Below are 60,948 nucleotides of genomic sequence, written 5' to 3'. Positions count from 1 at the left end.
TTCAAGCATATTTTATTGTGAAGAATGTGTTGAAAGGTTTGAATCGGCTATTTGAATTTTGAAAATGAAAATATTGTGTGAAATATAAACGTGTTTTACTTCCCAGCTCACCGTAGCCCATATCTCTTTCTCTCTCTCTATATATTTTTTGATATAAAGAAAGATATTGTGCATGTGAATTAAAATTCCAAACTCAAAAGAAGCATCAGAACAGCCACTTGAAATATCCCAAATTGGTATAATGGTATCTACATTTCTCTCTAGCACAAGTGCATGCACAGCCTTTTCAAAATCAAACTCTGTAATTAATAATCATTCTTTGCATATTTTGCAATCAACCCCAAGGAAATAAAAAAAAATGAATTTGTCATAAATTCCAAATACATTGAATCAAGGGGGATAAAAGTTACAGTTAAGGCCTTAAAAATCCTAGAATATTATAAGACGTTTGTTTTTATTTTATTTTGCTGTGACGATTTGTTTCAACTAATGAATTGCGATTAAAAATATTACACCCTGAATAATCGATAGCTAAAAAATTGTTTTCAAAATTAACTGCAAAGATGTAATATGCATGTTATTTGATTTGAGAAAAATAATAAAAAAAAAATCATATAAAAATTGCAGTTCACACTTTTACCTTGTTAAAAACATACATTTTTGCTCTTCCTTTTTGAGCGACCAGCATTTTTTGCATGACGAACAAAATAAAAGACGTGAAATCTAATATTTTCTTCTCTTCGAGATTTTATACTACAGAATAAATAAATTAATATATAGCACACACACTAGTTTTTATAAGTTGAATTTCATTTGATATATACCTTAGTAAATTTTAAATTTCATTTTATATAAACCTTAATAAATTAATATTGTCTTTTTGCTGTGGCAATAGAAGAGGAAAGACATTTGAAATCAAAACAAGGAGCCACTGAAGATCCAGCTATGGTTTTCGAGCTCTCCTCTGCTCCTCTTTCAGGAGAATTCGTTCCAGGACGCCTGTACGTCTAGAATTCGCATCCTCTGAGATACCTCATATTTTGCGTGACTTTTTGGAAAATTTCAACCGTTCCAATACGTTCTGCGCGAATCTCAAAGCTCAAATAATACTGGCCCCCTACGTCACCCCCGAATAGACACCGGACATGTCGGTCACGCAAAATATGAGATATCTCAGAGGGTACGCACTCCCTGTACGTCTGAACGCCTGTACGGAGAAAATCATATTTTTGAGCTTGACAAATGACAGCTGATGAGACGAGGCAGTTTTCTCCATTTTTAGCTTAACAACACGGTTATTCTTTACTCTTTTACTGGAGAAGTTAAAACTCCACTTAAAACTGAAAACTACGTCACTCCCTAGTCCCTACTCCCTAGTCGAGACCTCTAAGGTAACAGAATATTTGAGTTTAGATTCAGACCGTCCGATCAAAATCCGGGACAATCCTGTCTGAAGTGTGAAGGCACGGGTTTCTTTAATATTCGTGCCAAAACAGATTGGATGGTTCCATCTAAACTCAAAATTTCTCTTACCTCAGGTCATATGAATTCCCCCCTAGTCTCGATTTGTCTCTTCGTCTTCATCTCATTTATATCCCAGAAATTACATAAAAACCCCATAAACCACTCGCTCAGAAACCCGAATCAATTTCAAGTTCGCTCGAATTCGTTCTCTCCGTTCCATCAAATGTCGAAAACTGTAAGATGTCTCTCTCTTCCACTTCTCTTAATCTTTAGAGTTTTGTTTAGTTTTATTCCTTGCTTGTTCGTGCTCTGTTTTTTTTTCCTTGCTTCAAAAAAGAGAGGCTAAAATAGCTGTATTGAGAGTGATCTTTACTTTTGAAGGAAAAGTGAGCAAATGCAATACTGAGCCTAATTTTTCATCTGTCGTTCTTTCTTTCTCGCTCTCGCTCTCTTCCTCCGCATCCATCTCTTTGTTAAAGACTAAAGCAACTAACAAAGTCGGTTACTAAAATCTTGACATGCATGGCGTGTCCTCTACTTCTCTTTTGTCTTGGCTGATTTCATTCATTTGTAAGGGATAACAGCATATTTACTTCATTTTTCCTTGCCCAATGTCAATCTTTTTGTATTTTCTTGAATAGAAGCTCTAAACTCTCAGTATAACCTCCGACTGGAACATACGGTAGGTGAATCACGAATATTTTTATTTCTCAGCAAAATTTCTAGGAGTGGGAGGAGAAAATTAGACAATAGCAACAGAAATATTTAGAACCGAGCTATTATTGAGAATTCATCTGTTTACTTTTGACTGGTTGTAGATTTTAGGGGACTTTAAAATGATGCTGAGTGAGGTCAAATTAAATCATTTTTTTTTTGTTCTGTCGCTTCTCTCCTTTCTTTTCCTCCTTGAAATGTAACCCTGAGATTCACGAAAATCTCACGATTCTGGATTTTTTTTTAAGCCTTCATGTTCCCTCTTCTCCTTTCTTTACCCCTCTGATCTATCACTTTTTCCTATTTATAAATGTAGGTTGTTATCCTAGGTTTAATGCTGATTCATAATGATTTACACCCTGATCGGAACAATCCAACAAATTCATTTCAATTCAATAGAAATGAATTGAATGGAGTTCATCTGGGATTGAAGTTTCCTGATCGAAAAATTATTGTATTGAAAATTATTCAAGTGACAAGTATTGATAACTTTCCATACATCCATGCCCTCAAATCTAAACACTAAGGTTACATGTATAGACAAAAAAAGAAAGCAACAGATAAGGCAAAAAAGATAAACCTAACACGCAGAGGAAAGATAAGAGTTTAGCACCTTTGTTAGAGTGTCTGAGAAGGTATAATCCTTGACACAACCTCCTCTTTTAAACGTAACAAAGGAAGACACAGGAGGACAATCGTGTTTTTACCAGCGCCAATTCGATTCACACTGAATCTAACCCTTTAACAAGAAATTTCACAGCACCATCTCTTCAAATCACGTCATCTCTTGTTTACACTCTCTTTCCGATTATGTATTTTGCAAATTATTTTTCACGTTTGATGGAGAATATCGTCAAACCAATCAGGATGTTAGAACCTGTATTGTGCTTGCTGTGTTCTTAATCTCAACTAGTTAATCTTGGTAATCGTATAAAAAAGTTTGTTCGCTTGCATGAATTAGCAGTTTTTAACAAAGCTGTCTGGAACTGGTTTGGTAATTTGCACTTTAACTAATGGGTTGGGTTTATGTAGTAAAATCAACACTTTTATGCCTTTTCCCTTTGTTTTCCACAGATGAGTTTTAGAATTATTGATAAAATAAATAGCCATCGGTAAATGGAAATTATAAAATAACAAAGACATCCTTCCAGATTCTACTTCAGAACAAGATATCCTTTCTGTACAAAGTAAACAATAAATTAGTAACTCCTCAAACTCTTTGTTGTTCCTAACATTATGTAATATATATTATCTGTCTTCTCTTTCTTTTTCTTTTTCCAATCGGATTACCTATACTGTAAACTTTTAAGATCATTTTTTTTTCTTTTTGTCAATGGAATGTTTTGCACATTCTTTTATTGAAATTGGTAGAATTTATAATCCAATCTTTCAATAATTTCCACTCCAGGGTAGGATATGTGGGGAATGTGGTGATATAGGCCAGATAGAGAACTCGGTTGCTTCCTCTGTTTGCAAAACAGCTTGTGAGCATACGTATGCATTCTTTATTTCTTAAATCTTCTTTCAATCTGTCTTCTATTTTCGCATTAGCTTGCATCATCTATATAATTTATTTTAGCCAACTCATCTTACTATTTTACTCTCCTTAGTCTCACCCAACACTGTCTAATGTATATGGACTACAACAATTGCAATTGAAAATCAGATAATAATTAATTTTTGGTACCTAGTGGTCTTGACACAATAATATAATGTGGTTACTGGTTGACTATTTGTTACTAACCAATCGCATTTAAATTTAAATTTAATATTGCTATAATATATTTTTCAAGGTACTTTGCGCAAGCTACTGCTCCAAATCAAAAAGGAATTTGGTACTGCCAAACCTGTAGAAAGAAACAAACTGTAATGATGGAGAACAGGAAGTCGGATAAAGGTAATAGACTATTATATTTATCAAATTTCTACTGTTAATGAGGATTTGAAACTTAGAAAGTTGTTTTATTTGACAGCAGGCCCAACAAAGAAGTTTGAAAATTCTAAAGTGAAATTTTTATCATCTGAGGAGGTGATATCTATGAGCCGTGGGACCGTCAGACAGTGCATTAAAACGACTACCACCTCTATTGCTTCATCAATTCAAACTGCACAGCCAAGTGGAACTCCAACTAAAACTCAGACTAGTATGGATAAAAGTTCTTCAGGTACAAATTGTCTTGTAAGCTTTGTACAGAGCACCAAGCAAAGAAAAGACTGTAATATAGTACCTTCAGTCAAATTAGCATTCAAGCTGGTGTGGATTCTGTTCTACTGCCTATTGTATGGTATGTAATGCCTCTCTTAAGCTGGACAACTTATTTGTTTTGGTTAATAAACAACAGAACGGCTTCTACCTGCTAAGAAGATGCTGTTTAGAGAGCCAGGAAATGCTTCCAGTTCAGGTAAGATGTGTTCAATTGATAGGAATGCTGGCTTGGATTCTGTTCTACTGCCTATTGTATGGTATGTAATGTCTCTCTTAAGCTGGACAACTTATTTGTTTTGGTTAATAAACAACAGAACGGCTTCTACCTGCTAAGAAGATGCAGTTTAGAGAGCCAGGAAATGCTTCCAGTTCCGGTAAGATGTGTTCAATTGATAGGAATATGCTGTTATAGATTCCAGAATGTTAAGTCAGTATCGGACATGCATTCAGTATGTAATATGCATTCAATTGTAGCATTGCCTGTATACTATTAACTAGTGGGCCTTTCTTTCTTTTCACATATTGCTTTTGAGTGTGAAAATTGAAAACTTGTTTGGATATACTTCTATGTATTATTCATTTCTCTTTACTGATCTACTAAGAGAGCTTAACATGTGATGTTTCAACCATATTTTCACCATAATGAGCAGTAAATCAAAATTGCATTTGTAGGATACAAAGAAATGGGTCAGAGCAGTTTGAAGGGGCAGCTTCCCTATCGCCCTGCTCCTATTGCTTGGAAGTAAGTGTATCTTGAAAGTTTATGAAAGTGCATGATAAGCATGACCTGTCTTTGGAAGCGAATGCATGGTTTTTTGTCAGAGCCCTTGTGTTTACATAAATTAAGAATATTAAAAACCAAGGAATTACAATGCAGGGAGAATGGTTATTGAATCCTAAACCCTAAACCCTAAACTCTAATATTCTGTTTTTTGTGCGTCAGGGAGAATGGTTATTGAATCCAAAAGGGATGAAATATTTAGGGACAGTTGATTACTTGATTATTAACTTCAGCTGGTGTATATGTATAGCATAACTAATGAGTGAGGCTATGGTACTTTGCAAATCGCAAATCAGTCCGTACTATGGATTTGTATCTCCATTTTAAAAGTCCAAACAATCGATCTGAACCACTCAACATGATCTCCATATGAAAATGTATTTGAAGACCAAATTTTATATTTTTTAGAATTTTTTTACTATTTTTTAGATAGGTAGAAAATGACTGCTTTTGGATGGTTCAAAAATCTTTATACCAGTTGATTTTCTACCTATCTAAAAAATAGCAAAAAACAAAACGTAAAAAAAAAAAAATTGATCTCCAAGTATATTTTTTATATGGAGATCATGTTGAACGGTTCGGATTGATTGTTTAAACTTTATAAACAGAGATATTGATACATAGCACTGACAGTTATGCGCTTTGCAAAATACCATAGCCTCACTCCAGAACTAATAGTATGGCATCAGGATAATATTGTTCTGGTTGGGGTTATCTTATTTTCTTTTTCTGCTCCTCTGATGTATTTGAGTATGAGCTGGACCTTAATAGCCCTATTATACCTTGATTTCAACAATGTATTAAGAGACCCTAAAAAGTAACAAAACTAAACTCATGCTGGCTTGTTTTTCAGTGTAGTCACAATAATTTCTATTCCAGGGGATCTCTGGAAGTGCGTTACAGTACAATAGGAAGCACCCTTGTGGAGTTGGTTGCTTATTTACCTCTTCAAGTTTCTGCTAAGCTGTACAGAGCAATAGGGGCACTGCCTTCAAAGTTACAAATGCAGATGGTGTCACGCTTCAGTGTATGGCCAAAGCAGTTGGAGTCCAAATTTCCAAACCTTGAGGACATTGGAGTTTACATCTTGCCTTCAGAGAGGAGGTATTCCTTTCTTTTACTGATATCAGTGGGTTGCACCTAGAGGTACTGAACCTATATTGATTTGTTACCGATCGGGTCTCATCTTTGTTGTCACCTGGATTCGTTGACATTAAATATGGTTTCTGAATGGATAGACATCTGATCGAGGCTTAGATTTGTTGTTGTTTTTTCATCTTTATCACATTAAATTGTCCTAGCTATAACAGTACATCCAAGGTTAAAAATTGGTCTAAGGTTGGTTCAACTAGAAAACTCTTAAATGAAATGCACACATCTGCTCATGCGTGGCTGTTTTATAATCACTAAGGTGCTTGAACTTTTTACTGTTTCACAGGTTTGAGTTGAAGTGTAACCATCTTCTCAGGCTATTATATTCTGGAGAGCATGCACTAAAGATGAATGTCAATGCACAACTTGAATTGGTGGTGCATTCATCTCAATTACTGGCGGAGAATTCTCAAAGTATGCTTGACTTTCATTAAAATCTTTTGTTCACCATTTTGGCATCAGACTTAGCATGTTAACTACTGTTGTTTGCAGGAATAGAAGGGGACCTTTTCTTCTGGGGTTTCTTTTGGAAACACAAGATGAGAAGTGGCTCAAAGAAAAAAAAATCCACTAGTTACGATATAAATCCATCCAAGACCAGCTCAGAGTTTGGTGCAAGCCCTGATTTTAGAACACCTATTGCACTAGACAAGACAGTTGACGTTGTTAAACATAATCAAGTGGATCAGGTAGTTGCAGATACTCTGGATGTATCCCCAGGATTTGCAAGACCTTCCATTGGACAGGTATATTAGTTCTATATAGATAAAGAAGAGGAGCTAACTTCTATTTTTTTTGAACAATGTATAATCTTTTCTTGCTATTTTGCTCAATTTACGCTGGTGCTTGACAGTTAGCACTAATTCTCGTATTTTCTTTGGATTAAGTGACTGATATTGGGGGTATTTTTTTAGTCTTGTGGATTTCACAAGGTTTTGAAAAATACCCTTTCAGATACGTATATTGCATTCTCATCTGATACAAAGGATGATCGGACAATAGGACTTTGTACAGAAGGCTTATTATTTGATTGTGGGGAAATATTTTCTTTCAATAGGTGCAAGTTCTTGCCATTAATTACCTGAGTGTTCTTGATGAACCTCCAATTCATCAGGATTTCAATTGGTGAAATGATTGTCTTAACATAAGTAGTATATACTTGGTTCAAAAGGAGACTTGAAACAGAACATTACGTCCAATCTCCTCTCGAACTTGGTTTCAGCAAGTTCAAAATATTGAAAATCACTCTCATACTGTACTGTAGTCCAATTTCATTTCATTTCAGCATTTTTAGGGTAAAACATCTGAATTTAAAGTCCTGCTAATTTTTTGAACAGGAAATAAGTCCAATGGATAAGCAGTCGGCGACCAACATGCGAGGGAAGGAGGTTCAACCTGTTTATAAAAACGTTGCTCCTAGATGTTCTCCGCTTTCTTATATAGCTAATAAAGAAAGTGGTTACTTTTCATCAATTGGAGAGAGTGTCCTGGAAGATACCCTTGAAGGATGTGAAAACCAAGAAGAATATCCTGAGGTATATTATGTATATTCTCTCAATTTAGTTTTAGTTTTCTTTTTCCTTTTTTTCATTCCAGTTATATTTTCTTTCTTGATGCATGGATCATATTTGTGTCTTGTTCCAAATCAACAACAAGACTCACGAAATATGCTTAAAACTGAACTCGTTTTTTTTCATAAAGCAGGCTCAATATGTGATACATGCAACTTCAGAAAAGAGAGCTGATGAGGCTGAAAGCAAAAGGATGTCAGGTCAAATATTTATCAAGCATGAACAGGAACCCTTGGTCCCACTACTAGGTGGCCTTGACATCCCACCTGCCTCTTCTAGAAAAGTTAAGGGAAGGGAAGAAAAGAACGTCTCTAATCAACAACTAGAGACACCAACTGGTTCTGGTATATTAATCAAGAATGAAAAGGAACCTTTCGCTCTACCGGTTGGCCTTGAGATCCCACCTGGCTTTTCTAGAAGAGTCGAGCCAGGGGTAAAAAATAACGTCTCTAATCAGCAACAAGAGACGCCACCTGGTTGTGGTACTTCAGGTCCTATATTAATCAAGCATGAAAATGAACCTTTTGCTCTACCGGTTGGCCTTGAGATCCCACCTGGCTTTTCTAGAAGAGTTGAGCCAAGGGAAGAAAAGAACATCTCTAATCAGCAGCTAGAGACACCACCTGGTTGTGTTACATCGGGTCCTGTATTAATCAAGCGTGAAAATGGACCTTTCGCTCTACCGGTTGGCCTAGAGATCCCACCTGGCTTTTCAAGAAGAGATGAGGCCCGGGAAGAAAAGAACATTTCTAACGAGTGCAAGGGCAGTTCCATGAACCAGGTATGTTAGCATTTTGTTGTGTAAAAACTGCTTTCTTGGGTACACATTTGGTGTACAGTATCCGGAGGCGGCAATCTAGCTGGATGGTTGGGTTCAAGATCAGTTTGACTTTGGATCATTGTCGAACTTCGGGTTGTCCACCTTCAGTCAATTAGTATTACGGGTCATTTGGTATCCATTAGGATCAGTTTGGTCAAGATAGTTTTCAAAATTGTCTTGGGTTATACAGGTGTTTTGAGTCTTCGGATTTCATATCATTTTCAGATTTTTGGTTGTCTGACTTTAGATTGACATAGCCATATTGGTTTTGGGTTGTTCAGGTTCTCTTAGATCAGGTTTCAATCAATAATTAAATTTTAAAATTCAATTAAGAAAAAAAATGTAAAATTTATAAAATAAAATTATTGACAACTCAATAGTCATGAGGTAACCTTCTCATTTATTTGGAACAATGCAATAATAATTTGAGTTTGACACACAATTCTCAATCTGTACCAATTTGACACGATCGATTATATAATAGAAAATTTAAAAATAGTATTTTACAGTTTTTAAAATATTAAATCCATATTTTATATGATTGATGTAACCTATAAATTCAAACATCCTTTCTAGATTAAGCTGCAACACATCGCACTGACCACTCAATTACAATTTGGGCATTTATGAAATTATCAGTCATAATTGTTAGTGAGCGAAATTATAACAGCCGTTTAAACCATCTTTTGTTGAGTCGGGTCATTTTATGTGTCAGTTGTCTCAGCTTCTGGTAGTTAAGTAATCTTAAATTTTGGATCGTCTTCATATCAGGTAAATTTGCGTATTTCAGATCCTTGGGGTTGATCAGCTTCCATTTGCATAATTGTGTAATTTTGCGTAATTTTGTTGAGTCGGGCCAATTTTTGAGTTGATCAGCTTCCAGTTGTCTCGGTTTTTTTAATTTTTGGGATTCATGTCAGGGTTTGGTTGTTCCACTTCATGCCATCTTGTGTTTTGGGTTGTTTGGGTTCATGTTGTGTGAGGTTTTGTGTTGTCCGGCTACAGATAGTCTCATGCTTTGGATCATTCGGATTCAGATCAGATTTTAGTCCTTTCAGATAGTCTTGTGCTTCGGGTCATTTGGGTTCAGGTCGGATCAGGTCTTGGATTGTCCACCTTCGGATTGTCTCAGATTTCGAGTTACCTTGAGTCGGTTCAGGTCGGTTTCGGGTCAGGGTTTTCGACCTCCGCTAGTATGTATGGTGTAAAATAGTGTACATATGAAATTTCTGGGGAAAAATTGAGTTGGTAACATTATTGACTCAATTTCTAGTAAACGCCATGTTGCATCTCTAATATACTGTATCAAATTATTCACAAGTATAATTAGGGAGTAAGGATTTGGTGTGAGCCAAACCTCGTAGTTCTTAGGCATAGCCTGGTGCTCCTCTTCAAGTGTGGGGAGAGATTTGTGAGTTGATTCTCTTTCAGTGTGTGGAGATGTGAAATTTTTGGTTTGAGTAGCTTGTATCCTTGAATGTCAAGTCTACTGCATACAAGGTATTGCAGAATAAAGTTTATTATATCAGTACTGCTGCTTGCAATCTCTGCCCGTTTAAAAATATACTTTAATTTGTATGTTCTTTTTATTCATTTTTCTGGAGTTCATATAACTTTTTTGATTTTAAATTGTCCAGGTTCTCAATGTCCCCAGGTCTGTGCCAACCAAGCTCACGGACAGGCCACTCTTAGAAAACCAGGTTTGGATCTATTACCTGTAAATGTTGACAATCTTATTTCAGAAGTTCAGAACTGTTAAGAGATTAAAATGTATATATCAAAACTTCATGGTTAATAAGAACATTGGAAAGTGCAGTATATTTTCCTGTTGTACTGTGCATGATTTGCTCCCTATCGAAATTGTGTGATTCAGACAACTCCTTTCTATTAATTAAACTAGGGAATAGTTCATCAGCAACCACCAGCCTATGCAGTGATCCAAGGGACCACATCACAGTCTTGTAGTGCACAGCCCATAAGCCCTGGAGGCATTCATTGCAACACGTCTATGTTGCTGTTTCCAGGAAGTTTACACCGAAGATCCATCCCAGAAGTTTATCAGGTATATTGCTTATTTCAAGAGAGATAGAGAGAGCAAGATTTTTGTGTATAACCAATGCTGAGCTTGTTAATGTAAATTCTGACTACTTTCCCAAAAATAATAATAAAAAGAATGTGAATTCTGACTTTGATTGATTCTTGCAGGTGCCAACTAGTCACATTCAAAACTATTTAGAGCACAGCAAAAGAACTTCCATTATGCATGCTACAGGAGAGAAACAGAGAGCGCACAGTTCCTATACAATACCCGATGTGAAACCCAAAGCATTTGAGTCTCCAGTTATTATTCTCAACTCAGTACAATCAAACTAGGAAGACAAAAGACCAATGTTATTATTATTAGTTGTTATTTAGATACATCCATCATTTAAATAGGTGTGTACCAAAGTTGAGCCAATTTGAAAGTTAGATTTCTATTAAATGATTTGAAATTTTCAACGGTTTAGGTTGAATGGCTTTTTGGTGGATGACCAATCAAATTCCAAATTGGTCCAAATTTGATATATATCATATTTAGATGATGAAGGGCACATCTACAAATTGATATTTTATTTGGGCAATTTCAAAGTCGGTAAATGCCAAAAGTACTAAATAGATGTACAGTTAAATAACTGTACACTAGAACTACCCTTAGGCCCTGTTTGGCAGCAGCTCCAACTTTTACTGTTGGAAAAAAAATTCAGTCCGACTGAATTTTTGTTTTCCCACGTGAACAGTAAAATTCAGTTCAAAATTTTCACAGCCCATCCCTTTGAGCCCGCCGAACAGGGCCTTATGCTTTACATCAATGGTACTTAGAAGTGTCTAGGACATTGTATAGTTTTGGATAACCAAAAGATAATTATTTTATAGGCGTGTTGACGGACATAGCCAACCTATTATATTTGATACAATTTGAGTGTGGTTTATTGTGTATGACGTTTGTTAAATTCAGTCTTTATCATATATGCATGATTTATATATGTCACTTTTATCATGTATAATTCATTGGATTTGAACTTTATTTATGATGATACAAGGTCCTCATACTGTACTGTAGTGTTTTGTTTTACTATAAATAAGATAAGATAAGACTCTCATACTTTATTTACACTGTTTTTGATTCACTTGTGCAGGATGCTTCTTTTAGTCAGATGGCGGCCCAAAGTCACAATCAATATTACCACCCATTTTCAGCACCATGTAATGGAAATGTACCTGTCCTGAGCCGTACACCATCTCATTTCCGCGTCTTCAATCCTTCTCACTTAGCAAGCAGCTCCAGGGATGAATATCATCCTTCAATGAACAACGAAACGTCTGACTTCACTGCCACGGCAAGGGGAGAATGGTCACCGAGGCAAATTATGAGGCGGAGCCCTGTGCTGAGACAAGAAAGAAGCAGATCCAGGAGTCCTGTGCGGAGACGGCACAGAAGCCGTTCCAGGAGACCTGTGCAGAGATGGCACAGAAGCCGGTCCAGGAGCCCTGTGAGGAGGCAAGAGAGAAGCATTTCCAGAAGTCCTGTGAGGCAAGAGAGAAGCATTTCCAGAAGTCCTGTGCCGAGACGGGAAAGAAGCCGATCCAGGAGCCCCAAGAGGTGGTATGGGAATCCTGAATATAGACGGAATAGGAGTAGGGTTAGAAGCCCAGTGCGCCCAGACCATTATCACTATTCTGGGAGATACTCTAGCCAATACGAGAGTCGGTACAGGAGTAGATATAGGGGTGACTCTGGCTCTGACTCTCCGATCTACAGACGATATAGAAATCGTTCCAGGAGTCTCAGCCCACCCCCATCCAGTTGAGTCATCTTGGCAGTTCTCTGCTGATAGGGCATATAATCTGACAGTGGTTTAACTGTACTAACCATATTGTGATGAAAGATAGGTGGTATATAGAATTTTTGGGGCCTTTGCCACCATATTTTGCATACAAAAAAAGAAAAGAAAAGACAATACCAGGTCAACCTAGATTTTGCTACATCTAGATAAATATGGGTTACTCTCTCCACCATCTAAAGCTTATCTCATGAGTTTTGACTCCAGGTTGTTGATAAATTAGATCGGTACAATTGACGATTATTTTTAGATCTGTCATCATTTTTCGATATGTAATTTAACTGGCAAATTATTTTGTATATGTGGTTTTTTGGGGAACGGATTTATGACGGATTGCAAATGCCCCCAATTTTCTCCTGTTATCCTCAGCATTTATAATAATAAAAAAAAAATCTAAACTAAAATGACATAATGAAACCATTAGATACCTATATCTGTATGCATGTAATAGATTTTGATGTTTTTGCAATGAAAATTAAGATCGCGAAAAAGTAACAAAATAATCCACATAAATTGATTCCCTCTTTTTATATCTTAAAAACCTCAGAATGAAAGCAAATTATTTAAGATGCATGGATCATTGCAAAATTTAGTAGAATCTCTGATATTGTTGTCATTTTCAATTTTTCAGAACGAATTCTTTCTTTATAGATTTTGCATTACAGCAATTGCAGAGTAATTTCTTCCGAAAACGAATATTTGTTGCAAACTACCAGAATTGTAACATATAATGTCTTTTAAGGCATCTTTAAGTCCGCCGCCTCTATTTTCTTTTTAGACGGAGAGAATTTCATATATACCAATCAAAAACTGTGAAATTAAGTATCTACAATCTAAATTTTTAAAATTAGAAAAACACGTACAATAATTAGAAATAATTAGAAAAACACGTACAATAATTAGAAATAATTAGAAAAACACGTACAATAGATAAACGTTTCTTCTCTAAAATTTTGTAAGACTAATTTACATATCTAAATTATAATATAACTAAGAGGAGGGTTCAAATGCCTCCATGTTTTTGTGCCTCCATCTCTCTCCATCATTTTCAAAGTTCAAACAGTCGATCCGAACCGCTCAACCTAACCTCCATACTAAAATATGTTTGGAGACCAAATTTTATATTTTTAGAAAAATTTTTAGATAGGTACAAAAATACTGTTTTTAGATGGTTCAGATTTATTAATTTTGTACCTATCTAAAAAAATAGTAAAAAAATTCCTAAAAATATAAAATTTGGTCTTCAAACATATTTTAGTATGGAGGTTAGGTTGAGCGGTTCGGATCGACTGTTTGAACTTTAAAAATGATGAAGAGAGATGGAGGCATGATGGAGGCATTTGAACCCTCCTCTATAACTAAAAGTATATTTTAATACTTATTAGTTTAGTAATAATTACATAATTTATGCATGATTATAAAAATAAATAGCATTAGAAATTTTTGATAATAAGTTAACTTTTATCGCATTTCGACCGATTTAAAATAATTAGAGTTAAGCTAAAATAAATCAAATAGATAAGTAATTATGATATATTAATAGGTAAGACACGTTTAAAATTACCGTAACTAACAAATGATTACTTTTGCGAATATTTCGACATTAGAATTTTTACAAGCAATTTATCTTCAAATTAAATTATTAAAAATATAAATTATTTTAGAATTAAATTAGATTAATTTAGATCAAAGTAAATAATTAATATTTGACTAACCAACTCAGTCAGACTGACTGAATCGGTAATTTTTATAGAATTGAAATAATTGAGAATTTGACTTGCACATTAATTGGGGCGAGGGTTAGAATAATTTAGAGTAGATCTTAATTAGTTATAATTACGTAATTTCATATCAGTAGATCCCGTACGAGCCTGATCATTGGGCTGATCCGACTGACCCGCAGTTCGGAGCATACGTGGAGCACGCTGAATATTAGCGACAGAGAGTCCAGCCCTACAGGTGTGGGATATCTGAATTATTTTCTTTTGTGAGCGTACTCTTACCAGTCGATCCATCTGACCTGACATCCGCACTTTATTTTAAGTAGTTGCATTAAAACTGTAGAGCATGTTTATCGTTTTCTGCACTCTAGGTAGAATTGCATAAACCTTGAAAAACTCGAATTTACTGTATTTTAAAGGTAGAGTAATTAAATGATATTATATATATATATATATGATTAGAATATTAGGTTATTAGTTGTCTTCTTCTCATAGAAGACAATATATTATTATTTTACGTGCATATGCATGCATTGGTGAGAGCTGAACAGGGCCGAGTGACTTCGTTCCGTCTTGTGTCACTTGGTATGGGACAGCCCGACAGCCACTGAGCCGAGCATCACTTGATTCTCGGATGGTCTTAGGATTTATATTATATGTACTAGTTGGATCTATATATGTTTTCCGTTCATTTTACATTTTTATGTGCACCGGTTCGAGTCCGGATGTACGAACGATTAGGGAGTTTCCCCACCTACATTAGGAGCTACATGCCTAGGACGGGTTACCCCATCGGTGGTTCGAGGCCCCAATGGCATTGTTTCAGGGTTGCGCAGCTAGACTGGCAGCCTTGATATTACGCTACACGGTTCGAGGCCGTGGCGTTGTGTTGCACAGTTTGAGGCCGTGGCACTTTAGTGCACCAGTTCGAGGCTGGCACTACTGATTGATACCCCATTGGTGGTTCGAGGCCCCGATGGCATTGTTTCAGGGCTGCGCAGCTGGATTGACAGCCTTGATATTACGCTACACGGTTCGAGGCCGTGGCGTTGTGTTGCACGGTTTGAGGCCGTGGCACTTTAGTGCACCAGTTCGAGGCTGGCACTACTTTTTGATCATGTGAATTCGGCCGGATGAATGGAGTTCTCTCATGCTCATGAGGGATGAGATTGACTATTTTACGACTTGCATTGTATGATTTCTCCTATTTTATATGTTTGATTGATGAATCGTTTAGGCGAGATGACACACCGGATTTAGATATAACCATCGGCTAGTGTGCTAGTGTAATGCTAATCTTGTGGGCAATGCGCGATGTCATTAGGTAACGTGTATCATTGTTCCCTGATCACAGTCCTTGGATTATATTATTCAGATTCTTTTTGGTAAAGGTATAACCATCGACTAGTGTGCTAGTGTAATGCTAATCTTGTGGGCAATGCGCGATGTCATTAGGCAACGTGTATCATTGTTCCCTGATCACAGTCCTTGGATTATATCATTCAGATTCTTTTTATCCTATTGGCACGGCACGGGGTGATTTACTTAAATCCGTAATATTATTATTATTATTATATTTGTTCACACGGTGCTTTGGCACTGGACTCTGAATTGATTACTATCCGATATTGTATTTTGACTTTGGGTTTATTTTGCATGTTGGCATATTAGAACAATTGCATCATGGCATTAATTAAAAGTGTTTTATGACTATTAGATATTGAGATATGTTTACACTTGTGCATATTTAATTGTATTCATAACTGTATGAAATTTATATAAATAAAAATGCTTTGACCGTAGAGGATCCCTGAGGGGATAATTCTGGGTCACATACTGGGCGATTCGTCGCTCACTCACAAGTTGTTTCGTGGGTTTTAGGTACAGGTTCTGACGGTCCACAGCATGAGATGTCAGGAGCTGTCCCCGAGGGCCACACCACTTGACCTAGTTAGGATTAGGCTTTTGATTAGATTTACAAGTCCCGTATTTTCTGTGTTATATATGCGGGCTCGATAGATCATATATTCCCTTCTATAGATGGTGTAATTTGGATCCGAGATGGATCGAATTATAAGTTATGTATGTGTATGTTTATTTATTTGCTATGTGACTGATGCTTGATATTTATATTATTTTGTTTTCGCTGCTGTTTGATTTATTATTGATGATTAGCCTTGCGTGCTTAATGATTAATTAAGCACAAGGCGGGGTTGATCACACCTTAATTCAGAATTTCTGGTTTGGGGTGTGACATTTTTTATAAAAAATACATTAAAATTTTGTACTTGTCCTGAAAATGAGTCTCTTGAAATTTAAGAAATGAAAAAAAATCAGCATAACATGCATTAACATCATTGATCAGAAGGAGCGGTAGCACAGTTGGTCAGAAAATAAATGTCCTAGGACAGTGGTTATTCAAAAGTTGAGAGTTCGAGCTTCTCTCACGACTTCGCAATATCTGTTTTAAAAAAAAAAATCATTGATCCTTGAAGAATCCTCAAACACATGTATTTGCAGGGAAAATCAACAGGAGTCATGGAATCTACATTGATTGCAGAAAAACAACAAACAAAATAAAAAATATATATGAGCAAACAAACAAGAATCTACTGGAAAATAATGAATGATTCTGATTTCCTATTGAATTTCCAACTTCTTTCTCTTATTTCAATATGTTTTAAGTTTGACAATTGCTTACATACTAGATAAAGAACCAAGAAGCCACTGTAATGGAAATTCCACAATGGCAAAGAATTCTTCTTCATTTTGATTCCAATCGACAATTTTCAATCTTACAATTTAGAATAGAAAGAAATTTGTAGTATCTGTCCAATGTAGAGGTTTAAATTTCAATTCTATTTTAAATAACATAAACCTGATAGCTGAGTCGATCACAGCTTCTTAGAGGCAGCGACATCAATATAATTCAAGGCTTCTGCTTCAGTTAACTGTTTCCCTTCTACCAGTCCTTTAATTAAAATATTAACATATTTTGGTGGAGGAGGAGACAAAGGTACCTCACCTAATTTAAATCGGTTAATTTCTGACAACAAACATCTGCAATAAAGTACCAGAAATGATGAATAAATATGTTTCCAATAAAGATACAAGGAGAGGGAGAGAGAGAGAGAGAGAGAGCATACGTCAATGTCAAAATGGGTATGTTCTCCTCCGTCCCTAGTTGAACAATATTACTGTAGGAGCAACCCTACACAAATATCAAATCGGGTTGACACCTACAGTTAGTTAAATACTCATTGGAATGATACATAAACAACTGTACCTAGCATGAAGCTAATTTGAGAAGTGATAGTACCTTAAGAGCCTCTATATTCAAAGACTTATTCTTCGAAAGAAGTTCTATATCAGATATACTGACAAGAGGAGAAGCAATCTGCAGGATTGCAGTGTTATCTTCGAATAAATAGTTCTCTTGGAACAATATATCATTGAATTGCTCAAGCCTACAGTATCAACAAATATTGTACTTCAGAAAAAGCTGAACTCGACATAAAATGACTGCCCAACAATTTAACTGACAATAAAACCCTAAAAGTGATGCTCAGTGCTAGTGAGGTCCAGCACCTGTACAGTGCTAGCTCGTAGGGATCAATATCAACAACTTTTCTTTACACAAAAAATTGCTTTTCTCAGCCCTTGTTTCTTCTCCGAAGATTTACGCAGCTGCTGATGCTTAGTATATAGTTTTTCAGATTAAGAAAAGAACACAGAGCCTTGTTTCTGCTTTACCATAACAGGCCAGTACCATACCAGTTCATCCACTATTCTAGCATGCTAATATGGAAATTAAAAAAAAAAAAAAATCACCTGGGGATATTGGTATCTGTTTGAGTTTGGTCTCAACAAAAAGAAAATGAATGGTACAATACGCCAGGTAAATTGCGTTTGATTTTCACTGCTATTAAACGTGTCTTCATAATTAATAATCAGTTCAGGAAAGAAAATTAAAGCTCTCACTAGCAGTCTAATATGTACCAAAAGGCTAAAAAGGTAACAGTACTGACATAATAAACAGACATACGTAATTTTATATATGCAAACATGAGATTCCTCATTAGAGTCACTCTCAGGGTGAAGGAAGGCATAGCCACCAACGCCCCAGTAGTGGTGAGATGATCCGGCAAAAAGCAGCCTATGTGGCACTGTTTTCCAGATTACATCTTTTGGGGCACTCTTATCGCGGGCCCCACAGCATGGAGCACTCATACCTTCAACCTATTACAAGTAACATAAAGTATGCTGGATTAGCTAATTCAACAATTACAACACAAGTTTCCCAGCAAGGTGATGCTTAGAACAAAAGAATGACATAGCAGTACGGACGGGCTCTTGCTGAGAAATCTATTCTGTTATCATTTTTTGTATTTAGTCAGGGACTTCAAACCATTTTCCAGACTACTGTTAATGTTCAAGGAGGACAGTTCTCAATGCCACAACTTTTGGGGGCCTCAAGTTGTAATATATTTATTATTTCAAAATCCAATTGACATCGAACTATCGATCCTGACCTTCTACACAAGCAACCTGTCTACTTAAAATTTTTATCACTTTTTAAGTTTGTTTTGAATAAGATCAAGTGGCCACAAGATAAAAAGCACTAAAATTTACCTATAAAATTAACTCGATCCATTTTTAGGACTTGATCTTGTGCAAATTGAACCTGGAAAATTATGAAATTTTACGTGCATGCGTCACTTGTAAAGAAGACCAACATCGATTATTCAGATTCGTCCTTTGATTTGGAATTTTTAATATTTAGTATCGAAGAGATGCTGCAGCAACTTGCAGCATCAAACTATTTTGCATTGAATGCATAAAAGGAGATCATTGGGACCAAAGCAAGCACAAAACAGTAGAGGAGAAACTCTAGGGGTTCCATTCCACTCAGCTTATAAAGTATACACAGATAATATTTTGAGAAACTTATAAAAATACCCATCATAACTTCTTGATTAATTGATTTAGATATTTCTCCATAAAAAATTCACCTGTTTTTTTTTTGTTTGCCAATTGCCCCATAAGCCAAAATTTTCAAATTTAGCTATTTTCCCATCTAAACTCACTTATTTCATTAATATTCTCATTTCTTAATTTAATCACCTAAAAATAAAGATTAATATTAATAAAAAAAATATTAGAACAGTTTTGCCCTTACTTTAATTAATAAATAGATAATGAAACTGAACAAATTACAAAGATTAAACTTAGACTATAGAGTGGGTTTTACCTTCCCTCCAGCAATGTAGCAGAGGAGCCTCGGCCTCCACATGTTAGAGCCGTAGCTAGCGTACCATACATCAACCTTGGATAAATCGAAGCGCCAATCAGCGATCTCAGCTGTTGCCATGTCAGCCGCTGCCTTCTTGGGAATTACCGCGATCAGCGATTTAATTATTTACCTCGGTCTAAATTATTCGTGGAGTTACAAATTTAGGATTTTGCTACTTGGTACTTGGTAGCCTATTTTATTCGAGGTTATGAGTCTTATGGCCCACTGGGCAAAATACAGCATTTTTTGAAGCACTTTGGAGCTCAGAGAAGGTGAGGTAAAGAAATTATTTTCTCTGCACTTCGATTTGAGATGAGAATCTAGAAAAAAATGTTACTATTATACGTGATTTATAATAAATTCAAATAAAAATTTGTTTGGAGTTAGATTAAAAAAATGAGAAAAGTTGTTTGTTTTTAATGGGAAAATAAGTAATTTTTAAATTTTGTTGGAGAAATTAGATATTTAGAAACTTTTGATGAATATGATAGCAATTACTTCAATTTAAAATAGAAAAATTAATAATTAAAAATTAAAAAATGTTTGAATAGATTTTTTTTTTTTATGAAATAAGGAGCATCGAAGAATTGAGAGAATTTTTCATTCTGAAGGCACTATTATATCTTTGCTAGTTGACGGATAAAATGTGATCAATTTGCAGGCAATAATTCGGTAATTGAAAATTGAGGGTTCAAATGTCTCAATTTTTTGTGCCTCCGGTCTCTATTTTTAAAAACTTTAATAATTCAAAATTAAAATCTTAAAATTCAAAATAAAACCGTTGAATATGAACTATATCATTTTATCTATGCACATGTAAAAAATTATAACATTTCAACTTTGTTTTGATTGTCATGTTAAACTTGTAAAAATGTATACAAATGTGGATAATTTCTAGACGTTGATTTTTCAACTTATTGATTCATATAAAAGCAAAATCAAAATGTAATAATTTTTTATGGGCACATAGAAAAAATAACATAGATTACATCTAACAATTTTATTTTAACATTTAAGTTTTAAACTTTGAGTTATTTAAGTTTTAAAAAATGAAGACATGATGGATGCACAAAAAATAAAGGCATTTGAACCCTCTTGAAAATTATATCATTTTTTTTTTTACAAACCAGTTAACTAGTTAAGTAATTTGTAGTAAGCACTTAATACTATTTTGTCATTATACCAGTCTTCAAATAGACCTATGAAACCTAGGTAATAGATGTCAGATATTTCTCATTTTCTCCGAGCATCACGATAATTAAAATCTGCTTACTGCTGCTTGCCACTGCTCTGTCATTCAGCATCATCCTTGCTTCTATCCTACGCTTAAAATTGTCATTTTTTTTTTTGGGAAAGCGAGTATGCGAGAGCTTCAAATCTCTTTTTCTTCTTCCCAAGAAATCGGAAACAGACAATTGCAAATTCATACATTACAATTGTTACATGATTTTCTAGACAGCCCTTTGATTTCTGTACCCCCAAAAGCTATCTGATTCCAAACGATAAAACAACAAAACATTAAAAAAAAAAAAATCAGTCCAAGTTCATAATCTAGGTAATAGCAATACACCAGAGTATTGACAAAATAAACAAGGCTTCCTCAGGTTGTTGAATATTATAAACAAGCTTATTATAACTTCCTACAAGAGGCAGCATTGATATAATCCATTGCTTCATCCTCAGTCAACTGTTTCCCTTCTACCAATCCTTTTATTAAAGTACTGGCATATTGTTTTGCTGGAGGAGCCAATACCCGCTCACCAGATTTATAACTATCAATATCTGACATTTTGCATCTGCAGTGAAGTAATTATAAGTATTAGATGTTTTCTGTCAGCTTTTACATTGTTTTTAAACAACTAGATTCTTGTCAGATTTTGTCTAACTTTCATAGAGAAAAAGGAAACATACGTAAATGTTAAAATAGGAATACCATCCTCCATTCCCAGACAAACAACATTGGAATACCAAGAAGACTGCACAAAAGACTCCTCAAAGGTTAGATACAAAAAGGGGTTAAACTCGTTTAATTTGAGAAGAAAATGACAAAAGTACCTTAGGAAGCTCCACAATTAAGGACTTATTTTTCAAAAGTAGATCCACAACAGGCAAATCAATGAGAGGAGAACGAATCTTTCCAAGTGCACTTACATCCATGGTGGTGTTCTCTTGAAATAATATATCATTGAACTGCTCAAGCCTAGAAAAGAAAACAAGCACATTGCAGAATAATAATGGAATTATTCTTTAGGGTGTACAGAACAATTCTAGATATACAAGGGCGTATAGGATATTCTGAGATTTGATCTTTGTTCACCCACAAGCTCTGATACTTCAAATACATTTCAGCTCTCAATTATAACATTTGCAGGTTATACAGGTAAAATTTCCACTCAAGAATTGGGCTACCAAATATTCTCTTGATAAATCAACTTCCTCGACAGATGTTGTATTTTTAACTACTAAACCATTCCCAATAGAGTGCTGTGTACAGTTCAACACACATCTTTGAGAAGTCCCCGTAAAATAAAAAAAGATGCAACATACGTAATTTTGTAGATGCAGACATGAGCTCTTTCTTCCTCATTTTTCTCCGGGTGCAGGAAAGCAACACCACCCTTACCCCAACTACGGGAGCTTGTGCCACCAAAAAACAGTCTGTGTGGCACTGTTCTCCAGTTTATAACCTTCGGAGCGCTTGTGTCAAGGGACCCACAGCATTGATTGTTCATTCCTTCGATCTATATTACAAATACAAACATTATACAGAAAGTGCTGTCAGTAGTTCATTGAAAGATTCACAGGCCTCCTTAAAAACCCGAGTACATTGTTTTCAATTTCTGTTTTATTTTATCTCTAGCCTCTGCAACATAATTTGCTTACCAGACCTCAATAATTTCCAAAAACTTAATTTCCTACACCAACCAGATCCCACTAGAATTTCATACACACGACTTAAACATATAAGAAGCAAATGAAAACTGAAATCTGATGTTCTATCAACTAATGAAATGAGACACTGATGGCCAGTCAATACCGGTACTACATAGGTGTAATAAAATAACTGTATAGGTCTAAAAATATCATGCTAGGAAAATGCAATATGAATATTTACCTTTCCTCCACTTACATAGCAGAGAAACCTTGGCAACCACATGTTAGAACCATAGCTAGCATACCAAACATCAATTTTTGATAAAACAGATCTCCAAGGAACAGATGCTTTGGAGGTCTCATGCGATGATGTCACTGATGTACTTGTCACATCAGCAATATTAATTTCTGACAGGCGTCTGCTTGCATCGTCAGCGCCAGAAAGAGTTTCACCACAAGCTCCAGTGGCTTCCTCCGAATCAGATTCTGAATCCGAGCTCCAGTGAAGCTAAGATAGTTTGATATCATTCGTGTTATTTGGCAAAAATTCATTCATACATAAGTATATATACTATTTTAAATGAGAGGAATATAAAAAGAAAGTACCTTAAGATTGGAAATGCTTCTAGGTTTTTTCATATCTTCCTCAGGTATTTTACCAGAGAACACAGGCCAATAGTTCTTCAACTCATTACGAACCTGACCAGTAACATGTTAAATTGTAAGGATACAAAAGGGAAAAAATAGAAGATAAAATAAATAATATGATAGTATCAGATATGAGTAGGTTTGGTCAATGCATGCTTAACCCTGGTATCTAAGAATCTAGGGTCAGAGCTTAGAAGCTGAGCTCTCGGAAAAGGAACATTGAGATAACTCGCCTACCCCTGCGATCAAGCATGTAAAACACTTCTATATAGCTTTAGAAGATGCTTGCGTGTTTTGTAATGCTCCATATAGTTATCATTTTTTTTACAATAGAAGGATAAGAAAGGAAGGCTTCAACATTACTAATTGTATAACTCGCCAAGTAGACTCAAATGGCTTGGTGTCTAACTTTCCAGAGGAGCACTCGTCTCCTAACAAGGCACGTGCACAAGCAAGAACTGAATTTGCTATGGAATTCAGATTATAACCTCCCTCTAGTAACAACACTATTTTTCCTTGAGCAAACCTCTTGAGCTACAAATATACAACAGAAAATATAACAATGAAAAAAAAAAGTAATCAGCTTTTCAAATTTTGAAGGATTATGAAAGGAAAACTGCTGCATATCAAAAGATAATCTCAAACAAAATCAATGCAATATAGAAAAGATACCTTTTCTAAGAGGAGGGCATAGCCATGAGGAGTTATGCTACACCCACCAAGGGGATCTCCAGCAGCTGAGATGTAACAGTTTTAATTTTTAAAGATCTTAACCATGAACTATCCAAACAAGAATTGCAATAAGAACCAAATGAAAAAAGAAATTAACATATGACAATTTTGGACATTTTGCTGTGCACAATTTGCTTATTGAAGTCGAAGGAAAATAAACAACAGGAATAATTGAACAAATTCAAGTTTAGAGACAGACCTGCGTCAAATCCAGCAGAAACAAGAATAATGTCAGGATTATAAGACTCTGCGACAGGTAACAACACATGATCCCACACGGCTAGGTAGTCAGCATCACCGCACCTGCCATGCTCCCAAGGGACGTTGATGTTGTACCCTTGACCAGGTCCCTCCCCAATCATACAATAAGCACCATCCCCACCCGATGGATAGAAGCTTCCGGAATCAAATCTGAAGATTGGAAGAAGTGTTTACCATTTGCAACATACTATTTTATATTTGATGCATTTTATTGTGGGCATTATTCTACTTGCATCTGGGTGTTTTGTTTGTGTGTGTAATTATTCTTGCATTTTAGTGTGTTTGTCTATGTGTTCTTTGGTGATTGAAATCTATGTGCATTCAAGGAAGTCAATCTTGGAGGCAATTGCAATTTGTTGCAGCCTAGGTAACCCTAGTACCGGCTAAGAACATGGATAGTCACGCTTTTATTTCTACATTCTGGTCATTTTGTTTAAACATTTCCCGAAAATTGCTTTTGAAGCACTCCCGGCTGATTACATGTATTAAGCTAGAAGTTTGCTTTGCCAATACAAAAACTTTGTTTACTCAAAAGTGCAATTTTTAACAAAGCTTAATATGTTCAACAAATTATGAAGCTTATTTAGTACTAAATATCTAGCATATACAACAAAGTCACAGAAGGATCCAGATAATAATTAAAAATTGCTCGCCAGCAGTCAAATAAAAGTACCTGTGCACAGAGAAGAACAGTACACGAGAATCATCATAGAATGTCTTCTGCGTACCATTTCCGTGATGAACATCCCAATCAACAATTAGTATCTTTCCAATACCTAATTCAGGCTGTGAACAAAAGGGGAAACAAAAAGAAATGAAAAAAGCAATAATCAAAATGACAAAAATTTTAAATTGATCTAAAACTAATCTGGCAAACAAGAATCTGAAGGCTCTAGGTGTATACCCTCTCGTTTAAAAGATAATTAGCAGCAACAGCTACATTGTTAAATAGACAAAAACCCATTGGTTGGTTGTGCTCAGCATGGTGCCCAGGAGGCCTGACGAGAGCAATAGCAGAGCTCAACTCTCCTTTCGCGACCTTCTCTGTTACCTATGCAAAAACCAAGAATGATGCTAGGTATTCAGTCATGAAAAAAAATCTGTAAAAGCAACACCACTACTTAATTTTCACATGTCCAGCTTTTTGGAGAGAATTGTAAACAGAATGGCTTAACAAATTTGCCCCTTGCTTCAGCAAGCCATTGTCTCCAACATAAAACTGAACTACAAAAGAACAAACACTGAACCAATGTTTCAAATCTTTGGTGAATTACCGAGTATCAGTAGTTCATTTAAATTACAATTTTAAAAGTTGTGGAGCATTTTGCAAATGTGAAATAAAAAAAGGTTGGTTAACTAATAAAAAGAACAACATGTATATGGAAAACTCCTCACCACTAAAAACCTAGAAGTAACAATCAAATAACAACAACAGTGTCATCCTAACAGTGGTTTCAGGCACCAGCAAAGTAGGGCATGATTGCAAATTTCTTAATTTTCATATTAATCAGGTTGCTATTTTACTAGTTTGGTCCAGCATTAACACCAATTCATCAACTTTACTGTTTTCATTAATCTGTTCCCTTTAAGTTGTGTTTAACTAAGTTCTGAGCAGTAATCCAGGCAAATGAGGCTTCAAGTAATGGGCCTCACCAAATACACTGATAAACTCAAAACAAATAAAATATATGCACAAAAGGAAAGAGAGAAAATAAAAAAGTGTAAGGATTATGACCTTGATAGCTGAACCAGCAGCAAGATAAGCTGATTCAGAAGAGCCCTTGTTGAAATAAATTGAATTGAACTTCCGTGCAACTCTATGTCTTCTTGAATCTAACTCTTTAGAGCTTATTGTTTTTATAAGCTTAATGTGACTTTGGCTATGGACATAAGCTATATACTTGTCTTCAGCTTCCTTAGCCTCCATAACAACACATCTACAGGAAAAGAAATCAACAAGGTATTTTAATGTGATCTTAAAGAACATGAAATTTTATTTTTATGCTATTCTTCTTCAAGATATGAGAAAGAGCAGCTTTGAGTGCACAAATGTCAAATCCCTTGTAAAGAAATGAGAATTAAGAACACACAGCAAAACTGAAAATGAAGTTGACTTATCAAGCACGAAGCTCAAAAATAGTAGTAATAGATTCCTTTCATATCTTAAATAACACAAACTTACCTTACCTAGCATACACAATGTTTTCTTTACAGGATAATTCATATAATAGTTATTTTCAAAAAAAAAAATTCAAATAATAGTGTATTTCTAGATCAGTAACATGGTTGGCGGAAAGAACAGTCACAATTGAATTCTTACAGATACTAATTAGTAACCTGTAGCTTCTATAACTAAAAGTACAAACAGCATCAAACGGATTTTGACAGTTCAGTTCCAAACAACAAAATGTATTCTTTAAAACTACTAAAATTTAGAAGGATTTTCAAATTTTACTAGAAATGTATACTGGGTATGACCATAAAGTTCCAAACAACAAATGTATTATTTAAAACTTTATAGAAATCAGTAAATGTTTTTGCATGTTTCGGTCCGCAAAAGTAGAAATTTCTTAAATTCCCTCAAAATAACTTCTAAAATTAAAGACTTCATCTTTCTCGTACGGACATAGTCAAAGAAGAGTGAAAGTGATAGTGTGTGCGCGCGCGCGAGAGAGAGAGAGAACCTGTCAGTGATCCCCTCCAACTGGAGCTTACGCCAAATGGATCGGAGGCGTTCGGGTTTCTCAGGGTGGGGTTCACCGTCAGGCGTCGCGTGGGCGCACATCCGCTCGTCGTACAACAGGCCAACCGTCGGCGCCGCCATTTCGCCGGGAATTCCACGGCGGAGAGGGGAGCAATAGACAAGTGTACTCAGCAACCCAAATTAATACTGGCAAAGACAAAAGTCTTCTTTCTTGTTTGCTCTTAAATACTTGCAAATTCGGATCCTCTAAGGCGCACAATATCAGCAACCGTGTAGCTCGTAAATCTCCTTTTTCAAGAAGAAGTGCATACATCGGAATTCGCATCCACTGAGATATCTTATATTTTGCACAACTTTTTGGAAAATTTCAACCGTTGAATATGACCTGCACGAATCTCAAAGCACAAATAATACTGGCGCCTGCGTTATCCCCGAATAGGCACCGGACACGTCGGTCACGTAAAATATGAGATACCGGAGAGTATACGCACTCCATTTTCAACAATCCTCTCTCCAAGTTATATTTGGCAGAAAATCATGTACTTTTAATAGAATTACAAATTTCACAGTAAAAAAGTTTAAGAAAATTTGCATTTAGGGTACGGTTGGATGCACTAGAGAATAGCTAGAATAGCTACTGTTGAGAATAGTAGATTAATAATAGTTAGAATAGCTACTATTTAATAATAGCGCTAACTCAAAGCTATTCGGAATGTTGTTTGGATTGAACATTTAGAATAGCGAGAACAGTGATTGAACATTTGAGAAAGTAGTTTGCTATTTTATATTTTTGTAGGAATAGCGAGAACAGCGCTATTCTCGCTGTTTCTGAGTATGTTTGAATGGATCGGAATAGCATTGTTCCCGCTATTCTCGCTACATCCTAACATACCCCTAGTTTAAAATCATAAGGCAGTGAAAATAATATCCAAAACTGAAGAGTTTTAAAGCTAGAATGTAAGATGAGACAAAAATTAGACATAATATTATAATAATGGAAACAAAGCTCAACATGATATTCAAAGTTTCAAATTTAAATTGTCGATTCAAACTGCTCGATATGATTTCAAATTCTCGATCAACATGATATACATATTAAAATATGCTCAGAGCCAAATTTTATAATTTTTGAAAAAAAAATTATTACTTTTTATATAAGTACAAAATCACTATTTTTGAACAGTCCAAAAACAATAATTTTGTATTTATCTTAAAAAATAGCAAAAAAAATTCAAAAATTCCATTCCAAGCATATTTTATAAGCACCAAATACACGTTATCATTCTTTTCACTTGACACGAATTTCAAAACAGCTCTTCTGTGGTTTTTATAAGCACCGAATTAAGTTTAATTCGGCTAGAATTAATCTAACCATCCGTTTATATATATTGCACCTCGTATACCTGGAGGGATACATACTCATGCAATAGATACCTCATACCTGACAGCTAGTGTGCCTTCCAACTTCCAACCTTCTTCTGGCGCCAATATACTGTTTTTGTTCTATTTCAAATTTGAATTTGTTTTCGTCAGGGTCTTCAAATTTGAAAATATTAGGCTCCCTGCACGGCTGCACTGAAAGCGGCTCAAATATCCACAACACACAAATGGGCACGCGTTTATCCTTTTCCGAAATTCTGATTTATTTAAAATATAGAAGGGTTCACTTTAAAATTTATACATACACTTGTATTGAACGGTCTGATTGTCTGAATAGTGAATTGAGATATCTAACTTGATCTGAATTCGTGAAACAATTATTGAAAAGGTATACTAGCATACACCAAACTTCTACAAAATAACAAAACGATTTAATAAATTTTAAATGATTAAACGGATTAAACGTTGAAAAAGGGGTTACATATGTTTTCTTAATTGGTTTTAACGATAACGAATTGCGCGTCATAAAGTTACATTTCTGAAACTCTTTGAGTTTTTAAATAACTGTTAACTAATTTTTAGAAAATGTTTCTGAAAGTTTCTAAACCTCTACATTCCTGAAACTAAAATTAGAGTTTCTTAATTGCCACAGCTCCTCTCACGACATTTAATTTGTCATAATTTCTTAATCAAGCGACCCTAACGACCCTAATGACCCCAGCTCCTCTCATGTCAGTTCTTCAATAGCATCTTAATAATCATAACATTTAGTTTGTCATAATTTTGGCTTGTCTGTTGTTAGTCCTAAGCAAACTGTAGCTTATTCCCTCACTTTAATTATGACACTTTAGATTAACTTTTTTAAACAGTGTATTATACAGAAGAGTAATTACTCCAAAATGAATAACATTAAACGGACCATTACCACGTAGTACAAATCTCTCGGTACTCGTGTCATAGGATCTCTGGCATCAGAGATCGACGCGTTTAAATGTAGAATGCATCTTCACAATTAAAATGAAATTTTAGCCACTAAATTACAATCACACATTTTACCTTTTATAATAAAGACTGGACTATAAAAATTTTATAAAAAAATCCAAATATATTTTAATAAACACGATTAAAAATTTTAAAACCACTAAAGTAAGTACCATCTCACTTTATTTCTCTGAGTACTCAGGGAACAGCCCGTTCTTTCTTCTTGAAAAAAATTACTGATACAAATCTAAGACCAATTATGTTTTTCTCATTTTGGAATAGGTTTTCAGATCTTACTCTACAAGTTGCACTACCTCACTAGATCCGAACTCCTGAGATAGACTGTCTTGGACTCTTAGTCCCATCCCATGTTCGCTGGTAAGGCACAAATCAGAGCTAATTTGAATCAAACTGAACTGGACCTTCCAATTATATAAAATTTCTGGTCAAGTTTTGAATTTCAAATGGAGTGTATAATATGTAAATTTTGTGTGTTTTTTTTTAATTTGATAATCTTGTGAAATCATCTATTCAGTAATTCCAGCACAAGATGTAAGACGCTCAGCTCGAGATGTATGGTTTAGTTTAAATTACTGCACATAAAAAGGGTAAATCATTGGTTCTTGGACAATACATTTGAATAATCTAATTTTAGTCACTGAACGGTTCTCAGAATTTAGTGAACACAAGCTGTGTTCCAGATTCTTGTGTACCAGTACAGCCTCCAAATGAACCAGAAACAACCAATAAAAACACCAAATACCAAACAATGCCAAACTAAAAGGCATAGCCAATAAAATTTCTATCAGACAATAATTCAAGAAAGACAACATTTTACAAAGAACTACCAAAAACTCCAAGCCTAGGGTGACTACGTACCACGTCAGCATACAGTCAAGCCCTAATCCAGATGTAAACGTGATTAAAGTATGCATCAACAAGATTAACCATATAAAGAATATTAAAAAACAAGCAGTATATTATGCAGAATTGCCTGCAGAAAAAAAAATCATAAAAGTTCGCATTTTAGGTGACTATGTACCAATCACCCCTAGGTCATGTAAACAACACTAAACCGATATTAGTTATATTCCAATTTGAAATATAGGTTACGGCCCTGTTCGGCTACCAAGCGGGAACTAAAACAGGTCGGTCCAATTTGAATGGCCGAAACACTGTGCGCGTGGGAAAGTGATTTTTTTTTTTTTTCCCACAGGAACAGTGAATGGCCGAACAGGGCCTACATCTCTACAACTATGCTAAAGCAACAGTCCATGACTGTTATATTCTACGAATAGATAATTTGTAAATCATTTATAATATCAGCCAAAACACAGATGTGTTTTAGACTTTTAATTAATCTTATAATAAACCATTTAATTAGTTTAAGAATGAATTTAACCTCGTGTTTAATGCAAACAGTGCGAGATGAAGAAAATAACAGGTGTGTAATGTAAAGGCTTTGGGATATTTTGGTGTCCTGGTTTTGTCTCTCTACTTGCCTCAATGCTACTTAGTTCTCTTATTCTAGTAATTTCCTTATTTTGAACTCTCAAGAAAATTCACCAGAGAAGTAATAGAAGCCAATAGGCAACATGGTCAGTACAGAAAAAACCAAAACTTTTTTGTTGCCAGGGTCTCACACTACTCTCACAGAGAGAGAGAGAGGAGAGAGACTGACCAATCTGTGCTAAGGGGTGAATCTGAATCATTTTTTTTTTAGTTCTCAGGGAAAGATCAAAGAGACAGGAATGGAAGAATGCAAGTAGAGAAAAACAATGGAATGACTAAATTAGGACAATTATCAAAAATGGATAATTCAAATTCAGGGACCAAAATGACCCCAGTAAAAATAATGGAAGCCTCTGGAATATTAAGCAAACTGCTCTGACTTTATTTCTGAACACATAATTAATAACACTGTTAAAAAGGAGTCAAGGAGTCATGATTGATAATATTCACCGTATGATGGTTGATATGGATCGCAAAGCATCGCAAAGCGTAAAAAACAAATGATTGTGACACACATCAGATACAGCATTATACCTAGAACATTTTGTTTTCTCTTTTTCTTTTTTTTTCTTAATTAAAAGTGGTACAGCGGAACATAAAGAGAATGAGACCTACTCACCAGTAAGCATTTCTGCTTAAACTAACCATTTCATCTGCTAGGTTGTAAGCTACAAACCCAATAACTTGTTACAACTGCATTTTCTATGGTCTACATGCCCATACCATACCAACACTTTCATAAAACAGGTGCCAGCAATGGCATGCTTACACGCCTCTTAAGAAGGAAAATGCAAATTAAAAGAAAATAAATGACAAAAGTGGGTACAAAAGAAACCATATAAAAACATGCTCAATTAAATCTAGGTATAAGAAACTTAGCATTAGTATCAGCATCCTTGTGCAACTCAACCACATCACACACCTTCTCTAACAATTCCTGCAAACCATCAACTCCAAACCCAGTATAGTCCACCTGCTTCTTGTACCGCTGCTTATAGAGTTTCTCAAAGTCATCAAATGGTACCGGGTCCATGTAACAAACCATAAGCTCTTGCACCTCGAGTTTAAATCTTCCAATCCCTTCGTTATACTCTTCCCCAGGATCAAAACCTGAGCAGGGACTTGCCTCATCATCTAACTCATCGTCAGACGAACTGACAGGCTTCTCTTCCCGGAAGGGGGTACTCGTACAGCTCACCTTATGTTCTCGCTTCAAAATAATGGGTGTACTCGCACATTTTTTATAATTTTCGGCATTACAGGTGTTTCTAAGGCAGAGCGTTTTCTTCTGACCTTTGCCGATCACTATAAAGGCATCATTCATTTTACTGAACAGATGGACGAGCTTGGCCGCACCATATTCAGACACAAATAAATTCCTCCCGTAAAGCTTGAGATACTCTGACGGAACCTTGACTAGAGCTAAAGTCCCACCCGACTGCTCAAGTAGCCTTACCATCTGTCCTTTAAGGCCATAAATATCTCCTGGCTTGACCCACCATTTGTCTTGATCGGTGCCAACTGGGTCTTCACAAGCACCTTCCCTCATACCCACCTGTGAACTCTCAGGTCGGGTGGAACAATTATCATAATGCCCTTCCGAAATATTATGTGCCGATTGGCCAAAAAGTTCTCTTGGCAGCACCTGATTCTCCCTAGAACTAGAGCCTCTATAAACAATAGCCTCGTCCTCATTTTGCGCATCAAAACTGTCTTCAAAACTTAATTTGCTTGTAAAGTGACAGGAAACTTCAGGTGTGGATGCTTGTACTGGCACTGGAGCTCTTAATTTGCTTCCATAATGACAGGATAATTCAGGCATGGATGCGTGTACTGGCACCAGCACAGGCGCCGGTACAGACATTGATACCGGCACTGTGCCACGCGACATGAAATTCTTTGGGGGCACCAGACCAGTTCCCCGGGCAATGCAAGGCCAGTCCCACACGAACTTCCCAGCACTACACAAAGCAGTTGAGACTGCAACACTAGCTGGTATTGCCAGAATTATCGCGTAACCCCTCTGACCAAGTATATGCAATGCTGGAGCAAAATCAACATCTCCAGATATTAACATGATAGAGCAGGGGGGTCTGTTATCCAGCGCAAACAAAAACATGTCAACCAAAATAGCCTTGTCAGCAGCATCCTTTCGGCCATTAGGAACATCAACGAGCTTGACACCAGTGCGCTGGCAGCCCTCTCGGAGGCGGCGAGGGAAGCCATTGAAGTCACCATAGGCGGAGAAGGAGGTGACAGCACCGGTTACTGATGGGTGGGAACGAACAGCTAAGCGTATGTTGGCAGCTACATCCTCAGGTCGTACATCACTCGGTACAGGGCAGTTCTCGATGTCCCAGAGGATGACAACTGGGCCTTGGACTGGGTTCAGATGGCACTGGCCGACAGAGGCTAGGTCTGAGCTTTGGGCCAGGAGGCTCGGCAATGGGCTGGGGGATGGTTTGGGGGTGACTGGAGAGGGAGTGCGATTTAGGAAGGATTTCTCCTTGTATGACATTGAGTGGTTGTGGCTTGTAATCTGTAGATTTGAGATATTGGAGGTTAATAATTTCTGAAAGTTTTGTCAAAAAAATAATTTCTGAAAGTAATAAGTGATGCAACTTGGATTAATAATTGGAGCAGGTACAACAAGCATAAGCTCAAAGAACTATTAGGGTTATGAGCAAAGCTTAAAAGACAAGGTAAAAGATTTACTCTTCATAGCAGTATATGGTAAAAAGGGTGAAGTTTGCAAATTATGATATACCATTGACTGGTTCAACCTGTAACTTGTTGCCTACTGATAGTACAGCACATATTGCATTGAAGAGCACACAGTACCCACTACATACTTTGTTGATATTGATCAAACAATAGTGCATGGTGAAATTAGGAAATGATAATCCTTGATATACTGTACACAAGTCCATTGTTTGTGATGGATAAGTTCTGCATAAAATTTATAAACCATTTCCTCATTGTTTTCACTAAGGGTCTTCTCTTTTGGATGACAGATATTTCCATGGATTTCATGATTAATTTCCAAGGACGCACATTATCCAAATACTTTCAAGGAGAAGTAAAAAGAAAAAAAAAAGAAATAACAACAATTTTAAGAGAGTTAAAGCAAGTAGTGGTACAGTAGATAATCCATAATCCTATAAAAAGAATGGACCTAAGTAATTACAAAGAAAAGAACCCAAGCTACTTCTAACTGCATCCTAATTATAACCCAGTTTCATAAAAATAGCTTAATTTTGACCCAGGTCCCAGGGTGACTTAATAAAATGAAAACCAATTTGAAAATTAGTCAGTTCTTCTAGCTATATCACTGAATAAAGCCAAAAAAAAAGTTTTAATCGAGGAAAATCAATTTAGAGCTTAATCCAACTAATTTTAGGGTCAAGCATGCTCTAATTCAACCCTATAGGTCATCTAACATTACAAATTTCGAAAAAAGACAAACTGATTCCGCAATCCAGACCTAACCGATCTATTGAGAGAGAGAGGGATCAGTACTACTAGTCTACTACTCACCGGATTGAGGTTGAGGCTCTCGAGATTTGAGGAAGAGGTTTCTTTTGTGCTTTTCCCCTTCGCAATCGTGCAAGGTCGAATCGCCTGAGAAAGAGGTGTTGCTTATGGAACCCGAGAAGTCGAGAAGTCCGTTCCCCTCCAATCTTCTATGATTCTATCAAAATGGAGAACCTCTGTCCAATAATACCCGTCCGATTAAATCAACGGTGTAAAATACATCGCTGTTGAATATTATCTCATGGTGTTCGTGTCCATGTGGTATGGCGGTTCTTTGGTATTTTTCAGACGAGTCTTCGGGTCTTCGGTGCGATTTTTGGGATAAAGATTTTAACAGAGTAGTTTTGGATTCATGTAGCGCACGAATCACTATAGTCCATGTCCTGTACGAGCTGTACGAAGCCAAAACTGCTCCTTTAAAATCTGTAGAGAATTTTGTATCATAGAAATTAATAAAATGAGATGTACGAAAATAGAAAGAGCATTTAAATTTTAATAATTTTAAAAACATCAGATTCGGCAGCTCCGATCCAGCAATTTTTTTAATTTCTGCAGAATTAGGGGATTTTGTTGCCACAGACAATCCGGGATTTTGTATCCACGCAAATTAATAAAACGAGATGTACGAAAATAAAAGTGTATCCGGATTCTAATAAATTTTAGAAATATCCGAATTTTGTAACGAAGCATGTTGAAACAATTCACGAGAGGTTTGAGGGGTTCTAGTTGTGTACTCTTTTCAAGTGATATCGCAAAAGAGAGCAAATACCATTTCTAAACCATACTGATGTAGTAACTAGTAATACCGAATTGAAATATGCTCCTTTTCTTGAGAAAAGGATCACCTCCTATTCTTCCATCAAAGTTGTTCAAAATCGATCACACGGTTACAATTATATCTAATTTGTTTTAATATATTATATTAATATAAAAGAAAAAGTAATTAAAACTGTGTGATCGATTTTGAACAGCTTAAATAAAAGAATAGGAGGATGCTCATTTTCTCAAGAAAATTAGTAGATTTGAATCCTAGTAATACCATTATCATCATAAGGCATGAGAAAGGTGAAATTAAAAAGGCAATGATTTTCTACATGATATGATTTTTAAAGGGCATCAACGTGGTGTTGTGACTATAACAGTCTTATATGGGGCTGTGCAAGAAACTGTGCAGTAAAGGTGAAAATGAGAAAGTAATGAATTTTCTACATTACATGATTTCTGAAGGAGTGAAGGGTGTCAATCTGATGTGACCATAACTTTTTATATGGGACTGTGCAAAAAAGGTGAAAATGAGAAAGTAATGAATTTTCTACATTACATGATTTCTGAAGGAGTGAAGGGTGTCAATCTGATGTGACCATAACTCTTTATATGAGACTGTGCAAAAAAAGGTGAAATTGAGAAGACAATGAATTTTCTACATGACATGAAGGGACTTTGTAAACTCCGCAAGTCTCATCGGTAAAATCACCCAAGCGATATTGAAGGGGATTCAAGGGCTGCCGTTTTGAGAGTCGCAATATCAGTTCGGTTACTCCGCTCCGCCTCGCCTCCATCACTTCTCGTCTACCCTGTCCACCTCGTCTCGATTCATTTGAGCATATGATTCTGTTTAAGGGTTTTGCTGCTCAGTGTCTCGCCCGTCCATCTCTACTTTCCGGGTTCGACTGAGAGTGTTGTATATTCATTTTCATCCTCGTAGTATCTACTATAACTATATATGTGAATAAGGTATGTGTTTTTATGGTTGTTGATGATGACGTGATTACAAAGAGTTGCCTCCTTCCTCTTTTCTTTCTTCTTCTTCTTCTTCTTATTCCACCTCTTTGAATGGTGACTGTCCTGGGCCGGTTGATTCAGTTCCCGGTCCAGTTTTATTCAGTGCCTTCTCGACTGAGTGGTGACTGTCCCGGTCCGATTTGATTCAGTGCCCTCTTCCTCCTCCTCTCTAAGTGGTGACTGTCTCGGTCCGGTTTGATTCAATTCTTCTCGGCTGTGAATTCCTCTGGGCGACGTCTATTTTGGAAAGAAGACGTTTCGTCCTTAAGGAATGGCTTTATATGGCGTACTTCGCCAACCATGCAACTCAAAAAATTATTGCTGTGTCTACATTCCCAGAGAAGAAAATCAGAAGGCCCACCTACTTACTAATCAGGCGCGAATAGACCAATTCGCATTCTCTGGCTTTACGTATCTGTTATTTTCTGACATAGCAAATTAAAAGATTTTACAGGTAGCTCAATGTATAGGTTTTCATATTTTTATTTTATTTTAATTAAAAGAAACCTATGTAATAGCTATCTTGTATATCGTTGAATCAATGCAATCGCCTACGGACTTTCAACGAAAAAAAAAAAAAAAGAATTTTCTACATGACATGATTTCTAAAGGGCATCAGCCTGATGTTGTGATCATAACTCTTAAATGGGGTTGTACAAGAAATTGTACGAAAAAGGTGAAATTGATAAGGCAATAAATTTATTACATGATATGATTTCTAAAAGACATCAACCTGATTTGTGACCATAGCATTTTTGAGGGAGAATTTCATGTATACCTCCTCAAAAACATCAATATTATGTATTCACTCTCTAAACTTCTTAATATCATATTTACATTTACCCTTCTAAAGAAGAAAGTCATTTACCTAGGGGTGTAAACAGAGAGCCTTAAACGAAGCGGATAATTGGTAGATTCGAATTCGGATATATCTGCAATATGCGGAAGTGACACGGATACGAATAATTTCCTTTTGCTATAAACGGAGCGTACATCCGCACGCACCAATCCGACTGTAAATTTTTCGCTGATCTACTCTTCGCTCGCTCCAACAAATGAAAGAGCTTAGTATCAGAGTAGTTATATAGCGCTCTCCCAACAATGTACTTGTGGGATTAAGTTTCTGTATATACCGGACAAAGCTATCTGCGATACCTGAATTAGTTTATTTTATTCGCAGGTGGGCCCAGTCGGATGTTTGCTTTTGGTTTTGCTTGTGAGTTGTGATTACTGAGTAGGCGTTTGCTTGCTTTGTGGGCCCATGTTAAATTAACTCATTTTTTTCAAAAATAGAAGATACTAGATAATCAATTGTAATTTTAAATAGATGTATAGTTATTTTTTTCAAGATAGTCAACAATTATCATATTAAAAATATGATAAAATTAATTTAAATAGATTAATTTTGTATATTTTAATTTTTTTAATTAATATTTGTATCATGAAACTCATATGATTTAATTATCCTACTATTATTCATTATATATTCGTATTCGAATCCATATTCGTGGACTATCCGTTCCGTATCCGTATCCGTTTATGGCGGATTTGATTATGAATTTTGATATCCGTTTACTATCCGTATTCGTATCCACTCATTATCCGACGGATGAGAATATAGTATCAGCATTATTCGCTCCGTATCTGCTTCGTTTTCACCCCTAATTTACCTATTTTATTACTTAATCAATTAAAACTCATTTTAAATTTATAAAATTCCAGTTATACCCTTCCCCTTCTTCTCTCCCCTTACAACTCTCATCTTCATTAAAGATTATAAATTAGTCAACAAAAATAACCTAAAAAGAAAAAAGAAAAGTAATTTAATATTGGTAAATTTGACGCTTCTAAACATAACAACAGATCTATTTCTTGTATACGTAGCCTTGTAATTTTGTCTTGAAAATATGAAGCATATTTAGATGATTAAGTTCGTAATCCGGGATGTGGTTGTTTTATTTGAAATATTATGAGACTTTACAGAATTAGATCTGTTGTAAACTTGTAATGTATAAGCACCGTCGAGCTTTAATCAATCTTTTAAGAGAAGTTTCATGATCAGTTCTCAGACTTATGGTAGTAATTATTTTAATGTTTTTTCATGCTTAGGTAACAAGCTTTATCTATAGGCTGTAGTTTGTTTCGTTGTTCATTCTTTTTCATGAATTTATATGTATCGAATAAAGCACTGAAATATTAACTGGACAACTATTTACGAGTGAGCTAACAACGTGAGAATTGCATCCCATTTTGATCACAGTTTCTTTTACCATTGAAGTTTTTCAAAATATCAACTACTGTACAAAACCAAGTAATTTAAAATAGAAACACCTGTATTTGACGTTTTTCTTTTCTTCTTTTTGTTTGACTAATTTATAATCTCTAATGAAGGTGAGTTGTAGGGAAGAGAAGAAGGGAAGGAGAAGGGGAAGAGCTTGACTCGTATTTTATAAATTTAAAATGAGTTTTAATAGAAAAAATAATAAAATGAGTAAATTTGTGAGTTTTTGATGTTTAGAAGGATAAATATAATATTATGAAATTTAGTGGGAGAAATACGTAATATTGATGTTTGTGAGGAATATACATGAAATTCCTCACATTATTAAACGGGTCCTGTCCTGATTTATAACACTCTGATTATGCAAGAATGGTGAAATTGTGAAATTTTCTACACGACTGAATGTCATGAGCGTGATGTTATAACCTATAAGATTCTTATAGATGTTGTAATTTATAACTATCACAGTTTTCACATTTTCGCTAAAGTAAGAATCAAAGTAAATAAAGAATCAAAGCAAAGCATAATTTATTGATGACAAAGAACGAAATGCATCAAAGTTCAAAGAAATGCTTGAGAACTTACCCTGTCAAGAGAGAATGCCACTGACGGAGCAATCTTTTTGGAGATGAACTGAGAGAGATATAGCCTTAGAATTTCAGGAAGGAGGGAAAACAAAAGCGTAGATTTGAAGAGGCAAGAAAAGGATAAAATGCGTAAATTGTCGCTATGGGCCCGCCCTCTTTTCCTTCTGCTACACCCCAGTTCGGGGGAGACGAATTTTGTTGATCTAGAGTAATAGGGTTACTCGTGCTGTGTTCCTTCCCCTTTCGCCTTTTTTGGTGGAGCGAGTAAAAACGTCATTTTTTCCGAGACCGAATCGTCTGCTCTCTGGGGGCAGGAAATTCCTGCCCCCACAGTCTCTGCGGATGGAGTCTCATTTAAAAACAGTAACAATAGTTAAACTCTTAAACAGTAATCGGTCCCACACGGTCTCACCCCGTAGAGACTCTGGGGCCCCCGGAGGGCAAACGATTCGGTTTCCATTTTTTCCACGCCCTGCCGTTCCTTCCTCTCTGTTCTCCGCTTTTGGAGCACAATCTTTTTGTTTTATCGGGCGTGTGAAAAAAGAAGCTTATTTTTTTAACATACGGAGAAACGTCTTAGTTATCATTTTTGCTTTGTTTTGTTGGTATGACCTGTCTTTTAATTAGATGTTTTGATGAAGTGGCACGTTAGCCATTTTTTTATAAAGAACTAAAAAGAACGGGCAAAATCTAGAAACTCAGATGTTGGAAAAAAAAAAGGTCATTGGCTAAAATGAGCTAGGTTAAATGGGTTTGCTACTTTGCTGGGTCTGCGGGTTTGTTTACTTGGTTGATTCACACAAGAAGTACGTACATGTGTATGTTTTTCAGTCTTGAACCGCGTTGGATGCGAGTATTGAGCTGAAATGAGCTTAAATGGGCAGAGTCCAAGCCAAGCTCAAAATTGATAATGAATTAGACATGCCTAGTCCGAGATTACTCTTCTCAAATTCGGTCGAATTTGAAGTAGACTTTGCATACTTCATAAATTGGACTGGACTGGACCGAGTTTGAATTCAAACCTGCTCATTAGCAATCCATCTGTTTTTAGTTATTTCACCAGTTGTCATATAAAAGATAACGTTTGGTAAAAAAAAAAATAGAGTAACAATTGAAAAAAACATATGACTCGTGCACTACATGAAGTCAGAATGTGTATCACCTACAGTGTCGCAGTGAACAGAATAAATAACTCTGAAGCAAATTACAATTATTTGGATGTTTATTTAGAATATAGGAATTGGCTATGTCTTAGATACTTATTCATAGTATCCGGTTTGAATGAAATCGGTAGAGTAACATCTACTCTCTTCAAAAATAATATTTAGAATGAGGAGGGATTCAAATACATTATTTTATGGTGACACATCTTGTTATCATATTTTTATAAGTTATTTTTATGATTTTAAAATTGAAACAGACAATCCAAACCGTTCAACATGATCTCCATATTAAAATGTGCATGAAGACCAAATTTTACATTTTTTGGAATTTTTTAGTAATTATTAAGATGTGTACAAAATTATTGTTTTTAGACAATTTTGGACCATTGAAAAACAACAAATTTAAAAAAATTCTAAATAAATAGTAATAAATTTCCAAAAAGTATAAAATTTGGTCTCCAAGTACATTTTAATATGGACATCATGTTGAACGGCTCGGATTGACTATTTGAATTTTAAAATTAAAAAAATAACTTATAAAAATATGATGTCAATATATGTTACCATAAAATAATGTAATTGGATCCCTCATTTAGAATATAGAAATTTCGCTTTAAGATTCGTACTAGATTAAAACAGACGATATGAAGACCATGAACAACAGCAGATATGAACCCGCCGAGCCCGTGATGCGAGGTCTTCGTGTTATGACATCTTGGGCCCACTGCCAGGAGAGCTCAGCTGGTCTTTCTGAATCTTAACTAATAGATCTTCCCATTTTGCCCCCCTCACCCGAACAAATTGCCGAGAGAAGAGTCCCCTAAATTGAAATCTAGGGTTCGAGAGCTTCCATTACTGCGAATTTGCGATTCTTAGCTAAAGAAGAGAGAGATGGCGATGGCTGCCTTGAGAAAAGAGGGGAGGCGGATCCTCCTCTCCCCAAACCCTGCGATCGCCATCCGATCGGCGATTCTCTCCGAGTAAGATCGCTTCTCCAGATCTTGTATCTCGTCCCGCATTTCGTTTGCTTTTTTGATCTCGTAGAATTGTTTGATTACGCTCAGTAGAGGACCCTTTGTCGACAGAATCCCGTTTCAACTCAAAATAATGCTGGCGTTCATTGATTTTTTTCAGTTCAGATGACTGTTAGATTGTTTATAGAATTGGATATTTTGTGGTTATTTTATATTATTTCGTGTCATTGAAATTATAGTGCTAATTAGCCTGGCATGTATAAGTTCGTTCACATCACATCATTTTTCTTTTCTAATTCTTAACCTAATTCCGAACATTTCTCAAATCACAGTGAGCTGACAGCTCCCCTCGGGGCACGATCCATATCAACTCAAATTGGTAAGGACTTTGTCTGCATGATCCTTCATAATAATGTAAGTAGTTAGCATTAAATTAAATATATAACTGGATTTTCTCATGCAATTTTGCTTCATGTAGTGAGAAATCGGATGAAAAGTGTGAAGAACATCCAGAAGATTACAAAGGCCATGAAGATGGTTGCTGCATCAAAGCTCAGAGGTGTTCAAGTTAGAACAGAAAATTCCCGTGGCATCTGGCAACCTTTCACAGCACTTCTTGGCGACATCCCAAGTATGGGTCCAGAATCTCTTTTTCTTCTTTACATGATTTATGAAGTACATTAGTTTTAAGTGCTTGAAACTGATATGGTTTTCCCTTGAAACTGTAGGTGTTGATGTAAAGAAGAATGTCATAGTCACCATTTCCTCTGACAAGGGTCTTTGTGGTGGCATCAATTCTACATCTGTTAAAGTCAGCAAGGCTCTTTACAAGTTGACTTCTGGTAATTCAACAGTGTCTTTCTTTCCACCTCTGTAAGTGGGTACTGATATACTGATGCCTTGTACCAGTGGAGATGGTCCTAATAGTTTGATTGAAAACTTTATCAAGCACATTGAGGCTTGACATTCTTTCTTACGTTTGTCTGCATACAGGCCCCGAGAAGGAGCCACAGTATGTGATATTGGGTGAGAAAGGCAAGGCTCAATTAGTTCGTGATTCAAAAAAGAGCATTGCACTGAATATAACTGAGATCCAGAAAAATCCCCTTAACTACACACAGGTTTACATTTTGTTCTTATTCTTCTTTTCCCTCTTCGCTTCCTATAATAGTCTAGCTGTAGCTTTGGTTCTACTGAAATGAGATTACCTAAGCTATTTTATGTACGGTATTGTTATAGAGTTCTTTTAAATTGGATGGTTTTGTTTAGATTTGTTAGAATCCAATCTTTTTCCATGTTTATGTTGTGTCTGTATCATGCTCAAGAATCCAGTAAGAATCTGATGTGAGATGATATACAGTGCGTAATCTATAGCCTTTTGGTTCTTTCATGTCTATATGTTCTCTTAATAGTGAACTGGTTGGGTTTCCTGAAAACATTTCAGGTTTCTGTCTTGGCCGATGATATCTTGAAGAATGTCGAATTTGATGCTCTAAGGATTGTCTACAACAAGTTCCAGTCTGTTGTCTCTTTCATTCCTACTGTTGCCACTGTTCTATCTCCTGAGGTTAGTGAACTTACATCTCATTCTCACCTCCTTATCACCAAGTAATTATAGTTGTATAACTATTTGTATCTAATAATAGGCGGTAGAGAAGGAATCAGAGGCTGGAGGAAAACTGGGTGAATTGGACCAGTATGAAATTGAAGGTGGAGATACCAAATCGGAAATTCTTCAGAACCTAGCTGAGTTCCAGTTCTCTTGTGTAAGCTTCTAATCCTTTCTTTATTATTGTTTGTTTCTTTCTTTCTTTTTTGTCAGAAATTGCGCTCTATAGTTTATTTGTAAGGACCACCTCATATTTCTCATATATTCTACCAACATCATAGTATACTTGCTGTAAAATCAGGATTTAAATCGGGATTAAATTTTACTAGGTTGAAAATCAGTTTTTAATGTAAGCTTTACAAACTCTTAGACCAATTAGAGTACAAGATCTGAATAATTTGGGTTTCATAAAAAATGCTGATTAGAGAAAAGAGACAAATTGGATACTTTATGGAAGTCTTGTACATTGCACCTATCTGGCAGTCATGGCCTCATGGGTCATCTGTACATAACACCAGTGATTTTGGAAGATTAGAAAACGGAAGTGAAATGTTGGGTGTATTATTCTTTTTCTTTACTTGATATTATCTAATGCTAGATGGATTTATTAGTTTGGTTTTACTTGTGGTCTGGTTCAGGTGATGTTTAATGCTGTTCTGGAGAATGCATGCAGTGAGCTGGGTGCACGTATGTCTGCCATGGACAGTTCTAGCCGTAATGCTGGAGATATGCTTGATCGCCTCACTCTCACTTATAACAGGTCTCTCTCCCCCCCCCCCTAAGAATGGAAAGTGTTACAATACTGCTATATACTGTGTTAGGCACTTGTCTGCAGTGACTTGTACCCAATCAATACTCCTTGCTATTCGGTACTTTGTTTTGTGTGGAGTTGATAAAGCAATTGGGCTTTATTTTATCCATAAGATGCCAAGGAAGAACCAAGAGTGCTAGAAATTATTGGTTGAGAATGAAACTGTTAATTCGTAATCTTGATATGTATGGACCAAATTTCTCAATGTTTGTGCATGCTGTCATTTCCTGTCTTAAAAAAATGTGTTGTTGCAGGACCCGTCAAGCATCGATCACAACCGAGCTGATTGAGATTATATCAGGAGCATCTGCTCTAACTGGCTAGATGTGCTAAAAGAACACATTTACTTTCTGTTTAGCCCTTCATTGCCTTTTTTGAAATTTAGTCAATAAGCATCTGGCGAAAATTGTTCTGTTTTTAGGCTTTTTTCTTCACTTCAATGGTATGTACCAATTGCCTGGAAAAGAAACAATATGTTTCATAAAAATGAGCAGCGAGTATTTCGGAACTCGCATTTTCTTGTGGCGGTTCAGTGTAATTACTATTTCCCTTTTTCATAAAATGATTTGTTTCATTTTAGATCTCTCCTTGCACTTTTGTTTGTGAACCGGTTCTTAACAACACATTTTTAAAGGAAAGTTTGTGTGAGTTATTCCCCTCGTTGCTTGGATATTGTTTAGGAGAAAGCTTTAGTAAATATAATATCTATAACTTATTTCGGTTGATGCAACTCGGACAGAATGAAATATATATATAGAGAGAGAGAGAGAGTCACTGTCATTTGTAATACAAGGCTTACAAAACCTGGTTTTATGATGTGGTAATGTGATTTACACTATCTACATCAGCGGCTTGATTTTGAGGTTTGAATGAGCTAATGATTGCTTGCTCAGGCAACAATGATCTGACTCTGTAGAAGGGGATGGCATCTTCAATTCAAATACCATCTTACACTGACTGAGCCCATAGCTTCTGTTTCAATCCCCTTAATGAAGTAAACATATTATGATTTTCCTTTAAGAGAGACGGGTTTAAGGTTCTTGATGTCAGATTGCACACAAAACTCTTCCACAAAGAACCACAACCGCAAGAATTCCCTTCCAACGACTTGGTACTATAAGAGCAATAGGAAATTATGATTATCATTTAATAATATAATAACTTTCTACATTAGAACAAGAGCTTCAGCTGCAAAATAGAGAGGCGAGGTGATCTAAAAGGGCAGCACCTCTGCTATAAGTTTTCTGCTCCAGATGTTTAAAAAAGCGTAGCCAAGTACACGCACAATAAAAATACCTTCTAATGTATATTTAATTATTTATCCATTTTTTATATGTTTAGTGGAAATGTTTCCACCAAAAGGTATATTGATAAGAAAAGTATTTATCCATTTTATAGGTCTTCTTATGCACTTCAAACTGATTTGAACCCTGGGTCGTTCTCTCCGGTCTTGTTCAGAAGATATTCGGAGTAATTTTTGTTGAGTTTTTTTTTAAGAAAAAAAATGAAGGTCTAATTTTAAAATTTTCAACTTTTAATATTAAAAGACTCCAATCTAGATTACGAATATGCAACATTTTATATAAATATGGTTTTAGTTTTATGTTTTTGTTGAGTTGATCTAGAAACAAAAGGCATGGCTATCCGTATGGGAGATTACAAGTTCAAAATATGAATAGAAAAATTATTTGTAGATATTAAATAGTTAAGTGGCTTGATCTCTGATCTTTACTAAAAAAAAAAAAAAAATGTTATTGATGAGTTGGAAGTTCTCTTTTATTGTTGGAGGCATCTACGAAAGTTGAACGGTATTATTGGTTTGGAAATTGGAAATCCAAATATGTGGAGTCCAAAAAGAAATAAAGCAGCAATAATTTTGTGTAATATTTTCTGTAAATTAAGTATTCAAACAGCACATTTTGTGTAATGTTTGACAGTGCTAAGTAAAAGATTAACAGAAATTTGCAAGATCTTCACGTATAAATCGTCCAAATGACAAGGACTACAAGCGAAATGGCAAAACGGACTTTCTCTCTAAAAAAATATAAAAATAAAAATCGCTAGAAGGAGGGCTTGAACCTCCGACCTTGTGGTTAACAGCCACACGCTCTAACCAACTGAGCTATTCCAGCTTTGTTGGACATACCGTAATATTTTATTAAGATATATAATTACTTTTCAATTGTGCACCGATTTATTAGTTATAAAGCGATTTTTTTTTTTTAGAAAAATCTGTATGGTATAAAACGATCTGACCCGAGTAAACAAGTTAGCAACACTCTGCATAGCAAAGCACACGCCTTTTCAAATTTGAGAAGCGAATAACAACACTAGATAGGCTGGAGCTATGTTACTCCCGGATCCCGATACTTTATATATAGTTTTGTATCTGTATTGATATTTATAGTTGTATCGTGTTGAAAATTATTGTATCGTTATATCTGTATTATATCTGATACTACGATACATGTACCCATATTCATGCAACATAGGGCTTGACTAAGAAATTGGCTTGGGCGGTCCAATTCAAGCCTGATATACACTCGCTAATTGCAAAAAGTTAGAATTAGCTCTGGAATACACAAATTAAGTAGATTGCTATTCTGTATTTGGCTGAAAAAAGTAATAATTTGAACTATTGGCTTAGTTTGTTATTATGCTATTTTATTGATTTGTTGGGTTAGCGGTTATTCCAAATTTTAAGTTGGTTGCTAACCTCGCTATTATATTAATTCATCCAAACGTACCTGTACTTTGGTAGTTTTAGGTGATAATTTTAGGAGTCCGGCTCCTCTGTCGTATCCCAGATTTTGACTCTAATCCAGACCGTCTGATTTGAATCTGGATCAATCCAGTTTGAGGTGGAATGCATAGGCCTCTTTTAATATCGTGCCAAAACAAATATGATGGTCCGGATCTAAACTCAAAAATTGAGTCACTTTAGCCGATACCTTCATTAAAGAAAAGAAAGGAGAAGGAAGGAAAGCGAGAAGCTGACTGCACCTGGCCGACGTCGGGTACTTGTTTTATAACCAATATTTTTGAGAGAGAGCAAAGGGGTGTTGCGTGTAAACTTCGTGTTTTTGTTCCCCTCCAATTCATATAAAAGATGTAAATTTTTTTATGTCTCATTTTCGTCGCACGGTTATTTGTAGAGCACAGCTATACATAACCTTTATAATTACTAATTGACATGGGATGTCGATTTTGAGTCTAATAGGATTTTTTCATCTTCTCTGATAGCCACTATCAGTTTTATCCCAAAAAAAAAAGGATTTTTTTCATCTCTTTATTGCCACAGAGGCAATGTCTTCCTCATTCCCAAATTTCTCAATATATCATATCCTAAATGAATATTCCATACAATATATCTTTCTAACATATCATATCCTAAATTTAAAGCAATCAAAACTTTTTCAAAAAATAAAGTGAAATTATTAATGCTAGACTTCACAGATTTTATTTTTAATAAATAAGACTTTTTATCTTCTTTTGCAATGAAATAGTTGGATTTTCATTTATGTTCACATATTAGAGACACTTCTTATATTGACCTTCTACATCTATCCAAATCTAGAAAACTTGCAATGTTAAAATACTGTGCTCAACCAAAATTTGTAATCACGCGCCTTAATTATTTAATATATAGAGATCCTATTTATTGGTGTTTGACCTAATATGATGGAGTAAATTGAATAAGACTTTGCTGTAGTTTCCACATACTACATTTGCCTTAATTAGTTTCGCGATCGAGGAATGAACTATGGATAATGCTTTTTTGAAGTTTATTTTCTAAAGCAAAGAGCTACGAGGTGATTTTGAATTCCCTTGTGAATGTTATTATATCTTTTCAGTGGACTTTGCAGGAACCTTTCGTAAATTGCATGGCATGCATGCGCTGCAATCAAATGATTCAATCAACTGCTCTTTGTTTTTTTGTTTTTTTTTTAACTACATGTTTTATTATATAGATAAATGTATCGGATTCTTTAAATTAATTTCGTCCGTCGTCTTATCCTCTCGGGAGACGACAGCATATATTGTTTGAGAAATTGCACAACTTTGTTTATCCAATGTTCCATTTCACAATCTAGAAACCCAGAACGCCAAAGACATAATTAATTCCTGTTTTGTATTAGGATGACTTTTTAAAAAAAAAAAATAGGCTCCTGCCTTGTCAGGAACAGCAAACTATATAAATTACCATAGGTGGCTTCTCTTATATAAAGCTATAACTGATTAGCTCCATGAAACAAATTAGCTTGTGTGCCAATAAAAAAACAGGACTTGTACTGGATTAGTAATCCCAGTAAATTCATATTCAAACCAAGGACTTGTATTATTATTATTCGGCAAAACTACCCTCTATTTTCGTTTCTGTTTGAGGTATAGTAAGCGAAGAGCCTACCATAACAACCACTGTACAGGTAGGATCCTTGGCAAAATGGAGGGGAAAAAAAGGAGAGGATAAAGTAAAGTGACTAATTTTGATCTTGGATCTACCACTAACTATCAAATTCAAACCAAAACAATGGTGGCAAATTCAGCAATCAAGCGTATTATCATCCTATTGACTTCAAATTATTTAGCAGCACAATATAACACCACAGCACAGCACCCTTGTAAATCTTTGGAGGGCTCATGTGCAATATTGCCTAGAGAGCATAAAAAATATAACAAAACTAACCATCAGAAAATCTACTGCAAAAGGAGAGTACCACAAGGTAATTACAGATTCCAACCAAAACAATGGTGACAAATTCAGCAATCAAGCGTATTATCATCCTATTGACTTCAAATTATTTAGCAGCACAATATAACACCACAGCACCCTTATAAATCTTTGGAGGGCTTGTGTGCAATATATTGCCTAGAGAAAGCATAAAAAATATAACAAAACTAGCCATCACAAAATCTACTGCAAAAGCATAATACCACAAGGTAATTACAGATTCCAACCAAAACAATGGTGACAAATTCAGCAATCAAGCGTATAATCATCCTATTGACTTCAAATTATTTAGCAGCACAATATAACACCACAGCACCCTTATAAATCTTTGGAGGGCTCATGTGCAATATTTCCTAGAGAAAGCATAAAAAATATAACAAAACTAACGATCACAAAATCTACTGCAAAAACATAGTACCACAAGGTAATTACTACTACACCCACAACAAAAGTACCAAGTACTAAGCCACTTATCCTCTCTTGTTGGCATAGTCAGGCTGGTCATCCAAATCATCGCTAGCACTAAAACCTGCACCAAAATTACCGCCACTTCCATCCATGGCACTGTTACCACCGTATCCACCTTGGCCGCCACTGTATCCACCTTGGCCGCCACCGTATCCACCTTGGCCACCACCATATCCACCTCGGCTTCCGCCATATCCACCACCACCACCAGCTCCATAACCGCCACCTCCATATCCACCTTGGCCTCCACCATATCCACCGCCACCACCGGAGCCACCACGGAACCCACCAGCACGGTCATTGGCGGTATTCACTCTTACCATGCGGCCATGAAGGTCCTAGAAAGCAACTTGAGTTAGACTTTACTGTGGACTCTGTGTGTGCGTGTGAAAGGGAGAGAGAGAGAGATGCCAATGTCAAGATCAAAAAAATACAGCCAGCAACGCTTAAATACTGATGCTCCGCTTGATTAGCATGATATTGGTGTACACCGTACACAGAAAATGAGTATGCAAAGAACTAAAAAAACAGGTGATCCATTTTGCAAGAAAATGAGGTCTATTTTTGCAGTAGCAATGAAATACCTTCCCATCCATAGCAGTAATGGCAGCTTGTGCCTCTTCAGCGGAGGTGTAAGTCACAAAGCCAAACCCCCTCGACCTACCCGTTTCTCTGTCTAGGATCACTCTTGCTGAGATCAGAAAGAAAAAGATAAATTTATTACAAGGAATCAGTTGCAAGAGAAAAGAACACGATTCTAAGAATTCATCCTCTATCCCTCTTCGTAATTATATAATTCTGTTCAAGTCAGACAGAAATGCTCAACGCATAGAATACCAAATGTAACAGATTTGTCATGCCCTGCTAAACCCTAAACCATAAATGACGCATACTCCTTATGCATACCCTTTTAATGAAATGCCAGAGATAGCCTAACAGAAAAGTTAGATATAGCATATTATACCTTCAACAACATCACCGTAGTGGCTGAAAGCATCTTTCAATCCCTGTTCATCAGTTCCATATGAAAGACCTGCAAAATGGTAACGGAAGAAAATACAAAACTTTTTAAACAAGCAATTTGATTATAACAGGTTGTCAGGACCCAACTTTAGAAGAAAAAATGATATATAGTTCAGGATAAATATGACAAAATAATACCTCCAATAAATACTTTAGAAGATGACATGCATCTGATTGACTGATACAGTGATGTACTAGAAACTGACTGTTTTATGAGATTTCCAATTTTATTAGCAAAAGCCATGGTTAATTAACCTGTAATTACAACAACATTAACATCAGAAGAATAACATTGGAAATATCAAGAATTTGACTTTCAGATGTTAGAAAACAGATCAAGTACGCCGATCCTTTCTTTTTACTTAAGTCATAATTTGGTGCTAGTGATGGAAATATCAAGGATCCTTTCTTGAGCTTTCCTTTTTATTTTACTTCCTTCCTAGTAAGTTGAAACAATTTTACCGTTCAATGAATTGGGGTTTATCTAAAGTGAATTCGCATTTTACGCCTTGCCAAAAACCAAGAGAAACCCTTTGGATCAGAATAGACTCCTATAAGGGTCGTAATATAAACAAAAGGAGGTAAACGCCGAAATCTATAAATAAACTAGTTTTGAGTTGAGATCAATTAAGATCAAATGCTTTGAATTAATGGCTAGAAAGCGTACCTCTTCGCTTCTGTCGGTGAAACCCCACTCGATTTTGGCTTGAAATGAGGGGATTAAGGATCTCGTGATGCAAACAAAAGGGCGTAGGGTTTTAGAAATAAGAGGGGTCGGCGATTTATATGAACTCGTAAGAGATCCTCATCGTTGGTGAAGGTTTTGGAAAGATAAGAACCGTCCGATGAGGTTCAGATCTCTGAGCTTGGATTGGGTCGGAAGATATTTTTTGGGTGAAGATGAGTATGTAACTATGTATCACTAATAGGGTTTCTGGTTCTTCTATGGTCGCGTTCATGTATCCACTGTATTACAATTTGTGCGTTAAAACTTTGAGGTTCTCGCCTCTCAGATTCAAATATGCTCATTTTCTTCTCATATTCTTCTATCCGAGCTGTTGAAAATTAATCATAAGGCTTCAATTACTTTTTATTTTTATTTTATATCAATATAATCTATTAAACAAATCATATGTAATTGAAGCTATATGATCGATTTTAAACGACTCGGATGGAAAGATAGGAGGGTACTCATTTTCTTAAGAAAAAGAGCAAATTTGAGGTTAAAATATCAACAGCATTTCTAGCTTTATGCACCATAGATGGTTATTGTAATGAGAATAAAAAACCAATAATTATTGGATAATTAAATCATATTAACTTTATAAATACTAATTAACAAATTCAAATATAAAACCAAAAGAATATATTAATTGAGTTATATGTCCATTTTAAGTTTTATTTACTAAGAAACTAATTAACCATACGAGACCTTACTACAAAAGTACAAAATAATCTGAAAATTATCCGGATCCATTTATCTAAATACGGACCATAGATTGATTCGGAGCAAATTTAGACTGAATAATACGAATATGTTTCCTCCCCATATTAACTCCTTGGAAGTCAACAATTTGAGCATCTTGTTTGCCTTATTTCATTTGCTTACAACATCCATCAATGAGAATGTTATATGATTTTATATCGGGATGTGTTTCCATCTGGGACATTTATTTTGTTACAGTGACAGTAGCCTCATCGATTGTATTCTCATAACAATGGCCCTTGATTATCGGATTGAAATCACGACCTCAAATCAACCTTCTTTTGAGATGCCGACCAAGAGAAGCAAACACTAAGACTAGATTGAACACCATTTTTCAGAGAAAGTGTTAAAAGACAAAAGAGAGATGAAGAGAGAAGAGAAAGAGAGTGTTGTCAAAATATATAGAGAGATGTCAGAGGTGCTCACATTTTGCATATCAATTATACTAATTTGTGGTTCGAAATTAGTACTTTCTCAGTTTCAATTGTTCATTCGTATCAAATTTTTTTTTTATTGATTATCAAACAAATTACTTAATAATACATGTGTATTAATTTTGATTGTTTTAAGTGGAACTAATCAAATCCAAAATAAAATATTTGACAGATAAATAGCTTGTGAAAATTATCTGACACACGTGACACTAATTTATGTTAGTAAAAAAAAATTAAAACAATAAAAGTTTTGAAGAGTCTAGCTAATTTTGACCGAAATAAAACATAAAATTTATCTATTATCTTATTGCGTCAATTGATTTTGAACAGACACTGTATAATTGAATATTATATAAATTTTGTTTTGCATAATTGCATAGTCTGATGTGCTACGACGAATAAGCTATCTATAATAACTTTAAATCAGAAGCTAACTGATCAACGGTCAAAGATTGTGAGTTGCATTGTTATTATCGCTGACTCGTTATACGCTGGGTCAAAGAGAAGCTCAACTCAAAATATCAAACAATTCCAGTTACAATTGTTTCGGCCATTTTTATTAAAACCCTAAAAAAAAGATTTTTTTTAAAACTGCCTCCGCATTCAGTTTTTTTTTCAAAACTGCTCTGATCGCTCGATCCACGGGCGGTCCACCCTCCTAGTAGACCGCCTGGGACAGGGGAGGTCCACTAGGGACTAGACCGCCCCTCTGCTAGGCGGTCCTCTTTTTTTTTTTTAAGAGAGATCTTAATATTTTCATTTAAATCATTTTGGTTTTTTTGTTTAGGGTGTATGCCAAAAAATAAGACATTTGATATATTTATGACTTATGAGTGATGTTGTAACTTTTTATAACTTTGATTTGATTTGTCAGTTGGATATCACAAGTCTAAAGATAACACTAATTAAGGATTTAGCTTTGATTAAAAAATTTCCAAACTCTGACAGCTTATTGATATTTCAAAAAAATTAATTAAATGATGTCTTGAAACTTTGATCTCCTTCTCTTTATTTCTAGTACTAAAACAGTAGTGTAGAGCTACTAATATATGTTCAAACCTCAAATTAAATCTCTGTCCATACACAAAGCACTCTAGGCTGACCTCTAATATCATACCAAACTCCAAATTCAGCAACCAAGTACTAAGCAAAGACCACTGGTATAGTACAATGCACTAAAAACATCAAATTTGATATCTGCTGGTAAATCAGCAAGTCTAGACTGATACAGGGACCAAACTGCAAAAGTGATTACACCAACATGTAAAGCATTCAAAAATACACAGAATTGACATAAATTTCAATTTATTTGGATTTTTCTACATTTAGTTATGAATTTCCAAAGTTCAGCTTTTGAAAAAACTTTAAATAGTCATAACTTTGGTTAGGAAAGTCGGATTTGCGCGTATGACCACTTTTCGGAAAGGGGGAGACGAGATGGATCCGAATATCATCCGGGGTTCTCTTTCGGGCATTTGAAGCATCAGAATTTCAAAAAAACGTCGTTTAGTACCTCAAAAATTTAGTTTAAGTTTTCGTTCAACGGTAGACGTACAACGATCAGTATTTTATTTAGTCAAAAAAACTAAGAGATTATTCAAGAATTATCCATATAATTATTTTAAAATGAATTTACTATTTATTGTGTTCGTTTACCTATCTCCAAGCAAATGGTACAAGTTGACAATAATCAAATAATTCAATTATTCTCTTAAAAAAAAGTTGACATCATTGAGGCAATCTAACCATATTTTCTTGTGTGTATTTGAATAAAATAATGGGAGCACCTAGTTATCCCTCCGTAACAATCCACTATTTCATCCCCCATGTCATCCCCCAGTCATTAACTACTTCAGTAACTACTAACTACCTAGGGGGATCACTTACTATTTGGAGACCACATAATATTTGAAAGATTTTATAATTGACGTGCACAAGTATTCATCTATAACACATCAAGTATTCAACCTAATATATCAAGTATTTTAAAAAACAAACTAGACATGTTTTTAGAGGTGGAATTTTTTTTTTTCGTTCAGTCTAATTAATATTTCTAACGATCGGTGAGGAATTTTGCAAATCTAAAACCACAAATATTTTTGACATAATTTTATCTTTAAAATGAGATCCATGATAATATACTTTCGAGTTGTCCGTTGTACAAGTATTCATCCTCGTTGTACAAGTGCAAATATAAAAACTGGACACATCACTCATCCATCTTTTACACGTTTTTAGAGGTAGTTTTTTTTCTCCGTTCAATCTAACCAATATTTATAACGATCTATGAGGAATTTTGCAAATCTAAAATCACGAACATTTCTACACAATTTTATCTTTCAAATGAGATCCATGATGGCATACTTTCGAGTTGTCCGTTGCACAAGTATTCATCTATTATCGAGAAATTATTAATCCTCGTCGTGTAAGTGCAAATATAAAAACTGCACACATCGCTCATCCATCTTTTACACGTTTTTAGAGGTGGGTTTTTTTTCTCCGTTCAATCTAACTAATATTTCTGACGATCTGTGAAGAATTTTGCAAATCTAAAACCACGAACGTTTTCTACACAATTTTATCTTTCAAATGAGATTCATGATGACATACTTTCGAGTTGTGTGTTGCACAAGTATTAATATCTTGTCACGCAAGTATTCATACCTAAGATATTAAGTATTCATACCTAAGATATTAAGTATTCATTTATACACATTGAAGTATTCATTCTAAGACATCAAGCATTCATTCATATATCTCTATTGTTTTTTTTCAAAATTTATTTTTATGTCATTTATTTAATACGCAGTGGCCTAATTCACCATTAATAAAGTTTTGTTCTTTGCAAAACTCGCTACTTCATGAGGAAGGGGAACATAAACATGAAAGAGATTAATTACATATACATATACAAAATTATTTTGATACGATCGATAGTGACAAATCTGACCCGGTTCAGATGTGCTCTCATACACATTGAAGTATTCATTCATACACGTTGAAGTATTCATTCCTGGCAGAGGCGTGCTTAATCGGGATGGAGTGACGGATGATCTCCGGCATAACGTTCGTTGGAGCGGGAGCAGCAAGCATAGAGGAAAAAAAACCAAGGCGAAAGTGTAAGAGGGAGTGAGCTTATTGTATTTATCATTTCTATGTGGGAGAGGGTGGGAGGTGGGAGAGAGAGGAGAGCTTATCGATGGAAGAGGCGGAGGAGGAGTTGGGATGCGGAGGAGGAGGAGTTGGGATGCGAAGGAGGAGGATGAGGTGGGAGAGGGAGGTAGAGGCGGAGGTGAGGTGAGGTGTAGGAGGCGAAGGTGAGAGAGGGAGGTGGGAGAAGAAGATGAAGGTGAAAGAGAAAAATGGAGGTGGAAGAGAAAGGGAGAAAGAGGAAAGAAATAAAGTGTCACACCCCGCGGCCACGGGTAGTAACAGTCCCCCGCCGTAAGCATACAACGCCGTGTATGCTTACAAGGCTAATCACAATTTAAACCAAACAACACGCAATTCAAAACGAGTTTCTAATATAAAATCAGAGTACACAGTCTGGACAGTAATAGTACAATATAAGTATCTCCTCCGGATACCAACCACGAGGCCTACCCTAAATCTATACAACAAAAACACATCTAGGGTCGTATACTGGTAAGCTACTAAGGCCTACTACTCTCGTGCCTCTCCGGAATCCGTCGCACCAGTACCTGTAAGATAACGGGGAAGGTGGGGCTGAGAATAAATTCTCAGTGCGAAAATTTGCCACATTTGAATTATTGGACTTGCAATCAAACTCTATATTCAAAGATGAAACCCAAACAATAACAATGCAACAGTTATATAAGAAACATAAATAACAGAATGCCACTACTCGACAACAGTTAATCAACCTGAAACACAGTTTACGGAATTTACAATATGGATTTCAAACACAACATATATTTTGGCTTAACTCGATTCCTAACTCAGTTCAATTGGGCTTGTAGCAATTACAAATGTTCTCTCGAGCTGAACCGTTATCAAACCCACATCTGTAGGGTTACAGACGCCTACAGATGGCCAACCGCTGGACCCTTTATCAGACACCCATCTGCAATTGCTGTTTGGCTTAACCATTTCCTAAGGTCCGGTTACAAGTCACCAATACAGGTCAACTTGACACAATGCAACACACGGAAATCAAAGTTACCTATACAGGTCAACTTTGCTTAATCTCAACAAATATATTTATCAAGCCACACATATAGGTCAGTCTCGCAAAATCATAACAGGTCAACGCATAAGTCAGCAGCGTCACCTTATCCAGCCACCTAAACAGGTCGGTCTGGCAAATTCTAACAGGTCAACGCATAAGTCAGCAGCGTCACCTTATCCAGCCACCTAAACAGGTCGGTCTGGCAAATTCTCACAGGTCAACGCATAAGTCAGCAGCGTCACCTTATCCAGCCACCTAAACAGGTCGGCCTGGCAAATTCATAAACACAGGTCAACGGATAGGTCACCGTTACCTTATCCAGCCACCTAAACAGGTCGGTCTGGCAAATTCTCACAGGTCAACGCATAAGTCAGCAGCGTCACCTTATCCAGCCACCTAAACAGGTCGGCCTGGCAAATTCATAAACACAGGTCAACGGATAGGTCACCGTTACCTTATCCAGCCACCTAAACAGGTCGGCCTGGCAGATTCATTCACAACAAGCACAATTCATAGAACTAAACAATTAATAACCGTACCAACATGCAAATCAACCTTAACTAAAACAATTCAATCATTCTCATTTATGCAAGAATCAATATGCAGTATGAATTCCAAAGTATGCAACAATTAATCATTCAACATGACAAACGAATAAACAGTTTAATTCCTGAAAATAAAGTATCAAACAAGTCCAAGAATCCCGCACCTGTTTGACGAGCGTACCGCTTAAGCTAAGGATCAGACGTCTCGTATGGTCTCGCAAGTTCTTGCTCGACCGAGCCTACACCTATATCATATGTATACTTGGTTTAATTCGGGTTCAGTGGTCTATACGTTTACTTAGGGCTTGTACAGTCCTAAATCAGTTCTCATGGTTTGGTATCGATTCTTTTCGGTTCCTTCTTTCTTACCAAAATCTCACCAAACGGTACACAATTCCTTCTAGGCCCTCTAGCCTTATACTATGTCACTTTCGTAACCATCAATCACCGCTTTACTACTTTGGTTCTCGGTTCATTTCAATTTACCGTTTGGTTAACCCTAATTTGGTCAAAATCTCAAATCAGTCGTTAAATGTTCTAGAAATTCACGATTAGGAGGCAACCCTACCGATTACAAGTCTAATTGGTCGGGTTAAGCAAATCAAAATCACGATTAGGCCAACTTTCAATTTTGGCACGAAACCCTAGAAATCAGATTTCATAAATCGGAAGAAATCGGGAAAAAGAATGACAAACAAACTAGTAAGAAGTGTAGAGGAACTAGTCCTCGAGCAATTCGAGCACAAATCTCGGGTTTAAAACGAGAATCCGAGAAATCGAGAAAATTCGAGGTTTCGAAAGTAAAAAGGAGAGAAAGAAATACCAAATAGAAGGGTTCTGAGAGATCCTCGGCTGCTTTCTCGGTTTCAAACTCGATTTCTCGCGACAATCGGGAGTCTGGAAGAACCGGAAACTCACGGGATCTTTTCCTTCTCTCTTAACCGAAAATAACTTAGAAATGGGGATAATGGTGAAGTGAGAGAGAGAGAAGGTTTAATTTGGGTTTTAGGGTTAAAATTACCCTGAATGCGGATTAGCCAATCCGCACTGCGGGTTACCTAATCCGCACTCAAGACTTAGTCGGTTGTCAGCCGAATCCAGGAAAAGTCCGAGCCTACTGCGGATGAACCTGATCCGCACTGCGGTTCAACCTCATCCGCACTCACTACTTAGCCGATTTCAGGAAAATTCAGTGCAATACAGAAATTCATGAGTGCGGCTAAACTAATCCGCACTGCGGATCCCTCACCCGCACTCACTACTTAGTCATATTTTTGTCAAAATTCCAGAAAAATCCTGAGCCACTGCGGATGAGGTTGATCCGCACTGCGGTCAATCTAATCCGCACTGAGCCCATAAGGTTCCGAAATCTCGAAATTTCGACGCGGTTTCAATTCACAATTAACTTACTTATTTAGGGAAACCTTAATTAAGGTTTAAACTTCCATTTTATTAACACAATTTATCGGTTCTTCCTTTTAAATCATTTCAATTTAATTGTAAAAATTTCGTAACGTAACATTTCTCCCCCCCTTAGAATAAAGTTCAGTCCTCTGAACTAAATTGCGTACCTGATTCGTTGAATAGTTCCGGGTACTTCTCACGAATGGTTTCCTCATGTTCCCATGTTGCTTCTTTAGTCGAATGGCGTCCCCATTTAACCAGGACAAGTTTAATCGTCTTGCTCCGAAGTTGCTGTTCTTTTCGGTCCAATATCTGCATTGGCTCTTCTTGATAGGACAAGTCACCTTGGACATGCAGGTCCGAGTGATCAATGCAATGAGACGGATCTCGTACGTATCGGCGCAATTGTGACACATGAAACACCGGATGAACCCGGTCCAATGCTGGTGGCAATGCAAGCTCATATGCCACCGGTCCCATTCGCCTCAAAATCTGAAACGGTCCAATATATCTAGGACTTAACTTGCCTGATACGCCAAATCGATGTACACCCCTGACGGGTGAAACTCGAAGCCACACGTGATCCCCTTCTTGAAACTCCAACGGTCTTCTATGCACATCCGCATATTTCTTTTGTCGCTCTTGGGCCGACTTAAGCCGACTCAAAACGACTTTCGTCGTTTCAGCAATCTCTTCTAACATCTGAGGCCCGGTAGGTGAATACGTACCTGCGGGTCCCCACCACAGCGGTGTGCGACACTGCTGTCCTGTAAGTGCCTCTTGTGGTGACATTCCGATACTCGAATGGTAGCTATTGTTGTACGCAAACTCTACCAAGTACAAGTGGTTGATCCAAGATTCTCGGAAACTTAAAGCACAGGATCGAAGCATGTCCTCCAATGTTTGGATTGTTCGTTCGGATTGACCGTCGGTTTGCGGATGATGGGCTGTACTGAATCTCAGTTTCGTGCCCATGGCTTCTTGAAAGCTTCCCCAAAAGTGAGACGTAAATCGAGTGTCTCGGTCAGAGACAATGTGCCGTGAACATCCATGGTATTTAAATTGGTATTGCAAGAACAGGTCAGCCAACTCTCTTCCGGATGTCTCGATCCGGAGTGGAATGAAGTGTGCAATCTTCGTCAGCCGATCCACTATCACCCATATGGCATCATATCGTCCAACGGTTCTCGGAAATCCAGTCACGAAGTCCATAGTGATAGACTCAAATTTCCGCATGGGTATCTCCAAAGGTCTTAGCAGTCCCGCCCTCTTTCGTCTATCCGCTTTGACTTGCTGACAGATCTGACATTTCTCAACATAGCCTTGTACGTTCCTTTTCATCTTTGGCCACCAGAAATATCGCTTTAGATCTTGATACATCTTGACTTCACCAGGGTGAATGGTATACCCCGAGTCATGTGCTTCTGACAGAATCAGATTCTTCAGTTCTGAGTCATTCGGAACGCATATGCGGTTATGGAACCGCAGAATACCATCTTCGTGGAGTTGAAATGGCGAGTCTGCATTTGACTCGAAATGTTGTCGGAACTTCTGGCACTTTGGGTCCCCTTGTTGTGCTGCTCGAATCTGTTCGTGTAACTCTGGTCGAACCTCGACAGCGGCCAAGATAATCGAGGCAACTGTAGCTGTACCTGCACTATTGCTCGCTCCAATCAATCGAGATGAGGTTTCCAATGCAAACTCACGGGATGCACCCACGTGCAGATTCATTCTTCTCATTTCTTCGAGAATGTGTGTCTCGCTGGTGATAATCGATGCCAGATTGATCTGACTCTTCCGGCTTAGCGCATCTGCTACCACGTTTGCCTTTCCGGCATGATACTGGATATCCAGATCGTAGTCCTTCATCAGTTCCAACCATCTCCTCTGCCTCAAATTCAACTCCCTTTGAGTGAAGATATACTTCAAACTTTGGTGATCCGTGAAGATACGGCACTTCACTCCATACAGGTAATGCCGCCAAATTTTTAAAGCGAAGATCACTGCAGCTAGCTCCAGATCATGGGTCGGATAATTTTGTTCGTGCGACCGTAACTGCCGAGAAGCATATGCTATAACATGGTCCTTCTGCATCAGTACACCTCCCAAACCAGATCCGGATGCGTCGGTGTAAACGGTATACTCCTCGTCGGTGATGGGCATGGCAAGAACCGGTGCAGTTACCAACCGATTCTTCAACTCCTCAAAGCTTTGATCTTGAGTGGCACCCCACTCGAACTTCACACCTTTATGCAAAAGCTTCGTAAGGGGAGCAGCTAACTGTGAGAATCCCAGTACGAACCTTCTATAATATCCGGCTAGCCCCAGAAAACTGCGAATCTCCGTAACTGTTTCCGGCCTCTTCCAATCGGTCACCGCCCGAATCTTTTCTGAATCCACGGCCAACCCTTCACCTGATATCACGTGCCCCAGGAAGGCCACTCTCTCAAGCCAGAACTCACACTTCGAAAACTTCGCGAATAGTTGATGATCTCTCAATCTCTGCAGCACTATCCGCAGATGTACCTCATGCTCCTCACGTGACCTTGAATATATCAGGATGTCATCGATGAACACCACCACCGTTGAATCCAATAGGTCGTGAAACACTCGCTGCATCATGTCCATAAATGCAGCCGGAGCGTTCGTTAGCCCGAACGGCATCACCATATATTCGTAATGCCCATAGCGCGTTCGGAAGGCTGTCTTTTCCACGTCAGTCGGACGTATTCTCAGCTGGTGGTACCCCGTTCTCAAGTCTATCTTGGAGTAGATCGAAGATCCTTGCAGCTGATCAAACAAGTCATCGATTCGGGGTAACGGGTATCTATTCTTGACGGTCACCTTGTTCAATTCACGGTAGTCGATACATAACCGCAAGGTACCATCCTTCTTCTTCACAAACAGCACCGGAGCACCCCATGGAGAGGTGCTCGGTCTAATAAACCCGCTTTCCAGCATCTCTTCTAATTGGGCCTTGAGTTCTTTCAATTCAGCAGGAGCCATACGATACGGACTCTTTGAAATTGGTGTCGTACCCGGTACCACTTCTATGCCAAACTCCACTTCTCGTTCCGGTGGTAATCCGACTATTTCTTCCGGAAACACATCCACGAACTCCGACACCACTGGAATCGTATTCATCTCAGGAACTTCCGTATCAGTGTACACTATTGCCGCCAGATATGCAGTGCACCCTGAATCGATCAGGTGCCTAACTTCCACAGCCGA

General features: G+C 36.5%; 6 protein-coding genes and 1 non-coding gene across 12 annotated transcripts; 2 read left to right on the top strand and 5 right to left on the bottom strand.

Moving 5' to 3' along the window:
- The first annotated feature begins 1,616 nt into the window (after positions 1-1,616).
- Positions 1,617-12,907, top strand: LOC144551136 (uncharacterized). 4 transcript variants are annotated; one of them, XM_078298968.1, is made up of 16 exons: positions 1,617-1,699; positions 3,587-3,672; positions 3,972-4,075; positions 4,155-4,343; positions 4,521-4,580; positions 4,699-4,758; positions 5,057-5,126; positions 6,045-6,269; positions 6,604-6,731; positions 6,810-7,063; positions 7,655-7,852; positions 8,019-8,669; positions 10,346-10,408; positions 10,609-10,770; positions 10,914-11,048; positions 11,885-12,907. In XM_078298968.1, the coding sequence occupies exons 1-16, from the start codon at positions 1,688-1,690 to the stop codon at positions 12,554-12,556; spliced, it is 3,069 nt and encodes a 1,022-aa protein (XP_078155094.1). In that variant the 5' UTR covers positions 1,617-1,687; the 3' UTR covers positions 12,557-12,907. The 4 variants fall into 4 exon arrangements, 3 of the variants coding, with proteins under 3 accessions (XP_078155094.1, XP_078155093.1, XP_078155092.1); XM_078298967.1 differs by having other exon boundaries at positions 4,152-4,343; positions 8,022-8,669; XM_078298966.1 differs by having other exon boundaries at positions 4,152-4,343.
- Positions 12,908-16,953: 4,046 nt separating this feature from the next.
- On the bottom strand, positions 16,954-19,813 carry LOC144551135 (histone deacetylase-related / HD-like protein). Its single transcript, XM_078298965.1, has 5 exons — positions 19,562-19,813; positions 18,356-18,549; positions 17,630-17,777; positions 17,457-17,521; positions 16,954-17,370 (listed from the first exon to the last, which is right to left on the bottom strand). Exons 1-5 carry the CDS (start codon positions 19,679-19,681, stop codon positions 17,205-17,207), a joined length of 693 nt encoding a protein of 230 aa, XP_078155091.1. The 5' UTR covers positions 19,682-19,813; the 3' UTR covers positions 16,954-17,204.
- A 1,205-nt stretch (positions 19,814-21,018) lies between these two features.
- Positions 21,019-27,028, bottom strand: HDA05 (histone deacetylase 5). The gene is made up of 13 exons (XM_078298964.1): positions 26,803-27,028; positions 25,854-26,055; positions 25,023-25,169; positions 24,792-24,904; positions 24,057-24,268; positions 23,798-23,862; positions 23,489-23,659; positions 23,084-23,176; positions 22,719-22,985; positions 22,151-22,344; positions 21,659-21,803; positions 21,515-21,579; positions 21,019-21,399 (listed from the first exon to the last, which is right to left on the bottom strand). Exons 1-13 carry the CDS (start codon positions 26,940-26,942, stop codon positions 21,234-21,236), a joined length of 1,980 nt encoding a protein of 659 aa, XP_078155090.1. The 5' UTR covers positions 26,943-27,028; the 3' UTR covers positions 21,019-21,233.
- A 4,209-nt stretch (positions 27,029-31,237) lies between these two features.
- On the bottom strand, positions 31,238-34,379 carry LOC144551126 (Putative endonuclease or glycosyl hydrolase). The gene is made up of 2 exons (XM_078298955.1): positions 34,233-34,379; positions 31,238-33,234 (listed from the first exon to the last, which is right to left on the bottom strand). Exon 2 carries the CDS (start codon positions 33,211-33,213, stop codon positions 31,546-31,548), a length of 1,668 nt encoding a protein of 555 aa, XP_078155081.1. The 5' UTR covers positions 33,214-33,234; positions 34,233-34,379; the 3' UTR covers positions 31,238-31,545.
- A 6,324-nt stretch (positions 34,380-40,703) lies between these two features.
- On the top strand, positions 40,704-44,015 carry ATP3 (gamma subunit of Mt ATP synthase). Its single transcript, XM_078298963.1, has 9 exons — positions 40,704-41,022; positions 41,349-41,395; positions 41,495-41,647; positions 41,745-41,858; positions 42,010-42,137; positions 42,461-42,583; positions 42,663-42,782; positions 43,264-43,385; positions 43,691-44,015. The coding sequence occupies exons 1-9, from the start codon at positions 40,934-40,936 to the stop codon at positions 43,758-43,760; spliced, it is 966 nt and encodes a 321-aa protein (XP_078155089.1). The 5' UTR covers positions 40,704-40,933; the 3' UTR covers positions 43,761-44,015.
- Positions 44,016-45,494: 1,479 nt separating this feature from the next.
- TRNAN-GUU (transfer RNA asparagine (anticodon GUU)) lies at positions 45,495-45,568 on the bottom strand. Its single transcript has one exon. It is a non-coding gene; the product is annotated as a tRNA-Asn (tRNA).
- A 2,628-nt stretch (positions 45,569-48,196) lies between these two features.
- LOC144551125 (glycine-rich RNA-binding protein 4, mitochondrial-like) lies at positions 48,197-50,531 on the bottom strand. Of its 3 annotated transcripts, none has more exons than XM_078298954.1 (6): positions 50,327-50,531; positions 49,798-49,914; positions 49,601-49,669; positions 49,221-49,327; positions 48,906-48,974; positions 48,197-48,845 (listed from the first exon to the last, which is right to left on the bottom strand). In XM_078298954.1, exons 2-6 carry the CDS (start codon positions 49,901-49,903, stop codon positions 48,639-48,641), a joined length of 558 nt encoding a protein of 185 aa, XP_078155080.1. In that variant the 5' UTR covers positions 49,904-49,914; positions 50,327-50,531; the 3' UTR covers positions 48,197-48,638. The 3 variants fall into 3 exon arrangements, with proteins under 3 accessions (XP_078155080.1, XP_078155079.1, XP_078155078.1); XM_078298953.1 differs by having other exon boundaries at positions 48,197-48,751; positions 48,794-48,974; positions 50,327-50,523; XM_078298952.1 differs by having other exon boundaries at positions 48,197-48,974; positions 50,327-50,524.
- Positions 50,532-60,948: the final 10,417 nt, after the last annotated feature.

Source organism: Carex rostrata, chromosome 3 (assembly GCF_964058835.1).
Source record: "Carex rostrata chromosome 3, lpCarRost1.2, whole genome shotgun sequence".
In the NCBI taxonomy this organism is placed as follows: domain Eukaryota; kingdom Viridiplantae; phylum Streptophyta; class Magnoliopsida; order Poales; family Cyperaceae; genus Carex; species Carex rostrata.
The sequence above is the reverse complement of the archived record's forward strand: the minus strand, read 5'-3'. Positions and strand labels throughout refer to the sequence as shown.

Bases quoted from the DNA above. Each gene is read 5' to 3' on its own strand.
- LOC144551136 (XM_078298966.1), top strand. The intron at 4,344-4,520 runs GTACAAATTGTC...AATAAACAACAG, and splicing joins TATGGATAAAAGTTCTTCAG to AACGGCTTCTACCTGCTAAG. The intron at 10,409-10,608 runs GTTTGGATCTAT...TAATTAAACTAG, and splicing joins GGCCACTCTTAGAAAACCAG to GGAATAGTTCATCAGCAACC.
- LOC144551135 (XM_078298965.1), bottom strand. From the start codon at position 19,681: ATGGCAACAGCTGAGATCGCTGATTGGCGCTTCGATTTATCCAAGGTT. The intron at 17,778-18,355 runs GTATGTCTGTTT...TTGATACTGTAG, and splicing joins GTTTGCATATATAAAATTAC to GCTTGAGCAATTCAATGATA. The intron at 17,522-17,629 runs GTACTATCACTT...ATATTTGTGTAG, and splicing joins TGAATATAGAGGCTCTTAAG to GGTTGCTCCTACAGTAATAT.
- HDA05 (XM_078298964.1), bottom strand. From the start codon at position 26,942: ATGGCGGCGCCGACGGTTGGCCTGTTGTACGACGAGCGGATGTGCGCC. The intron at 24,905-25,022 runs GTATACACCTAG...TTTTGTTCACAG, and splicing joins ATTATCTTTTAAACGAGAGG to CCTGAATTAGGTATTGGAAA. The intron at 21,400-21,514 runs GTATGTTTCCTT...ACTTCACTGCAG, and splicing joins ATTCCTATTTTAACATTTAC to ATGCAAAATGTCAGATATTG.
- LOC144551126 (XM_078298955.1), bottom strand. From the start codon at position 33,213: ATGTCATACAAGGAGAAATCCTTCCTAAATCGCACTCCCTCTCCAGTC.
- ATP3 (XM_078298963.1), top strand. From the start codon at position 40,934: ATGGCGATGGCTGCCTTGAGAAAAGAGGGGAGGCGGATCCTCCTCTCC. The intron at 41,396-41,494 runs GTAAGGACTTTG...TGCTTCATGTAG, and splicing joins ATCCATATCAACTCAAATTG to TGAGAAATCGGATGAAAAGT. The intron at 42,783-43,263 runs GTAAGCTTCTAA...GGTCTGGTTCAG, and splicing joins CTGAGTTCCAGTTCTCTTGT to GTGATGTTTAATGCTGTTCT.
- LOC144551125 (XM_078298952.1), bottom strand. From the start codon at position 49,903: ATGGCTTTTGCTAATAAAATTGGAAATCTCATAAAACAGTCAGTTTCT. The intron at 49,670-49,797 runs GTATTATTTTGT...ACCATTTTGCAG, and splicing joins TTCTAAAGTATTTATTGGAG to GTCTTTCATATGGAACTGAT. The intron at 49,328-49,600 runs GTATAATATGCT...TTCTGATCTCAG, and splicing joins CTACGGTGATGTTGTTGAAG to CAAGAGTGATCCTAGACAGA.